This window comes from Alligator mississippiensis, chromosome 2, assembly GCF_030867095.1.
Source record: "Alligator mississippiensis isolate rAllMis1 chromosome 2, rAllMis1, whole genome shotgun sequence".
NCBI lineage: Eukaryota > Metazoa > Chordata > Crocodylia > Alligatoridae > Alligator > Alligator mississippiensis.
This window is the reverse complement of record NC_081825.1, coordinates 122325094-122397182: the sequence shown is the minus strand read 5'-3', so window position 1 is coordinate 122397182 and position 72089 is coordinate 122325094. Positions and strand designations below refer to the sequence as shown.

Genomic DNA, 72089 nt, shown 5'->3' with positions numbered 1-72089 from the left:
TGCCACATCTTGGATGTCATAATTATATTCGGATGTTGTTGGGTTTTTTTTGATGTCACTAGTTGGGAAGGTTGCTATGTCTTATCTCTTCTTTTTTTTTGGTTGATCATTCGCTCATATTATGTCTCTATCAGGGGTTCACGACCACTATGGGTAAATTATCTCACTCACTTCTCTGGATATCCTCACGAGCTTGAAGATATAGATAATTACAGTCAGATTCAGATCGAACTTATCTTTATTTTTATCTTTTCACACCCCGTACAATTTTTTTTTTAACCTTACCTCAAATAAACTTATATAAAGTCCTTATATAATAACTACAAACTAAGCTAAACAGAATCTGGTGTTAATGAGCAAAATCTCCTTCTATCTAGTCTGTCCATTTTCAAAAAGACTTTTTTTTCAGGCTTCTATCTTCAAACCCCACTCTTCACACTCTCTTTGACAAGATGACAAATGAATCTACTTTTTACCTTTAACCCAACTGGTGTCCAGAATTCCACTGGTGTACAACCGGGAGCCATCTCCCAAGCTAAGAGATAAAACTTCCTTTCTTTGTTTACATTTGCAGGTCCGCACCATCTGATGCATCCCGTGGTTTACCTCCTTGGGGATCCGCCTGCACTCTTGGAGCTCCACTCTTCCTCGGTGTTGCAAGGAGTCTCAAGGTAAGTCGCTGATCCCTTGGGGATCCTCTTTCTTCCTCTTTTTTTCACTCCTTGTCAGCTTCCTTTTTTAGCTGAAATGCCTAGTTCTTCTTTTTGCTCCACTCTCGGGGCTTCTAAACTAATATGGTATTGGCTCTGGAAGCAGCATCCACCAGGTCTTTTCATCGTGTCCGCGCTTGTTCTCTCACAATTATTTATTTTGACTTGATTCTGATTACACAGATGAAATTATATTGTGATCACCAACTCAACCTGTAATATCATGATAGGTTCCTTTTATCGTGGTTGGACCCAGAGGGTGGTAATTGACGGAAGTCAATCGTCATGATGCCCTGTGATCAGTGGGGTCCCCCAAAGCTCTGTCCTTGGACCCATATTGTTCAACATCTTCATTAATGATGTGGACATTGGAGTCAGAAGCGGACTAACCAAGTTCGCCAATGACACCAAACTTTGGGGCAAAGCATCCACACCTGAAGACAGGAGGGCGATCCAGGCTGACCTGGACAGGCTCACCAAATGGGCAGATGAGAACCTGGTGGTGTTTAACACTGAAAAATGCAAGGTTCTCCACCTTGGGAGGAAAAACCTGCAGCATCTTTATAGGCTTGGCAGTGCTACACTGGCTAGCACTACGGAAGAAAGAGACTTGGGGGTCATCATTGACCACAAGATGAACATGAGCCTTCCATGCGATGCTGTGGCTAGTAAAGCGAGCAAAATGCTGGCTTGCATCCATAGACACTTCTCAAGCAAATCCCAGGATGTCATTGTCCCCTTGTACTCAGCCTTGGTGAGGCCGCAGCTGAAGCACTACGTCCAGTTTTGGGCCCCACAATTCAAAAAGGATGTGGAGAAGCTTGAGAGAGTCCAGAGAAGAGCCACGCACATGATCAGAGGTCAGGAAAACAGACCTTACGATGACAGGCTGAGAGCTATGGGGCTCTTCAGCCTGGAAAAGTGCAGACTCAGGGGTGATCAGCTGGCCACCTATACGTTTATCAGGGGTGACCATCAGTATCTGGGGGAACATCTGTTCACCAGAGCACCCCAAGAGATGACGAGGTTGAACAGTTATAACCTACTGCAAGACCATTTCAGGCTGGACATAAGGAAGAATTTCTTTACTGTCCAAGCCTCCAAGGTGTGGAATAGCCTGCCATCGGAGGTGGTTCAAGCACCTACATTGAACACCTTCAAGAGTAATTTGGATGCTTATCTTGTTGGGATCCTATGACCCCAGCTGACTTCCTGCCCTTCGATGATCTTTCAAGGTCCTTTCCAGTCCTAATGTTTATGAAATCTATGAAATCTACTAAGAGGAAGTTGAATTCATTTGGTTGTAACCTTTTTTTTCACTTAGGAAATAGCCATCAACCATGTTTAGAAACTTCAAGAACATTTTAGAAATGTCAGCACGAGATCTTTAACATATCATGGGAAACCTCAACCAAGTGATAATATAGCATTTTTTGTTTTCAGTGCATTATGATTAAGGGCCTCAGGACCTGGTTATCCTAGTCTCAGATGCAATTTTCTTGGCTGTAGCAAACACAAACTAGTACTTAATTCTAGTGCTTTAGCTTTACAAATAACACGTATAGAAAACTTTCTGCACATCCCAGGCTATAGTCTCCAAAAACATTTTCATTTTTCATAGTCTGTGCTGAATTGTATGACACATTAACCCCTTCCTGTATATATCCTGTAGGCCCAACAACCAACAAGAATGAATTGTAGAAGCACATATAGAATTAGAGGGTGGGAAGGGGAAGAAAGAAGGTGTTCATTAGTTTAATGTGCCTATGTGGCCATTTTTAGTAAGGGAATACTAAGGGGCGGAGGAAGGGGTGGAGGAAGTCTCAGACAAGCAAGCCAAGCATTGCCTGCAGGAGCAGCCCAGCCTAAACTGATGACAAGTGAAACAGGTAATCAGGTAATTGACATGGGCCTGGGTACTGCTGGGATTAGGGGGGTGGTCCATTCATCTTCAGGAGGCCTCAAATGCCTCTATACTAATGCTCACAGCATGGGGAACAAGCAGGAGGAACTAGTCCTTCTGCTAGCCAGCATCAACCCAGACATAGTGGGGCTCACCGAAATATGGTGGGACCCAACGCATGACTGGGCAGTGAATATCAAGGGCTACAGGCTCTACAGGAAAGATAGGAGAGGCAGGAAGGGTGGGGGTGTGGCGCTCTATGTCAAGGAGCAACACACATCCACAGTGAGTAACACTGAGTCAGAGGAGGAGCAAACAGAAGTGCTCTGGGTTAGAATACAAGGGGGTCGGGGAGAAAGGGACTTAATGCTGGGGGGTCTACTACAGACCACCCAACCAAGGAGAAGATTGAGACCAGGAATTCTTAAGTCAGCTCACAGAGATAGTCAGGTCCAAGGTTGTGGTCGTCATGGGTGACCTAAACTTTCCAGACATCTGCTGGGAGGAGCAGACAACCAGGTCTGACCGCTCACGCAGGTTCTTAACTGACATACAGGACCTCCATCTAACCCAAGAGGTACACAGCCTCACCAGGGGAGACGCCTTGTTGGATTTGGTCCTGGCCACGGGTGACGAGCTGGTATGGGGTCTGCACATGCTCGACCACCTGGGCAATAGCAATCATCATCTGCTGGAAATCACCATCCAGTGCAAGGTGGCAAAAGCCTCCAGCAAGACAGTAGCCCTCGACTTCAGGAGGGTGGACTTTAACAAGGTGAGAAAACTAGTGGGGGAAGCACTGAGGTCCCAGAGCAGGAGGGATTTGAGTGTCCAGGAGGAGTGGTCGTTCCTTAAGGAGACGATCCTCCAAGCTCAAAGGGAAGTAATCCCTACATGAGTCAAAGGGAGCAAGAGGGCATAAAGGCCCCCATGGCTCACCAAAAGCATCCGGGAATGTGTCCAAACAAAAAAGGACGTGTACACCCGTTGGAAGGGAGGGTCCATCACAAGAGAGGGCTATACCTCGGTAGCTTGGGAATGTAGGGGGGTGGTCAGGAAGGCCAAGGTGGAAATGGAGCTGGGAATAGCGACCCAGATCAAGGACAACAAGAAGTCCTTTTTCAAATACATAGGGGGGCAAAAGAAGGTGCCAAGTAACGTGGGGCCTCTGCAGGACACGCTAGGAAATCTAGTCATCTCACCTGACGGTAAAACTGACATATTCAACAATTTCTTTGCCTCCGTATTTCTGAGGAGGGACCCGGATATCTCCCCCACTGGCCCTCCCAAGGGCCCTGTGGGTGGCACACCCATGTCTAGGGTTAATGAGGACCTTCTCAGGGAACTTCTGGAGGGACTAGATGTATTTAAATTCACAGGTCCTGATGATCTCCATCCCAGAGTGCTGAAGGAACTAGCAGGGTTCATTGCAGGACCTCTGGCACAGCTCTACGAGCACTCATGGCATTCAGGCGATGTGCCAGAGGACTGGAAAAGGGCCAATGTGGTCCCCATCTTCAAAAAAGGGAGGAAGGAGGACCCAGGAAACTATAGGCCCATGAGTCTTACCTTGGTCCTGAGGAAGCTTTTCGAAAGAATTATCCTGGCACATGTCCAGGAAGGGCCAGCAGGGGAGATTATACCCAGAGGCAACCAGCATGGGTTCATTAGGGGCAGGTCTTGTCAAGCCAACCTGGTGGCCTTCTATGGCCAGGTCACCAAGTCCTTGGATGCAGGTGTCGCAGTGGATGTAGTCTTTCTGGACTTCAGGAAGGCCTTTGACACGGTCTCTCACCCCATTCTCAGTAAAAAACTAGGAGACAGTGGTGTTGATGCCTACAGGGTCAGATGGGTCACTAACTAGCTGGAGGGCCGCACCCAGAGGGTGGTGGTGGGCGGGTCTTAATCGACCTGGAGGGACATGGGCAGTGGGCTCGGTCCTCAGGCCCGCACTATTCAACATCTTCATCAGTGACTTGGGCGACGGGGTAGAAAGCACCCTGTTCAAATTCCCAGATGACACTAAGATGTGGGGGGAAGTGAGTATGCTAGTAGGAAGGAACAGGCTGCAAGCAGATCTAGACAGGTTACAGGGGTGGGCCGATGAGAACAGGATGGGGTTCAACACTGACAAGTGCAGGGTAATGCACCTGGGGAGGAAGAACCAGCAGCACACCTACAGGCTGGGGAACTGCCTTCTTGCCAGTGTCAAGACAGAAAAGGATCTTGGAGTCATCATTGATGCCACAATGAACGTTGGCTGACAAAGTGGGGACGCGGTCAGGAAGGACAGCCATACCTTGTCATGCATCCACAGATGCATCTCAAGCAGGTCCAAGCAGTGATCCTCCCCCTCTATGCGACACTGGTCAGGCCGCAGCTGGAGTACTGCATTCAGTTCAGGGCACTGCACTTCAGGAGGGATGTGGCCAATATGGAGAGGGTCCAAAGGAGGGCCACCCACATGATCAGGGGTCAGCAGGACAGGCCCTACAAGGAGAGGCTGAGAGACCTGAACCTGTTCAGCCTCCAAAAGAGAAGGTGGAGAGGGGATCTGGTGGCAGTCTACAAACTAGTCAAGGGGGACCAGCAGGCACTCGGAGAGTCCCTGTTCCCCCAAGCACTCCCGGGAGTTACAAGAAACAATGGACACAAGCTAGTGGAGGGCAGTTTCAGGCTAGACATCAGGAGGTGCTATTTCACTGTTAGGGTGGCTAGGACCTGGAACCAACTTCCAAAAGAAGTGCTGCTGGCTCCTACCCCGGGGGTCTTTAAAAAAAGGCTGGACGGAAATCTGGCCGGGGTCATTTGACCCCAGGACTCTTTCCTGCCACGGCAGGGGGTCGGACTAGATGATCTCCTCAGGTCCCTTCCGACCCTACCAACTACGAAACTATGAAACTATGAAATATATAGTAGATGACAGTAGTCACCACTCTTCCCTGAAATAATGTCTCCATTAATTCTAATTTAACGTGTGGCCCCATTTTGAACTACAGAACTTTCAAAAGCCCTGAACAGGACTTTTAGTTCATGTTTCCCCTAGCAGAGATTTTGAGGGCAACCTGGTCCACTATAGTTCTGGAAGAGGTCTAGAGATTTTAGTAGCAAACTGAACCTATTGTACCTTATGAGAAAAAGAGCAAACAGGACATTTTTTTGAAAAAAAAATCAGAAATCAAAACTTTTAATAAAAATGCACATTACTGATTTAACATCTCTAGGAAAGAATTTCTTGTTAGAACTGGAATTAGCATTCAGATCAAGAACCTGAAGCTCAGACTCCCACATCCCAGATGAGCTCCACCTTTTGAACCAAAACCACTTTTGAGGCAAACTCTGTTCCCTGGCAGTAGAGCTCTGGTACTGGTTTTGCTCTTTGTTTAACAATTAAATTTCTTTGTTGCTGAAATTTTAGTTCAGTGTCATATATCATAATTTCCTGTATGTTGGACCATCTTGGGCTAAGCTGTATTAGTCTCATAGGTAATGGCATCCATAGTCATTATCCCATAAGCAATTCAGCTGGAGAGAGTCCTGATGTCAGTGGTATACATCAAGGTGTCAAGAGTGCCAGATATAGATCTCTGCATTTATGTAGAAACTGTTTCAGGGTTTGTAGTGCTATCTCAGATTCTCCGTTGCTCTGAGGACAGTAAGAACTGCTAGCGTAATGCTGAAAATCAAAGTTATCTCCAAATTGTAAGAATAACTCCAAGGTAAACTGATATGAGGACCTCAGGAATGACATGTCTTACAAATATACACTTCAGTTTTCAGATGACCTGTGCTGATGATGTCTGTGGAAGTAAAGCTAAATCAATATATCTGGAGAAATAATCTACTACAATAACATATGGGTGGCCTTTTCAGAAAAAATAAATCCATTGCTACCTGCTGCCAAAGTCTATCTGGTATCTTTGTAGGAAGCAATGGCTCTGTTGCATTCCTAACAACCATCTATTAAAATCTGAATTTGTTTCCTCAGCCTGGGCCACCATATAAATTGTTGTGCTCTTGCTCTGAATTCTTTATAGCTTGGTGTCTTTCATGGATCTTTGAAAGGGACTGCAATGAACCGTCCTCTAAGGAGCAGACCACTGGCTACATGGAGGTCATTTCAGCCATTCCAGTATGGTTGTAGGTCTTTTGGAAGTTGCATTCTGTGGTCCCATCCATTTTGATAGAACTCAACTAGTTTTCAGAAAGTGTCATCCTTCTATTGCTCATTTGTAGTTTACTCAATTTGCAACTGTCAGAACATAGTCAATATATATATTAACATCTTTGTCTAAATGTATTTCTTCTTCTCTTGGTGGCTGCCTGATTGGTGCTTTGGATAGAGTGTCTGCAGTTATGAGCAGTTTCCTTGGTAAATGTTCAACTGTGAAAGAAAATCACACAGGCCAGAGTCAAAATCTCTGGATACCAAGTTGAAAGTCATCCAAGACTTTGGATCCCAGCAATGCCTTCAGGGGGTTGTGAACTGTTTCTATGTTTTTGGGATTAGAGAAATGTGGAGTGAGTTCATTCGTGGGGCTCCCCAGATGGGGTGAAGGGTGGGGTGAATTGGAGCCCCACTCTGGTGCATTCTTCCTATTCTGAAAATTACAACAGGCTGGGAGCTCAGCAGGCACAAGTTACAAAACACTCTATGTTTTGAAATGTGTTTGTCTGATACCTCAAGGAATGAGGGGTCAGATTTTCACCTGATCAGCCATTTTTTAAGCTGTTTGCAGCCATGCGCTTGTGTTTCATCACAGCTATAAGCTGCTTTCTTTGGCTAGACTGAATGAAGATGGCAACCTCTGTCTGCACCCTGGATGAGTATTGCTCCTAAACCATGTGAAGATGCATCGGTTGACTAATGTAGCATAATGAGGTAGGCCACTAGGAGCAGCTAGGGAGTCAACAAGGCAGGAGCACAAATTACCAGAGCATCAGGCCAAAGTCCAGGTTGATTGGAGGAGGGGAAGGATGGTGGTTGATAACATGGGCACCAAGGTCCAGGAGGACCAAGAGGCAAAATCCAAAAGGCATAATTTGGGAAGTGAGCCAAAATCAGAAACCAGGTATGCTTAAAAGGGGTGAAAGGCACTTTCAGTGGCCAATCCAATTGCTTGCCTCCACAGAAAACTAGGGAATCTCATTAGCCAGGAATCAGGGGGAGGTGTAATGGCTCAAGTGCTTGGCACAGTGGTTCTATGATTGAATGCACCTTGTTGTGAATTCCCCAGACCCACATATTGCATCCTTTAAGGAGATATTTGAAGGGTTTTGTTAGCTGTGCTAAATTCAGCAACAAAGTTCCAAACTGATTGGCCCTACCCAACAACAGTCTCATGGCAGGAACATCTTGGGGTTCAGTAAGACTTCCCTAGGCTGCATGAGGAAGTCTGCTCATGCAGTCCAGAGCTGGCTAGAGACTGCGCAAAATGGGACAGTCTTCAGACTTCCCCATACAGCTCAGTCCTGGCCAGGAACTCTCCCAGTCTGAGGCAGGCCCCAGCCAGCTTCAGGCTGGGTGGGGAACTGTCCCTGTGCGGGAAGCTCCCAACCCCATCTCCGCAATTGCAATCATGGAGCAGGAGCAGGATCAGGGAGCAATCTCCCAGTCCCTATTCAATCTCTCTGCCTCTGCTCTGTGATTGCAGAGTGGGGGTGGGAGCTCCCTGCTGCTGAAGCAGAGGGACAATGTCCCTGCTTGGGCTCCAGTGGTGGAGCCTGCACTGGTAGAAGGCAATTCCTGGGGGCAGGAAGCAATCTTCTGCCCCTGCTGCCAAAATTTGCACCTGGTCAACTGTCTACATGTGCCTTACTGTACAGTAATTACTTGGCAGTTACTTTAGTACTTGCATTTGCAGGTAGAAAATTAACTGCTGAGCAGAGCAAATTACTATACAGTAAGGGTCTGCACATGTAAATAGTGATGCTTACTATGCAGCGATTTGCTCTACTACAGTAAAGCATTTCATGCAGACATACCCAGTGAGGGGGAGGGCACACAGAAAATCATCTGAAGCTTTTCCCATGGCAAGGATGAGGGCATTTACCTCGTATCCCTTTGTTCTTTCTGATAAGCCTGGCACCATCCAGAACTGCTCATACCTTCTGAATCAGGAAGGGTAACTGTGCACTCCTAGTAAAATTTCTCTAGTATAGCCACCTGTGTTATGGCTTCCATAGCTGCACTGGACTTTCAGCTTGTCTCTACCTTGCTGCAGTGCACACAGTCTCTTCCTGACTCTATGTTCATTCTGGCAGTTTAGTTCTGTACACAGATGTCTTATTTGAGGCAGTCTTGATTGTCCCTGGTTTTGACATGGATCAGAACAGGAGCAGCACAGCTATTTGCATGTGTATCATTTCCAAGCTGTATTGCTATTTCTTTGCCAATAGGTAGCCAGCAAGAGCACACAGCCTGACAGACTTGTCCCTGAAAGGACTCTGAATACCACAATATCCCAGGAAAAAGCAGGGGTACATTTTATCTTGCGTACTTGAAGAGGGACAATGGACATTGACATCTGTAGGACCCTGGGGAAAAAAAAAAAAGATTTTCAGCTGGGAGAAATTCTACATCCGTTTAGTCATAGAGACTATGCTTTTGTTGTTGCTAGCTTTCTGTGGTACTCAAATGATACTTTATATATGATGGGGAAAGAGGGAAAAGAGTGTTTTGCAGAGATAATTTTGAGTCCTAACACAGTTTTCAGTCCCATCTACAATTCTTAGACATCACTCAGGTAACTACATCGCCTAACATTCCCATTTTACATACTGAACCAGAACTAGGCCTTCCTTGCCCTTAAGCTCCCCTTACAAAATTAAATACTTGAAATAAGGTTATTCTGATCCAATCTTGTATTTAAGAGGACAATATGCTGTAATACGAGTCAACTCTAACACAGGCAGTCCTTGGATTTATGACATAATTGCTTACCAAAAACTGTATCTTACATCAAAACGTTGCAACTCAGAACCATTTTTCCCATAGGAAACAATGTTATAAATGAGAATTGGTTCCTGAACCAAGGCCTGATACCCTATTTTCACCAAAAATAACCCAGAATTTTATACTCAATCAATTATAGATGAATAATATAGCTACATTAATGCATTTATATTGTAAATAGCAACCATTTTGATTTGGAAGGACTTCTTTGAGGTGACGTTGCTGGACTTTTGAAGGGCTCTTGGTTGGACTTTTTGAAGGGTTCTTGACAGGAGTCTTCTCAGGAGTCTTGGCTGCAGGTTCTTCTGGAGTCTTGTCTGCTTTCTTAAAGAAAGTTCCCAAGCAAGTTTGGACAAATGATCTCCAGAAACATGGGCAATGCAGTATACTTGTTCACTGATGTGGCATCGCATCAGATCAAGCATTTTAAAGTCAAAACTGACATCAGAAAGTTGAAACCGGGTGTCAATTTATAAAACTTGCAAGTGCAAAATGTTATAACTTGAAACGTTGTAAGTTGAGGACTGCCTGTACTTTCTCCCAGATTTTTTTAATAAAATGTCATAAGGTCTTTTATACTTCAACAAAGTTATTACTTAGAATTAATTTTGTCTTTGAATATGATGTTGAATTTAATATTCATTCAAAACTACTTAATGCAATTTACAATGACAGAGCAAAATAATGAATAATATATTTCTATCATCCATTAATAACCATTCATCCATCCAAGAGTTTCATCCTAATGCTTTCTGGAAATCTGCAAATTAATTATGCAAAACCTGAATGAATATAAAATTGAAATGCTTAAGAATTTAAATGATACAATTAAAAGCTATTGCATGTAACTCAAAGTTATTTTCTCTTAATACTTAGGCATCAATCTTAATTTCAGTGTTAACATTTAGGCACAGAATCCCTTCTTATATCTTGTCAAAATATTGGCAGTCTGAGAAATAGCTGTGTTTTTTCCCCTTGATTGTATTGTGTTATTTCCAGTGAGAAATTTAAAATTTTATTGAAATAGAAATGACTTCAATAAGGATGCACTAAAATATACAACACACAAAGCAGGGCAAGGTTTAAGGGTGTCTATTCTGATTTATGAAGAATACTGGTAGTTATTTTAAAAGTTTAATCATATCTACCTACAAGCAGATGGTAAAATCCTAAGAACTAGCTCCTGTACCAATAGTAAACAGGATATTTTTTATGATTCTTAAGATTGAAAATCAAGATGTCTAAGACATTTTTATTTAATTGATTTTTGTAACATCATGATATTTTAATTAATTTTCCATCTTTCAGAACACAAACATATTATGGAAGAAAAAAAAGACATCCCATCTGCACAACTCTGGAGAGCTGTCTGTCTGAAAACACTGTTATTATTGCTGTACATAAAGGAAGAGGAACAGTAACAACAAAATTATCACCTCTTGCATTCCTGGGGATGCAGAAGTACCTCATAGACAAGGTGCAGGATGGGATGAGGCTGAGATTGTTTATTGCCAGTTATCTCTAAGATCAGTCCCAAGGAACCCACATCTGGCACTTGTTTTCTTCCTCCATGGTGGTCATATTTACAAAGATGTTTACTGAAAAGTAAACTAATTAGCTCCACAGTAAATGTCTCAGGATTTATACATGAAGGGCTATTAGGCTGCAATAAACTAATAAACTCTGCAGAAGTGCACATGTAGATGCTGACACTATTGACTGGGGCAGAAGGATGATAACCTGTCAGCTAGACATGCATTGGAGCACCTTTATGCCCCAGCCCAACTCACTGTAACACATTGAGCTGAGTCAGACTAGCCCCAGGCTGGCAGGCTGAACCCCTGGGCCCCCTGCCAGCTGGGACTTATCCAAATTGGCTCAAAATGTTGTGGTCCCAGATGCAAGTGTAAACACAGCACCTGGGAGCAATAACCTCTGGTGCAATAAGCATGTGTGATTAGAACTTAGTTAAATTGCCCTCACTGTGACACTGAATGAAGCAGGGCTACATCATTCAGCTGTGTCATAACTTCTTGTACTGGTATCACAAACCTGTTCACAGGGAACTTCAGTGCCCACAGTTTCTCCCTGCTTTCCTACTACGTGTCCCAAAGAACAGACCAAAATATACCCTGGAATGATTTCTTATCCCTATAATCCTCAGCTCTATTTCTGTTATGCTAGACCTCACAGATGCAGCAGGGAAACGTCTGCCAGTGCCAGGGTCCTCCCCTTTGGACTGTGGAAGAGATTTTAGATCTCCTTTTCTGTAAAATGAGTTAGCCTGGAATCTCTCTCACCCGGGGATCACTTCCCAAAGGCAACCGGTAAAGACACAAAATAATAGAAGGATTTATTATCTAAGGGAACAGAATTATGCAAGCAAAACTGACCATAAGTTTAAAAACAGAACAAAAAGAGAGAGTAAATGTTTCTTATCCTCTTATCTGGTCACCATCTAGCCCCTTGAGAGTCCTGCCAATGTTTCCAGATATCAGCCTTAGTGATGATTCAAGTAGCTCTGACTGCAGCGGATCTGGACTCCTCCAAAGCCTGAGAAAATCCAAAGATATTGATTCTAACATAGATAGACACTCACGCAGCCCCCCTCCCCAGAAACCAGGCCTTCTTCCCCTCCATATCCCTACCCCATCAGCAGGGTTCCAATTGCTCATGAGTCACCAGAATATTCTAGAAATTTCTAGTCTCCATGGGGTCCCTGGCAGTGGCAACATATAGAAGGTGCACATGCACCCCGACAGCAGTGTTCCCCACTTAGACGATGTGGGGGGGGGAGGAAGAGAGCACTGGCCTAAAAGCGCTGGCGGGGGACTGGGGATGCCAGGAGAAGCAATCCCCATGGTCCCTCTGCAGCCGATCATGCTGACCATAGTTGGGGGTGGGGGGTCCCTCATGGCTTATCACACCAGCCCAGAAATGCCAGTGACAACAGCCACTGGCACTTCTGCACTGGAATGATCAGCTGCAGGGGGATACCCCCGGTAGGCACAATCAGCCTCAGGAGGACACCCTCCCCAGTTGCTAACTGGCCCTTGTGGGGGCAAGTGCCCCCCCTGACTCAGGGGGCACATGTCACCCGTGGTCCCTGGAATTTGTTTCAGTGATGGACCATTTTTCTCAGCTGTCTTTTCTATAGAGGAGTTGATTTCACTGTAAGAGGCTGGGAACCCAATCCAATAATGATTCCTTCTGCTTGTGTATGGGAGTGACACTTCTTGCCCTGGTGACATGACAATAAGACAGATTTAGCAGTCTTTTCCCACTCCGTTTTCTTGAATATTACCATAATTATATCAATAAACATAACCATAATGATATATACTAACAGCATAACATAATATATAGACATAACAGCAACATAAACGGAGACAGTACAATATGGACTTTTCAATGAGATTACGCATACCATATCATTTGAAATAAATACAAGGCAACCTTCATAACACCCTGTAAAGCCCCTCAGTTCATGGTGGGGTTTGTGACAATTGGTACTCTTTGATGGCAAAACAATTATATCTGTCTATACCCTAAACCACTAAGCAAACACCTAATAAGAGTCTCCTGCCCAAATATTCTATAGCTCCTTTTTCATTAAAGCTACAACAATAGTTGTTGTTTTTTTTAAGTTAACAAATTCAATATATTAAATGTATCCTTCTGAGCTGATTTGTAGATTGCTGCATATGTCTGTCTACTCCCGAAAGGATTATATTCCACAGATCCACTACTTCAGACTAATGCAAACCTCTGTACTTTCTTCTCCTTGCTAGCCTGGTTCCTTTACAATTACACTTTACAAACTATGCACCTGAGGGTCGTATGTAAACTGGGTTCTTTTCTGTAACTTAAGGACTTTTCAATCAGCTTTCTTCATCCCCTACAGCAACCCAGCCCAACTGAACTATTTTCTGTTTTTATTGCATCAAGAACAATCTGTCACCTTATCCATGACCTAGCAAATATCAACCAGGGGAAACTACTCAATCACAGGACATAGTTAAGCTTATCTCCCTTAAATGTCTCCCTATCCTGGAACATGCACAATAGGATATTAACATAAAAGATTAACTGAAAATATTGATAATGTTAATGATAATTATATTATAAACATGCCAGAAATGCTTTTGCAAACACAACTGGAAATATTCACCTTTCCTACTAAAACATTCTGAATTTGTTTAAAACATTTCACAAACATTAGGGGTGTGTGAAGCAGATCCTATTCAATTTGGATTCGGATTCAGCCCAAATCAGGACCAGTGATTTGTTTTGTTGATTTGGGTCACTGTCCCCAATTCGATTCAGAGAGACTAAAGGGTCCTCTGATTCAATTGAGATTTGGAGATTTTGCCACTGAATTGGGCTGAATCTATACCAAATCAAATCAGGGACTGAAGCTTCACACAGGCCTAACAAACATTCTTTGCAGATGTATGTGTTGATGTCAGAATACTTAGAAATCTTTCATTTTTATTTTAGAAACTGCAAAAATGCTGTATTATTTTCTTGAACTTTTTTTCTATACATTTTATTGAATTCTACTTTTTCATACAGAGATGAACTGATAGATAGATAGATAGATAGATAGATAGATAGATAGATAGATAGATAGATAGATAGATAGATAGATAGAATGTAAGTTTTTAAAACTTGGCTTAGTTTCAACCTAAATTTGGGCACGTCAATTTGAAGAAAATCCTTTCAAAATTACAAATGTTAGAACTGGATCATTCATAAGCAGACATAACTGGCCAGTTCTGTGCCTTGGGCACTGGTGGCACATTGTGTAACAGCTAGAGGTTCGCCTTCTTGACACACATTTTGGCAGCAAAACTAGTGGCCACTTAAACAGAGATGATCGGCAGCTAAAAAAATGAAGCAAGAAACATAACACCTCCCCCTCTGCAGTACCTTGTTTTTACCAACTGCTGCCCCTGCACCACATGCTGCCACCTTACAAGCAACACCAAACCTGTTACAGCTTGTCTGTCTTCTGTGCTGCCTGAACTACTGCATGGAAGGTTCAGTGTGTGGGAGAGAGAGAGCAGATGGAAGGAAGAGAGGCCTATCCAGTCTTCATTCCAGAACCTACTTCATTAGGCAGCACCCAGGGCTCACATCACTTGCTCACCCATTATTATACTACTATTCATAAGCTTGGGAGGGCCAAGTGAGGTAATGTGTTCTAGCCACAAAAGGCATATAAAAAAAATTGCTGAAATAACTTTAAACTTACCTACTTCTTACTTTTATTACATTAACATTACTGAAATTAACATCTTTGTATTGTGCACATCTACACGTGCAATTACAGTGAATGAATAAACTGTGGAGCTTACTGCTCCAGAGTTAATAGCTCCTGGGTGGGCCATTTGAAAGTGGACCTGGGAGCAATAAACTCCAAGCAATAAGCTCTGCAGTTTATTCATAAGCAGCACACTGAGCCAGGGCAGAGCAGCCCTGGCTGGCAGGAGGTCCAGGGGTGCTCACCCAGCTCAGCATGCTGTTGAAAGTCTGGCTGGGTTATAAGGTTGCTTATGTGCAGGTTGAACTGACAAGTAGCCCCCTTACTGAAGCACCCTTGTGCCCCAGCCAGCCAGCCCCTCTAGTGTCTACATGTGTGCTGTTGTGTAGTTTTTCATTCTGCAGCAGGATAGTACTATGTATTTACAATTACTATCCTGCTGCAGAGTAAATTAGTTTACCCCAGCCTAATAGTGATGCATTTGTAGACGCTGAGACACATACTGCTTAACTAATTAGTCAACTGCACAGTAAACATCTCATGTAGCTATGCCTATTTAGTTGGATTCTAAGTTGCAATAACTATGTCAAATCTTTTAATCTCGGTACTGCCTTTTCTGACTTCTGAGTGTATGATTTTTTTTCCCCCCACAGTAATTATTTCATTAATGCTAGGCTATTTTTTCACATAGAATAATAAAGATTTTTGATTAGACAAGGGCTAACAATTTAAATAAGACATGTCCTGGTCCTTACTGTAATATCATGAATTCCTGTTCCTGAAGTTTGTGTATTTTGGACTTAGTCTAGTGCTTGCATTTATTATTTTATTTTATTTCAGACTAATTCAATGAAGTGTCTTCATAGGAAAGTGTTAATAATGTCTGTTCGTGCTGACAGCAGAGAGCACAGCAGAGCATAATGTCTAAAGGTCTAAAAAGTTTTGTTCATGCTAAGTAAAAGAAAAGTGAACATTTTATTTTTTTCCTATCCTCCTTAGTAAACAAAGTACCTGAAGTAGTGAAGCATAAGAGAAAAAGACGACCTCCTTTAATATATATATGTTGACTGAGCATTATAAAATTGCCTTGGACTATACTGGAAAGGTAATCAATGTCCCAAGTTCAATCATACAAATAAGAGGGAAAACTTTTGCAAACTCATCACAAATACAGGAATAAATATTAAGGTTCCTTCTCTTTCTCCCTTGACACCACGACTTTTTGAATACAAGGTTTTAGCCTTTACATTACCTTATTGATTCTTTAATGCAAGGTCTAACTTGCTTCAGGGGCACTATAAATACAGTATTGCAAAAGCCTTGCAATATCAATATTCATTTATTTTTATCGATTAGTTGCCACTTCCAGGCACTGAATTAGCATATAATGAATAATTGCTTCAATTAATGAAGTTAAAATTGGCTCCGACAAAATACACAGACTACAGAAATGTTCTTTATTAGCAAAGTAATTATTTTTTTTAATATACAATCACTCACTCACTTAACTTGTTTTATCCTTGCAGCCTTGCCAGAAGGCTTAGAATAACAAAACAAAGTCCTATTTATATTTTTTGTTGATTACAATACCACATACAGTCATATATATTCTTCATATAGACTAACTGATGTTCATAGAACTTAATCCACAGATTAATCTGACTCCTTGTATTCAACAAAATTATGCAAGGCAAAATCTAAAGAACGATAAAATAGCGAATGCAAAAAAATAAAAAGGAGGAAAAAAGTGTTTCTATTTTCTCCGTGCATTAACTCAGTAAATGGACACGTCAAAATATATGCGGTGGTAGGTAGGATACAACCTGAAGCATGCATAAATATTTGAAAGACCTGTGCCTTGTCCTACAAACATGGACTAAAAGATGTGAGTAGCTTCCTTCCCTGTTTTCCTATTCTTCTTGTACATAGCCTTATTTATTTTCATTGTAATCATTCTCAAATCATGTTCCTTCCATCCTCTTTACACATTTTGTCATGGCATTACATTCCATCCAATGTACCATTAAAACAGCTTGCATAAAAATAAGCCAAAATACTCAGAACACATTATCCAAGCTCAGATTCAGAAAGGATTTTGACATTCATTTAATAAACTGAAGCATTTATCCTGAAATGATCTGATAAAAAGTTTCCTAAGTTTTAGAACTGAGTCTGAACTTGATGTAGATACATTTTTTTTAGATATCTTCTTTTTGTGTGTAATGGAATGAACAAAACTATAATCCAATTTTCCCCATTTGTGAGTGATTTTTAACTATCATGTATAGTTTCTAGTAATCTCTTGTCTGGGAGTTCTTCTCAAAGCTCCTGCATTCAAGGTTTCCCCTCAACCTTTCATGGTACGTATGAGTTAGAAAACCCATTCACAAAAGGCACACAAAATGCAGATTAAAATTACTCAAAAAATAAAGCCCACCTGAACATGTATAGTTTAGAACTGATACTGTTGGTATGTGTTTCTGTGAAACAGTGCATTCATTACTCATTTAAGTTACTTCATAAATGTGTCGCTTGTTATGAAAGATGCTGTCAAGTTAAGTAAACTCATCAACGTTCCTTAAAACAATTCCTTCTAGAGGTTGTATTCATGTTCATGAACGTGGCTTTTTTGCCTAGTTGATTATGACACCTATTTGTTTAGTAGTTCTAACTAGTATGTTGGTCTTTGGTTACTTTTCATTTATTGATGTGTTCCAAAGCAAAAAATGTCAACAATGTCCAAATCTCCAAACACTATAGAATTTAAGATGCCAGAATTTCCATGCCAGAAACATGCTAAGTAGCAAAAGCAATGGCAAAACCACTCAAATTGGAAAGGACATACTTTTGTGTAACTGCAGGAGCAACATCAAACCAGTCTATTAATTTAATTCTTGGATAGTATAGTACTTTTGGTGTCAGAATAAAATCTCTGGAATAAAAGATAAATTTTACAAGGAAATCTGTATGTTTTCAGTCCTTGCCTTGAGAACCCTATTGAATTGTATCCCATTTAATTATTCCAGTCTTCCATTTTTTCTTGTATTGGTTCTTCTCTACAAAGATAATACCTCCCAATTTTGTATGGCACACTACTGCAATTTTATGACATGAACAAAGTTCAAAAGCACAAACCTGCACTTTTGACAATGTCATTTCTGAAAATATCAAAAACAACTGATCCCGAGACAGATCCTAGAGGCTCTCCAATAATAACCTGTCTGGTCCTATCCTTTCAGTGCAACGCATTGTTGTCTCTTCTTTAGCTATATCCTTTTTAACCTCATAACTCACCACCAAAAAACAAATCCTTATATTTTCCTATGTAGCATTGTATGACATGGTTTACTAAATGGTTTTCATTAACTATCCTGACTTTGCAACTAAATCCAACTTAGTATTTATTAAATTTTTGTCCAAACCTAGATTATCAGACGTAAATACTATATTTACTCAAATACAAGATGACCCTGAATATAAGACAGCTTCCCCCAAAAATAGATTCTATATATGGAAAATTTATACATTTGTTATAATTTTCCAGGTATAGAAAATAATTATCTAAATATTGGATGTTTGCCTTGAATTTGTTCGCCCCCTCTCCCCAATTGCTATAACAAGGATAATAAATCTGGGGGGAGGGTCAGGTAGCCCCCTTGCTCTCTGTCCCCTCCAACTTCTTCCCCCTGCACCCCCTTCCATACCTCTTCTTACTGAGAGATCCTGCTGTATCTGAGCACATAGAAGTGAAGGACAAATTTGAAAATACTGACCTTGAAATAAACATATAGGTAAATTACTATGGGTACCCATAGACATAGTTCATCCCCAATTGATGCATTTTACCTTTTTTGAAATTGCTGCAATAATTTTAGCACTGGTACTCCATAAACACACTTTTAAGCAGCACTTACATACCTACTTATAGTGCAAACTATGCATGATATTAGTCAAAAGCCAAAACACTCATGATTTACTATACAGTTCATTGGGCTGGGCCCCAGCAGAGTCAACAGTGTTTCAGGTCATGGTAACCCCACAGCTCAGCACTGTTTAACAAGTATATATTCTCCAGATATCCACCTCCCCCCTCCAAAGGATCCATAGTCACCCCCTTCCCCCTATAACTGGAACTTGGTCTTCTTGTGAATCCTGGGATCCTCCAAAAATGTATATGCAGATGAGGTGCAGGGAACCTGGTCTGGCTCCACCTCATGATGAGTGGGGCCACACTAATCATACGCAACAGTCTGAGAGAGAGGTTGATGGAGGGATTCTTGGAGAACAGTTTGTGATCCCATGTGTTGATGTTTTTCAGATGTTTAAGGCTGGTGAAGACAAAAACAACCATTGGAAATGGAAAAGAAAGGTACACCTCAGTTGTGGAAGTGAAAAGGAAGTAAAATGCATTCAGTGTGGTAGCTCACCATGACTTTAAAAAAAGATTTGGTGCTGAGGGGGGTTGCATGCAATGAGCACTAGAATATGTGTTACATCAGTTTCACTAAACTAGTTTTGTGGTAGGTTGTCATCAGTATGCTTGCTTAGTATGGACCATGTGTTTTATATTATAAACATACTCAATATTGGCTGCATTTAATCAGATTCATTGTCGGTTTGTATTACTGAGCACATGCTGCTTTTGGCAGCAATGTAATGATACACAATGTAGTTAATGAGGTTTCCTTGTATGCAAATTTGAGATGAGGTGCTTTTTCTCATGCTGATGGGGGGGGGGGCACTTATAAATGCCCTTTCCCCAAAAATGTTTGTTTTGGGGTAGGAGGAAGTTTGGCATATATTTTTCTTAGACTTATTTATATTTTAAGTTTCTTGAAGTGCTACATTACTGTGTATATATAAGATCCAAAAGTATTACCTTTGATTCTATTATATTACATTAGATACATTACATTACATTTAAGGAATGCTTTGATTATTGAATCAGTGGCTGTATGTGCACATAAACATACAGATTTTATCAGCATCTGAGACATTTGTGAATAAATATGGAGATAAGTATTACTAACTATAATAACTGTAACTTATGGTTCTTGGGTCCTATGTGAATTATTTTTATTCATTTTTAATATTTTATTAATTGTATTCTCAATAATGCTTATGTAGCCTCACTCAAGAACATCAATGGTGGTATGCAGCTGTGGTTGGCAGCAGATTTTGACTGTGATTCCAAGGTCTATAGCTGAGCTATATCCTGCCTTTAGACTATAGTTCTCAAAGGAGATCTTTCTTCTTGTTTACCTACCTCCTGCCACATTCATCATCATTACAATAAGTCTTTCCAGGTGGCAGTCATTAAAGAGGTGGAATGAAACACCTCAGATCTTCCATCCTACTAGTGATTCCATCAAATACCACTAATGTGGATTCAGAATGCCAGCAGTTTAAAATCAATGCAGTAAAACAACCACACACACACACACACACACACACACAGAACTCTGTTCTCTATTACCATTGCAGAATATATTGCTTAAGACAAGGTTCAGTTAACTTTTTGTGAAGAGAAAAATTTGTGAATGTCAGTTCTTACAAATGGTTTAAAGAAGTAAAAGTAATTTGCAATTTACCCTGAGGCTTTGAATTTTCATTCCCACAGAAAATAGAAGTGGGCTTGGAGATAAAGCTTAGGTGAAACAATCTGGGACTTAACTCTAGTGTAATAAATATATTCAGATCACCAACAATTCAGTATAACATAGGCCAACTGGATCAGTCTTTAATTTAGACATGAAAAAGAAACAATATTATGACCCAAACATACACACACACACACACACTCTACAGCTCACATAGAATTAACTGACTAGCAACCCCCCCCCCCCCCCACACCTGATCATCTGCTTTCTCTAAGGCAGGAAAAAGGGATTTTTAAATAGTTAACAAAGCTATTCAATTAAACTCTATTTATTCATTTTCATAGAGTGAACATACTGTTTTATATGTGTATATGTAAATAAAACAGCTACTAATCAGAGAAGCAGCAACATTAACCTTCTTTGAACATTATGTTTGGACTATGTTCTAATTAACAGTTTTCTACTTTCCATATAAATGAATTCTGCAAGTATTACACACCCAAAATCTATATTTTGGGGGTTAATATAGGTATTGGACAGAAAATGAACATTTTCCCTACCATGGGAACTCCAAGAAACAGAAGTAATAAGAAACCAGTATATAGGTTGGTTAATATTTAACACATATTTTTATATTATAAACTACACAAACCTTGATAGTAACTCCTAAAGTATTAGCAGAATACTGGATATTTGGTACTCTGATATCATCCCAAAATTATATTTAGGATGGAGTGACACAACATGGCAGCTTTATTGCCCAATATACAAGAGATAGAAAGACACCAAATAAGGAAATGTACTAAAGAAGAGCTGGGTAGGAAATGGTTTTCCAGGAGCGGATGTGAGGTATTGGGCTCAACCAGGGACACCAGAGGTGTTTCCTGGCCCCATGTTCTTGCACCTGCTCCCCTCACCCCAAGGTTTCTCCCCACTGGCCAGGGAACAAGTATTGGAAGAGGGGACTTGCCTGTCACTGTCCCTAGCACCCTAAGCAGCCATTCACCACAACTGGAGGGGGATAAGAGCAGCTATGGGACTCCCCCATGCCCAGGCCAATAGGAGACAGCAACAGTAATGGGTGGTCCTCCATTCCTGTACCTGCTATTTACCAGCCCCTGGGGTCTCCTGCCACCACTGGAGCTCCAGCTACAGGAAGGGGCTATACGGGGTGCTAGGCTTGGCAAAGGTCAGCAAAGACATGCAGCCTGTGCATTTGCTCCTAGCTCTCCTGAGGACAGTAGAAATCACGGTACTACACAATGGGAGGTGGTTGTGACTGCATCAGTTCATCTCCCCTCTACCCCCAACTTCACAGGTCTGCTTATGCTCTGTATTTGAAAACAATAGGTACTAGCAATGGGGAAACAAAAAGGAAAGTCAGAAAGTAGTATTATTGCTTAGAATAGCTGGCCTAGAAACATGTTTTGATTTTTTTCAGCTATCCCAGGCACAAGAAGCTATCTTTAGAAATTGTGCTACATACAATTGAGGAACTCTGTCCACATGAACATGAACAAGTAATACGATACATTTTTATTTTCATTTTTTTTTAAATCAGAGGTAGGTATAAGTGAAAGCTGAAAATGTCATACTATAATTGAGGCAGGGAATGCAGAAAATCAGTCCTGGGCACAAATTGTGAGAGGTCACCAGCATTTTCTCCCAGGAATCTTTGCCATGGCAGGAGCAGTCCATCATTGCCCTGCCCAGCTGTAGGATCCAGGCAGGGTAGTGTCACAACGAACAGTTTATTTGGGGGGCAGAGGGTGAGCAAAGCTAGGAAACAAGCTTTCCTGTGTAATCTCTGGGAAACCTTTGCAAAAGTAGACATAACTCTGCACTAATATGCATGGATCAGAGAGGAGAGACCCATGCCCAATCCATATGTATGGTGAGGCAGAGCAAACAGGGCACCAGGTTTAGTTCTAAGGAGCCTGGCCACAGGGCAACTGCCACTGAGTAAAGCTGACACTACCACATACAGCAGTAGCAGTGGTAGCCTGGGAGGGTAAGAATTCCCTTCTCCTCACCCACAGGTCCTGTCCTCTCCCCCCACATACCCTCACCTCTTCCCACCCCAGCCCTGGGCATTCAGTAAGTTTGCTACACCTCTCATTTAAAGTTGCAAGCCATAAAAAAGTATGATATACAGCTGCACACTCTTGTAACAGCACAACAGCAGTCAAAACCAAATCCAGGATTTGGTAAAAGACGGAAGAACTGCAATGAACGTCCTTCCTCTGAACTGCCACCACCAGGGCATACCACAACTAGAAATAATGGTCCTGAACAATACTGCTGGACAGCTTCAGTGCTTATGTCTCAGGGGAAACTTGCAAATTAGGCCTGAGCAAAGCTTCGGTCGCTGATTCAATTCAGCAGAGATTCGGCCTGATTCAGCAGCCAAATCTCTGAATCCAAATCAAATCAGGAGATCCTTTAATCTCTCTGAATTGAACTGGAACCCTCTGAATTGATTTGGAGATATTGAATGATTCAGACATAGACACAGCTTTAAATGTTTTTTCTATATACCTCAAGGTACCAGGCAGCTCATGAACACTGAGATGGTGGGGTGGATGGAGCGTCCTGCAGAAGCACAGGAGGGTCCCCAGTGCACTCGGTGGTAGAACCAGAAGTGGACCAGAAGCACTTCTGGTCCACTTTGGGGTCTGCTGTGGAGCACATGGGGACTCCTCCCACCCCCTGGCTTGGCAACTGGTGCCTCCTTGTTCTAGGAAGGCATCTGGGGTCCTTCCACAGCTGATTGCTGAACTGGGGAGCTCGGGGGGGGGGGGTCTCCAACATGCTCGGCAGTAGACCTAGAAGTGGATCGGAAGTACTTCTGGTCCACATCTGGGTCCACCGCCGAACACACAGGGGGCCTCCCCACACTCCTGTGGGACTCTCTATCAGCCCCACCATCTAAGTGTTCACTTGTGGTGAACCAGGCCTGGTACCTTGAGATATAGAAAAAACATTTAAAGCTGTGTCTATGACTGAATCACTGATTTGCCAAATCAGCATTGAATCTTCAAATTCGGGTTCAGCTGAATCAAACTGGGACAGTGATCCAAATAAATGAATCAAATCACTGTCCCCTAAATCATGCTGAATCCAAATCCGAATTGAATATGGCTCACTTTGCACACCCCTACTGCAAATCTACGCAATACTTCAGGTGATCTTAGGGACTAACTGAACATTGCTAGTTATCTTCGTTCGTAGAATAATATGTATTTGAGATGCTATATCCAGTAGTTGCTGGTTAACTGGTCTTACATTTCTTTGGGAAAGATGTGAGGAAATGAACTTTGAATTGGAGCTTGTTGCCATATTATGCAAAGGGTCATGTTGTGCAGTGTTAGTCAGTTAGAAACATAGTGAGACTTCTAAGGTCTCTGCCTATTAGGCTCTAAGTTATTGATAACACAGTGTCTCCCATGACACAATCCCTAGAGAACTGTAAAGTAGTCAAACAGCTAATAAATATTAAAAACAAACAAACAACCCTATGGAATAAATTCTCTAGGGACATCATGCTGTAGTTTACCTCCAAAAGTCTGCTCAGAAATAGGAGTGACAGGTTCATTTTAAATGTCTCTGGCTTTCAATTTAAGAAATTTCTGATCCCATCTCTGTTGCATTTACTTATAATCACACACTGGGGGCACAATCCTCCAGGCATTACCTTATAAGATGTATGAGCTGATTGGGATTTTGCACCTTGAGAACTATGAAAATGTCTGGTGGTCTTGTGCCTTATTAGTATGATTTTCAAACTATTCTTCTTTATAAGCTTTGGGGAAAAAAAAGTTTGGTCAAGCTGAAGCTCCCAAACTTCACAGACATGTTTTTTTAGAGACAGTGTGTAGTGAACAACACATTGACACTCTGTTCAAATGTTTACATCAAATAAAGGTCTTCCTCTCATCTTTTTTAATAGTCATCATTACACTGAACATAATTCATATGCTGTCAGATGACCCAGACACTGAACAATGAACTTTTTCTAACAGTGGTGAGCATCAGTCTTACTGACGACTCATTGTTTCACACTAAACAACTTTGCCCAAAAGGAATTAGGATAAAATTTATTCTACTTCAAACACACAGTGAGGCAGATCAAGAATAAGCAACTCTGTTTTCATAATGTAACCTGGTTACACCGAAGTATGTTCTCCCCTCTCCAAAAAAAAGGGATGGGCGGCCAGGCAGGAGTGCTGTGAGAGGGATATGCAATACCAGCCTGTGATATTAATAAATATACAGAATATATACACTTTACATATAAGGCTATACTCTATAATTGGTGACTAGGAAATTATACCACCACCAATGGCCTTTAACCCAGCACAGGTAAGTAACTAATCTGAAACAGGTAAGCACAGGTAAGTCCAAATAACCAACAAGTAAATATAGGTGAACAGCAAATAAATTCTGACAAACCACAGGGAGGGTATCAACAAGGGATTCAACAAGACTGGTACATATATATACAATATAAACAGTTAAACAGCAACTCACATTAGAAATAACAAAACGTAAGACGCTACCTACCAAACATTAGATGCCTGTACACCCTTTAGTGTATCAATGTCACCGTGAGTACTGGAGACTCCCTTTTCATGCTACGAGCCTTGGCACTGCTCCAAATGAGGGAGAAGGAAGGGGCCCCAGAACCTCTCAGCCCCTCGTGGGGCTTGCCAGGGACCCTTTCCCCACAGGGCCCTCTGCTAGAGTCACTTCCAAGGTCTTCCTCACCCATGGGAACCCTTTCCCCAATAACTCACAGCTCCAAAGGGCGATGTGGGATCCTTGTCACCCCAGTTGGGATTTCTTTCAGCTGATGCAAATGCAGGCCTCTGGCTCCTGCGGGACCTCCGATCCCCTTGCATCCCTGTGCCCCACTTCGGGCACTGAGGTCTCTGCCTGCTGCTCACGGTTGGGGGCTCAGGCCGCCTTCTGCAGCTCTGAGGCCCAGGTCCCCACCTGGGAGCAGTAGTGCACCAAGCATGCATGTGAGTCCTGGCTGCATACCAGGAAAGGGTGGGCCTGAGCTGCCTCAAGTGGCTCCCAGTGCTGGGGTCCCACCAGACCGTGCTACACTGTGCTGCTGGCTCTGGGTTCCTGGCCTCATGCTGGGGGGTGCAGACCTGAGCTGCCTCATGCAGCTCCCAGGGTCTGAGCTCCATGTACTGCTGCATGGACTTAGTGGCTGGAAACCTGAGCTACCTCATGCAGCTCCCAGGGTCTCGCCTCATGCACCGCACTATGCACTGACTGGGGCTGATGCTGTCTGCTGCTCCTGTTTGGCGAGAGGCGTCTTCAGGGACTCTTCAGGGCAACAGCATCCACCTGCTGGGCTGGTCTTCCTCAGCTATTCTTAGCCCTGATCTCTTCTCCGTCCCTCAATGTGTTTGCATTTTCATTTTCAGGAGGTACACCAGAACTGAACTGGTAAATGCTGAACCAGAAGTGGCATGCAGCCTACATTAGGTAATGCAGACAGATGTGCTTTTTTTCTGAAGCCACATCTCAGTTCATCTCCAACGTGCTTTCCAAGAACCAAGCCACACTGAAAATTTACCCCACGGAGGCAGCAACACTGGTGTTGTAGCACCCTGGCAAGTCTCACACATCCCCAGTTGAGAATCATTGCACTAAGGTTTTATATCACTCTAGAGCCTGCAGGTCTTGTCCAACTCTGAAGAATTTCCTCTTTTTAAATTTCATCCCTTCAATCTTACCTGGGTGCTGCTTCTCTTGGTTGTTCTTCACACTATAACTATCTGATATTTTAGAAGCAACCTTTGATGCATCCTCTGAGATCAAGATGTATAATTGATTGTTGACAACTAAGTCCATGACATCTCAATAGTTTTCCGAGACAGAAAGACCAAGAGGATCTATACCACAGCTGAGGAGCTGATCTTTTGGGGTTTTTTTCAAATACCCTGGTATTACATGGGGCCGTGACTTATAATATTGGGTTATGTCAGTTGTGTCTAACTATATCATATGAAGTAGCAAAACATAATTTGACTGATGCAACCTGATTTATGGGTTCCAGAGTGCTATGTTAACTAGTAAGCCTTAAAAAAATGTTTCTCAATATTCTTGTGAAATAAATTGTATTTTAAAGAAATGCTACTTTAAAGGATTATTTGAATTTTAAAGCAGACATGCTATGACATAAAAATTTAGGTCAAACATTTGTGATCCTTAAAAAGTAATTAATAAATATGGCAACAAGTACTGGTATTCTGTGCACAGCTATGATTTCTGCTTTTATCAACTTATGAGTTAAAATTTGCCTTATAGGCATAGCTCACTCATACTGAGGCTAGTAGAAAGTTGTACCACCCTTGCCAGAACAGTCACAGTTCCTCAACAATAGCTTCCTGAATTCTTCAATGAATAAGGAAAGTCAAAGTATAGTGCATCTCTAAATGGAGGTCAGCAGGTGTTCCTCTACAAGGTTAACTATTTTGGTCTACTTTGGTCATTACGTAGGATATAATGGAGACCAGATCTGCTATTTCCCTACTTCTTTTAGGATGGCTTCCACTTTTTGACTGATATCTTCTTAGGAGGATGCATTTTTATACAGTATTCCTCCTGTTTCTCCCCCTGTCCATACCTCCTTTCCACACCAACCACACAACCCATTCTCCCATCAAAGAAAATTGGGCTTCATGTGAATAAGTTTCTGGAACCTTTCCAGCTTCAAAATTGTCTCTAGGATCGGAAGTTATACCAGTGGTCTGTAAAGTGACATTCAATAAGTACTTTTTCTCCTGTGCCTCAGTTTCTTTGACTTTAAAAGGGGGCGGGGGTATCAATGTTTACCTCATTCATAAAGCCTTTGAGACCTATGGATAAAAATACTATATAATCATTAATTAATATAGAATGACTTATTTTAAAGTAATAACTCATTAACTAGCTCTGTCGTATCAGCAATCTCTATATTTTTCATTTCATAGACATAGATTTCATAGACATTAGGGCTGGAAGGGACCTCGGAAGATCATCGAGTCCAGCCCCCCACCCAAAGGGCAGGAAGTCAGCTGGGGTCATAGGATCCCAGCAAGATAAGCATCCAGTTTCATCTTGAAGGTGTTCAATGAAGGCGCTTGAACGACCTCCGGTGGCAGGCTGTTCCAGACCTTGGGGGCTCGGACAGTAAAGAAATTCTTCCTTATGTCCAGCCTGAAACGATCTTCTAGTAGTTTGTGACCATTCGACCTCATCATCCCTTGGGGCGCTCTGGTGAACAAACGTTCCCCCAGATACTGGTGGTCACCCCTGATAAACTTGTAGGTGGCCATCAGATCAATCCTGAGCCTGCGCTTTTCCAGGCTAAAGAGCCCCAGGGCTCTCAGCCTGTCATCGTAGCGTCTGCTTCCCTGACCTCTGCTCATGCACATGGCTCTTCTCTGGACTCTCTCAAGCTTCTCCACATCCTTTTTGAATTGTGGAGCCCAAAACTGGATGCAGTACTCCAGCTGCGGCCTCACTAAGGCCGAGTACAGGGGGAGAATGACGTCCCGGGATTTGCTTGAGAAGCATCTATGGATGCAAGCCAGCGTTTTGGTCACTTTACTAGCCGCAGCATCGCATTGCAGGCTCATGTTCATTTTGTGGTCAATGATGACCCCCAAGTCTCTTTCTTCCATAGTGCTAGCCAACATAGCACTGCCGAGCCTATAAGGATGCTGCAGGGTTTTTTTCCCCAAGGTGGAGAACCTTGCATTTATCGGCGTTGAACACCATCAGATTCTCGTCCGCCCACTTGCTGAGCCTGTCCAGGTCAGCATGGATCATCCGCCTGTCTTCTGGTGTGGATGCTTTGCCCCAAAGTTTGGTGTCATCTGTGAACTTGGCCAGTCCGCTTCTGACTCCAGTGTCCACATCATTAATGAAGATGTTGAACAGTATGGGTCCAAGGACAGAGCCCTGGGGGACCCCACTGGTCACCGGACACCACGATGAGTGTCTTCCATCAATTACTACCCTCTGGGTCCGACCCCGGAGCCAATTTTCCAGCCAGTGGATCATGGAGGACCCAAGCCGACAATTGGCCAGTTTCTCCAAGAGACGATCATGGGACACCAGATCGAAGGCTTTTTTGAAGTCAAGATATATGACATCAATCTCATCTCCCTTGTCCAGGTGATAGGTCACCTGGTCGTAGAAGGAAATGAGATTGGTCAAGCAAGACCTACACGCAACAAACCCGTGCTGGCTATCCCTTAAGATGGTGGCATCGGCCAGTCCATTAAGGATGGCCTCTTTAATAAACTTTTCTAAGATCTTCCCCGGGATAGAAGTCAGGCTGATGGGCCTATAGTTAGCCGGATCCACTTTCCTGCCTTTCTTGAAGATAGGCACCACATTGGCCTTCTTCCAGTCTTCGGGCACTACACCAGAGCGCCAAGAGTTTTCAAAGATCCGCGCTAGAGGCTGGGCTATGATGCTCGCCAGCTCCTTGAGTACCCTGGGGTGAAGATTGTCAGGGCCGGCTGACTTGAAGGTATCCAGCTTCTCAAGATGTTCCTTCACGAAGTCAGCATTAATGGAGGGCAGGGGATCACCCTCACCCGGACTTCCCGGCCCTGTAGCGGGCAAGGGCGTCCCAAGGGGCTGATGAAAGACCGACGCAAAGTACCTATTTAATAGGTTGGCTTTTTCCTGGGCGTCAGTTGTCAGTTGCCCCATCTGGTTCAGCAGGGGTCCAACGTTGCCCCTGCTTTTCCTCTGGCTCCCCACATATCTGAAAAAGGACTTTTTATTGTCCTTGATGCTCAAAGCTAGCTGGAGTTCAGTTGCAGCCTTGGTTTTCCTGGTCTGCTCCCTACAGGACTGGACCAGTGCAGAATAATCCTCCTTGGAGGTGACTCCCATCCTCCATCTTTTGTAGGCCTTTCTTTTTAGCCTCAGGAGGTCTGCTAGGTCCCTGGAGAGCCAGGGGGGCTGCTGTGCCCTCTTGCTGCCTTTCCTCCGAGATGGAATAGACTTAGTTTGTGCATTGAGGATCGCTCCCTTGAGGAGCAACCACTCTTCTTGAACTCCCCTCTCCCTGTGGTCGCAGTCCCTTAGGGCCTCACTGACAAGCCTCCTGAGCTTGTCAAAGTCGGCTTTCCTGAAGTCAAGGACTTCCGTGTTGCTGACTGACTTGCCAGCTTTTCGGCGGATGGTGAAGGTGATCAGCTCGTGGTCGCTGTCACCCAGCTTCCCATCGATCACTAGGTCGCCGACTAGGTCATCCCCAGTAGCCAGTTCCAGGTCGAGCAGCGCTTTGCCTCTCGTTGGCCCATAGACTTCTTGAGTCAGGTAGAGGTCATCCACGCACGAGAGGAAGCTCTGCGACCGCTCAGATTTTGCTGAGCAATCCTCCCACGAGATGTCCGGGTAATTGAAGTCACCCATGATAACCATGGTCCTGGAGCAAGCTTCCTCAGCCAGTTCCTGGGCAAACTCCTGGTCAAGCTCAGGACTTTGGGTAGGAGGTCTGTAATAGACTCCCACCATTGTGTCCCCTGTGCCGTGTTCCCCACGGATTTTAACCCAGAGGGTCTCCAGCCGTCCCCTGGTCGCCAATATCGGCTTGCAGGGACGCATAGCTTTCCTTAACATAGAGAGCTACACCCCCGCCCCTTTTCTCTACATGATCCCTCCTGTACAGGGTATAGCCATCTATCCCTGTGGTCCAGTCATGGGTGGAGTCCCACCAGGTCTCCGTGATCCCTATGACTGATCCCTATGATTTAAAATACATTCCCTTATTGGTAGTACACTTCCCAAGCTAGTGCTTGAAGACTGTCTTATCTGTGTGCATCTCAGGAGCATAGTCCATTCCTTGGCTGCATGCATGAACAGTGCCTTACCACACAAAAAATGAAGGTCTATTCCTCCTCCTACGCTGTCAGATAGCACTCTTATCTAAATGTTATTCTTTGACACTTTTGTGAACAATTAGGTGTCTGTTCTGCTGGGTTTTGAGGGCCCAGTTGTTGTTTTTAAAGAAAAGTATTGATACTTGGTTGGGAATCTGATCTTGGTAAGGTCAGATAGTGTGACACAAATGGAATAAGTAAAAACAGAAAATACACAATAATAAAGGTTGTGTTCTTATTGGTGATGTTAGGACATTAACAACTATATTTACTCATAGTCCTATCTCTCAGGCTTATACACTTGGTCCAGAGTGCTTCTAAACTATACTGTATGCCCTTTGAAGGCTTTATTAGCTCTAATCATAAGTTTGATTTCATTTGAGAAAGTAATAGTAATACATCTCTGAATATACTCGACTGCATAGGAATTAACATAGAACCACCACCTTGGTGATCTTCCAAAGACAAAGATTCATCAAAATAGCTGCATCCCATCTATACTGACACTGTATGGGAAAATGTTTGGAACAAAATAGTATGGCCTGACTTCTTATTTTCATTTAGTTCCATTGGTTTAAACTGACTGACTGTTGTAGGTGTATTTGCAAAAAAAAAAAAAATTATATTCTCAAGTATATAGGACTACATTCACCACAAATATTATTTGCAGTGAATAGTTTAGTCAGTTCTAAGATGACTAGCTGTCTCTACACGAGATGCTGACTGCACAGTCGTCACTGCCCAGTCATTTAGTACTTGTTTATGTATAAACAGGTAATAAATGTCTGAGCATTTACTGAAGTGGGGATTTAACTGATGTTCCAGCACTTTTAAGGTTGTTGTGTGACAACTCCCCTTCAGTCTTCTCTTCTGCACTAAATAAGCCCAGTAACCTGAGTTACTGCACAGTCATGCCGAGGAACAGTTGTTTTGTGATGCTGACTGTGCAGTAGCTTGTGACTACTGCACAGTAGCATCACATCACGCTTCCTATCATTTGACACTACTGCGCAGTAGTCATGGGCTACTGCGCAGTCAGTCTCATGTAGATGCAGCCACAGTGCATTTCTCTGAATCATAAGTCACACAACAACCTTAAAAGTGCTGGAACATCAGTCAATATAAATCTGAGAAGCTATACAGACTCTAGTCTCTATGTATGTTGCTTTGTTGCAGTGTCATACATTCCTGATGTGCAATGTAAAATTATCTAAAAAATCACCAATTAAAGTCTACTGTTGTGACAAGGTGTAATAACTTTTTTGAGATACATTTTTACTGAGGCAAATGGAGACTTCAATACTGTTCATGGAACTTTATAGGCAGAACCTACTATAATTTAGAACCATAGAATCATAGAAAATTGGGGTTGGTAGGGACCTCAAGAGGTCATCTAGTCCAATCCCCTGCTCAAAGCACGACCATCCCCAACTAGATTATTCCAGTCAGGGCTTTGTCAAGCCAGGCCTTAAAAACCTCCAAGGATGGAGATTCCACCATATCTCTAGGTAACTTGTTCAGTGTTTCACCACCCTCTTAGTGATAAATGTTTTCCTAATATACAACCTAAACCTCCCTTGCTATAACTTGAGACCATTGATGCTTGTTCTGTCATCTGCCACCACAGAGAACAGTTTATTTCCATTCTCTTTGGAACCACTCTTCAGGTAGTTGAAGGCTGGTATCAAATCCCCGCTTCAGTCTTCTCTTCTGCACCAAATAAACCCAGTTTCCTTAGCCTCTCCTCATAAATCACATGCTCCAGCTGCCTAAACATTTTCATTGCCCTCCTCTGGACTCTCTTGTCCACATCCTTTCTATAATGGGGGGTCCAAAACTGGACACAGGACTCCAGATGTGGCCTCACCAGCGCAGAATAATTACTTCCCTCGATCTGCTGGCAACTCTTCTACTAATGCAACACCCCAGTATGCTGTTAGCCTTCTTGGCAACAAGGGCATGCTGTCGACTCATATCTGGCTTATTGTTCACTGTAACCCCAGATTCTCTTCTGCAGAGCTGCTGCTTAGCCTGTTGATCCCAAACCTGTAACAGTTCATGAGATTCTTCCATCCTAGGTGCATTTGTCCTTACTGAACCTCATGTGATTTCTTTTGGCCCAATCTTGCAACTTGGCTATTTCACTCTGAATCCTAGCCCTACCTTCCAGCATATCTACAACACCCCTCAGCTTGGTGTCATCCACAAACTTAGTAAGGGTGCAATCCATCCCATTTTACAGATCGTTAATGAAGATATTGAAAAAGACTGTCCCCAGGACCGACCCCTGGGGTACTCCACTTGATACCTGCTACCAACTAGACCTCAAGCCATTGATGACTACATGTTGAACTTCATGATCTAGCCATATTTCTGTCCATTTTACAGTTCATTCATCCAACCCATAGTGCCTCAGCTTGCTTGCAAGAATGCTGCAGGAGACCATATCAAAAGCCTTGCTAAACTCAAGGTATATCACAATGTTAGCAAGTCTGTCTGCAAGGATGCTCTTCCCTCTCTTCCTCAGGTGAATTCCATCTTTTCCTAGCTAAACTTTCTTCTTGGAATAACATCCCACAGGCAAAGAAGCTGAACCCCTGCTGGGGACACCACCTGCACAACCATGTATTGATCTGCAGGATGTGTTTGCTCCTGCCTGGGCCCTTTCTCTTGATTGAAAGGATGAAGGAGAATACCACATGAGCTCCTGTCCCCTTCACCCTTGCACCCAGAGCCCTGTAGTCAGTCTTGATCTGCTCAGGGTCACCCCAGCAGTCTCAATGGTGCCCACATGGATGAGCAACATGGCGTAGTAGTCAGAGGGTCAGACAAGTCTCAATAATCCTTCCATGACATTTTGGATCTGGGCTCCAGGCAAACAGCAGGTATCCTGGGACAACAGGTCAGGCCTGCAGTTGGATTATTCCACCCCCTGCAGAAAGGAGTCTTCAACCACCACCACACATTTCTTCCTCTTCGTTGCAGTGGTCTTGATCCTCCCCATCTTGGGGATGGGTTCTTGCTCCAATGGAATGAGCTCCTTCTCCTCTGTTGCTAGTGCTCTGTATCTGTTCTCCAAGCAAAATACTGCAGGTAGAGATGACAACTTCCTTTTGCTGCCAGAGGTCACAAGCTTCCACTTTCCTGGGAGTCTTTTACTCTTAGACTGGCTTCATGGATTTGAGGGTGATGAGTGTATCTGTATATCATGATTTCAATAATTCTTTCTTCTTTATTTTATGGCCTGCAAAAAAATCTATAAATTTCTAAATGTTGAGTTCAATGTTCTCTTAGTGTATTAAATAAGGTAGAGGAGAAAAGGCTGGGCCACAAAAGACTGCTACTAGAATCCTATTAAAGGCTCAGTGTTAGTGTATAGTCTCAATTTCTCCTGATTTTTTTGCAGTAGGGATCATTACTTTAAGAAGAGGAATGTTCTGTGTTTCTTATGAGCCATATACAGCTATAACTTAAATAATACTGGATTATTGTTTTAATTGCAAGGCATTGATTAGTTCTACTATGTTAATGTCCTGACATAACAAAATTAAAATAGCTAGATCACATTCTACCTTTATATCAACTGAAGTTAAAAGGGATATTTAAGTAGAATTTGGTAGAAAAGTATTTGGCACATCTGCTGTAGTAATGAAAGACTTCAATATCTGAACATCAAATAAGTATAGAATGAATGCAATGGATATAATAAGCTCACACACTGTCTTAGTTGAAATCATCTACACTGCTATTCTCTTTCTAGAAAATGTCTGTTATTACAATTTAGATAACTGTAGTCTGAATCATGTATTTCATTGCAATAGAAACATGTTTAGGATAATTCTGTCTCAAGATATACCAAGGAAGTCAGAGCAGTTGGAGAGGTATAACTGAGAGCAAGACTTGCCCTTTTATGCTTCTAAAAAATAAACTTACTGTAGAAACTAGAAATAGCTATGAAATGCAATGTTCAGATCTGATGCCAAAATTTCCCAAAGTTTGGGGCTGTTCTAGTTTAAATTTCCCTCTAGATTATCATCCATTATGGAATTCTCTACTTTTACATTATCCATTTGCTCAGTGCATATAGTGACATAATCTTACATACTTCACACAGTCAAAATGACAACTTACTATTCTAAAGTTGAAGGAATGGAAGCCTAGTAAAACCTGGAGTGTCTGATCAGTTCAGGATCAAGTTTAGTTTTAAAGTGGACTTTTGCAGTTTTTCATTTTTGGCAGGAAATCCAATATTTATCTATGCAAATTATTACAATGTTAGCAGACACTCTCTGGAACACACAAGGACATGAAATGTCAGCTGTACTTTTCATCATGTGCATTTGTTTAGAATGTATGGTAACTACCGTGAACTTAATGAATTTAGTCAGTGCATTGAGAATACCTCTTTTATTTTTACAGTGACTGTAGTACAATATAGATTTAACTGAACACTAGAGAGATGTACAAAAACTCCCTTAAGGGGGCAGACAGAAGTGTAGCTCCCTGCTGTAACTGTGAAGGGTTTGCAGGAAGAGTTCTAAGTTACAACGATCCCCCAAACCAAACAGAAGTCCACTGCTAGTTCCAGGGGGGAGGGGAATCTAGCTGCTGGCTCCAGCCTGCAGCCAGTTTTCCCTAGCAATGGCCCCTTCTCTGTCCTAGCCTGCCCCTGTTTCAGAATAGTATGGGAGAAAGGGAGGAGAGGGAATCCCCAGCAGGTGCTGGAGGGTGGGGTGGGTGAATTCACTCACCCCACCCTCGAGCAAAGGCTGAAAAAATCTGACAGCAAACTCTCTCCCCTCCTTTTCCCCGTCCCATTCTGAAACCAGCTCAAGGCTAGGTGGCAGCCCAGACAGAAGTTACAGAAGACGCTATTTGGAAATGTCTTCATCTTACCCCTTGTGCAATGAGGGTTCAGATTTTAACAAAATTGGCCATTTTTGAAGCTATCTGCAGCCATGCACTTGTGTTTGGTCTCAGCTATAAACCACTTCCTGTGGCCAGATTGGGCAAAAATCATCACTTCTGTCTGTGCCTGGGCATAGTACTACTCAAAAGCTTGTCCAGGTCCCCCCCCCCCAACTACACAGTTGGTCCAATAAAAGATATCACCACAACATTACAATTCTTTAATAGATACACAGAGTATAAATGTGTTATAGTTTTAATTGAAATGCAAATATAAAAATGGTTTATGAACCCATCATAATGTATGTATTATCCTGTGATTAACAAGAGGTCTCAAACAGATGCACAAAAATGTTACGGTCTCAAACCATGTTATCAAACAACCTTGAAGTGCATGAAAGTATGATTATGCATTTCAAAAAATATTCTAATCAAAGCATAATATAGAACCAAAGTGAAAGTAGAAGCCCCAGAAAAACTGATGCATTTTCACTAAACTTGCTATAAAAGCAAAGCAAGCAGCAAATAAAAATCTATTCATAGGTACCGGAGTTATGAGAGGTAAGAAAACACAAATTACTGTGCAGTATACTGCAAAGTGCAATAGAATGTTTCTGTTGGCCTGCTGAAACCCATGCAGGGAAATCATGAATGGCATTGCACTTTAAGTGATAAACCATGATCTTTTCTTTGCTTTCCCATTCTGCAAAGCATTAGGCTGTTTTGCTCCTTTTTTTGTCATGGGATTTATTTCCCCTCAAACAAGGATACTGACAGTTCTTAAACCACTTGGCGATGCTGAGCATGAGCCTCCTTCTGTCTCCTCTACTTCCACTATATGTATATGTTCTCTCTCTGATCTGTTTTTCATGACTTGTTTTTCCTCTGAGTGTTGTCCCTTATAACAAGACCTGAGAGAACTATTTGTTGTGAAGTATTTAATGGATGAATGAAGCCCCTGTTTTCTTTTCATGAATTATCCATGAACAGACTTTGATTTTCCTGATTTGCTTGTAATTATTTCACATATTTCAGCTCATCACAAACAATCCACCGTGACTTGAATAGCTTTGTAATGGATCATTTTATTTTTTTTGTGACTGGTCAGCTAAGTGTTTCTGTTTCCTTACTAGGTCACTCCTAGACCCACAGAAAGCTTTCAAGATGATTATTCAGACCTTTATGGAAAAAAAAGTTGTGAGTAAATAGACTCTGACATAAGTATTATAGCACTCTTTCTGTAAATATTTTGCTGCATAGATGCTTGTAGCCAGAAAAATCAAAAAGCATTGGAAATGCTATGCAAGTACAATCTCATACTTATTCTAATAACTCTAATAAAGTATTTGAAAACATTTGTTGCACAGCGCTGATTCTGACAAATGTCATAAGTTAAATTCAACACAAGTAGAAGCAACTACAATTTAGCAGAAGTCATTTGAGTTTCATATAGTTACGTCAGTAAATTTCACTCTACACCGTGGCTATTAATGTCAGGCAAATTAAGAACCTCCTAGCTTTTTCTCTTACTAGCCCATATATTACTATACTGAAAGGACAAGAAGGAAACCTTAGTAAACACATTCATGCTGCTGAAACCTCTACTCAATATGTTATTTGGAAACTATACAAGTCTATTTATGTATTGATTTGATGAACAAGAGGAGCAAGGCAACATTACTTTTTGTCTCATGCCCATTATCTCAGGATCCAGAAACAAAATTTCATTTCCTACTATAATGAAAATAAAACTATATGGGCCAGATGCTTATAACATCAAGCAGACTGAACTTAAAAAAACGCAGCAAAGAAATGATTTTCTTCCTGCTTTTCTCATATAACAAGACTGGTGGGATTCCAAATTTAAAGCAGATTTCTATTTAAGTTTTGGAAAACACCTTACGTCCTTCCTTAATATTTGATATCTGGGACTATCAAGTGTATGCACTTAAACCAATTCACTGTCTGAGGATCATCAATATAGTTCTTTCTAGCACTTCTCTTTCACCTCTATTGATAAACTTGCCACAATAGTAAGACATGAAATTTCAGTGAAAGGGTGAACTCTCAAGGAGCTCTGTGGAGGCTTTGCCATGAAACATTCCCTCCCCCAATACTATAAATCGGCTTATTAGCAGGGCTAGGGGCATTCTCCTGTGGTGTGGTACTCAAGTATGTATTTAACTTTACCAACCAAACTTGTAATGTCTTCAAACAATAAAGCCAAATCACAGTGACTAGAATGAATTATGTTCTCATGTTTTAATTGTTTATTAATTAAATGCTGTATCAGTTTTTCTGTTGCTGTGTCCTCATCAGGCAAATCATTCATGTGTGGCTAACAGGCTATGTTAACCTATGTCAGTCCTCCACTACTTTTCAAATATTGGCACATTCACAGTCTTCCAGTCTTCTAAAATTTTCCCAGCAGCCCCAGATTTATAAAAAGGAATATCAGTGGGTCAGAATAATCCTCAGCTGACTGTTAAGGACTTTGGGCACTAGTTATTCAAGGATGTGGACATTAGGAGCAGTTCCAAATTCAAAGTTGCTAATGAGGAGCGTGCTTCCCTATTACATTTTAACAGTTAAACACGGACAAGCCAGGAGCAATAGAAACAAGCAAACAAACGAAAAAAAACTGCTGCAAGTTTAAACCTGCATGAAGCAATGTTAAAGTTGGAGCAGTTTTGCTATATTTATATTATTCCCACCTTGTACACATGCACATAGTGCATATTTTGAAGTAAGAGTTCCCCCTGTTCTTTGAAATGGCTCCAAAGATATGTGTGTCCTGTTACGTCTCAGCTCTCTGTTCTTAGAGAACCCTGGCACAGGATGCAGCCTGTCTGACTTGCAAAGAACTCTCCCCCTGCCCACCTCTGCCTGAACAAGAACTGAGGAAGGACTTACAAAAGACAAGGAAGATGCAGTGGGAAACACACCTAAAGCCCTCCAGACAAGGGTGACAAGAGCGAAGCAACTCTCCTGATCTCATTTGCATCTGAGATGGAACCGGATGACAACTCATTTAAATGGGAGATGGGACAGGCATGCACCTTCATTAGCATTCAGATTGGAGAAAGGAGATTCCAAGGCAAGGACCGCACTGAATTCTGGGATCAGAAAAGCATGAGAGCACTGCATGATGGGGGATCCTTGTTCCAAATGCTAATCAACCCACATCTACACACACCCAGCTCAGCATTTATCAGACCAATTCTAGTAATGACTCCTCTATTGGTATCCAAAACATTGAATCTGCCTGTCTGTATTGTGAGCTCCCTCAGTGTAATGCCATCCATGGCCAGGAGTGATCAGTTCCTATTATCCAACATATGCACTATTGTTTACCCCTAAACAAACCTAGTGTTCTCCCTTGAGTCATTGTTAGCTCTCTACAAAAACCCCTACCCAAGCTGAAGTGTCTGTCCTGGTGCTTGGATCCAAAAGCTGCACCAGTTCCACCCCTTTTCTGCCTGGAATCTCTCCACTGATTGTGCTGAGGACTGTGCCTGTCTGCCAGCTCCAGCAACACCTGGGAACCTCGACTGGTTCAAGCTTCGCTGAGTGGTGAGACCCCAACTTTCTCTCTCTCTGACTCCAGGAACCTGACTTTTATTCTCTTACTCCAGGCACAGCTTTCTAAACCTGACTTTTGCTAATCAAACTCGAGCTAGACTTCCCCAAAAACCTAAATGAAACTTTGTAACATTGTAACTGTTTATTTGTTTCTCTCTTGTATGGCTGTTATTACTGGTATCATCATAAGTTCATATACCTGGCAATAAATAACTTTTATGGTCAAACTGGTTGCTATACTTTCTCTCTGAACCTCACCTACTCCTTCTTCCTCTTGACCTCCACATTTGCTCTGCAGCAACACTTCTTTTACCTAAGCCAAAGATCCCTGTAATGCCCAAAACCACAGGGGGGTCTGCTCATCAAGAGGGTTACTACTGGGACCATTGTGAGAAGAGATTGTGACATGCTGAGGGAATGAGGCACATGAGGGTATCAGCTGAAAGTGCTGATCGGACCTGGCCTGACTCAGATCTGCTCTGTTAACCTGTGTGCTTGTGTCTGACTGCATTTTATTCTTGCCCTGATGAACTGAGTTCAAGGCATATGAGGGTGTTAGCCTGTCAATGCTAAATAACCCAGCCTGGCTCAGGCGTATCCTGTTGATCTGTGTGTGTATGTGCGTACATGTGTTTGACTGATTTGGTGGCTGGAAGAACTCAGCCCCATTGAAACTTGAGTCCTGCAAGATAGCTCTATTGGGGGTAAGGACATGCAGAAGGGAGAGATACAGCTGTATATAGAAACACAAGTAACACAAGCAGCACGTTGATAGAATTACAGAGACCCCCAGAAACGTATCCCTAATGAATAAGCACTCCCCAAAGTGACAGGCAAATCTGGTAACAGTCCATACCACAAACTTGCCAACATAAAATTGTTTATCATCCTTTTTATTTACCCATGAACCTACAGAGGAGGGCCACCTGCTTGGTGAGAGGGCAGCAGGACAGGCCCTATGAGGAGAGACTGAGGGACCTGAACCTGTTCAGCCTCAGCAAGAGGAGGCTGAGGGGGGACCTGGTGGCTGCCTACAAGCTCATCAGGGGAGATCAACAGCAAATAGGCAGAGCCCTTTTCTCCCCAGCACCACCTGGGGTGACAAGGAACAATAGTAATAAGCTGATGGAGAATAGGTTTAGGTTAGAGATCAGAAGGCAATATTTTACAGTTAGGGTGGCCAAAATCTGGAACCAGCTTCCCAGGGAAGTGGTCCTCGCCCCTACCTTGGGCAAATTCAAGAGGAGGTTGGATGATCACCTGTCTGGGGTCTTGTGAACCCAGCATTCATTCCTGCCTGTGGCAGGGGGTCAGGCTAGATGATCTGTTCAGGTCCCTCCTGACCCTAGCTACTATGAAACTATGAAACTACATTATAATTTATATTAATTGCTACCTACTTCCCTACTGATATATATGGTGTATGTGTATATTTTATATACAATTATACATACTTATATGTTTCTAATTGCCACCTTTTTTCAACAGTAATCAGCATGGACTTAAGCCAGATTTGTCTCCTTTCTTGACACTGGAATTATGGCTTTTTGACCAACTTAAACGTTCTCCTTAAGGAACTTCAGATATTTATTCACATTTGTCTTTCATTTTCTCCTTTTTTTTCCCTGCCAATTTTCTATACATTTGACAACTTTCTAAATTAGTTTTTTTGGTGCACTGTTTATATCTGTATTACTGGTTTTGACTGTCTCCTTGCACAGAAATGACAAGTCATGATGATCCAGGAATCATGGACTTCTATTCCAGTGATTAATTTGTACTAATTTGTATAGAGTTCAAACTAGAACTAGCTATGTTTTTAAGAAATCAACTATAGTTTTCAGACAATTTAAAAAATTTTTTTACTGGCTGAGTGGGACTTTTAATTCTATCTTCCAAAAATGAAATTGTTCATAGAAACACAGTTATGCCTTCTATTTGGAGACAGATGCTAAAGAATTAACTCTTTCCTCTATTTTAGTGTTCTGGTGGGATTTCTCCAGAAACAATGAATCTGCCTTTTTTCTTGATGGTTCAGGGTCTTAATTGTCCAAATGCAACATTTGGGTACTGTATAGAATGACAGTTTGCCAGATGCAAAGCTTAAAATTTGTCTGAGCAATTTTTCTGATCTTGTGTTTCTTAGTCTGCTGTCCAAAATATCAGTTAATAGATTTTTGTTCCTGGATGACTAAACAAAAAATTAAAACCCAATTGAAAACATGTATTTTCAGCAAAGGAGAAAGGAAAAGTTGCTGAACCATGCAATAAATAGCAATGTTCTGAATAGTGGCCTCAGGCAGATAATTATATGTGGAGTGATGGGAATAGACTACTGGAAACACTAACTTATCAAAAATTGATGAGTTGCTAACATATATCATTAGGCATCGGTTGCATGAGTAGCTTTTAGAATATAAGAAATTTTAGGACATTGAATTGACACAAATATCCTTAGAATAGCTATAAAGAATCAGAAACAAGCAAACAACAACAACAAAGTCTAAACCTAAAAGTATATAATGAAAGCAAATTAAATTGCTGATGACTTACTTCCTTTGTTTGCCAAGCTTATACTTTGTTAGTCTGAATTCCTGTAAAGTCTGCTGATGTTTAAATTTTTCACAGCAACATTTTAAATTAAGCTACTGATCTTGACTTAGTGGATTTTGGTTCACCTTAAGTAGAGTCTAGTTGAACAACTCCTACAGTGAAAGCTTCACTTTTTGACAACATTTGTATTATTAACTAGAAAGATGTCATTCAAATTTGTCTCAGATTATACCAAGTTATTTAGGGAAAAAGGAGAAACTAAGAATACCAGGAAAATAAGGAGCTCAGGAATAGGAATTATAGGAACTGCAAGATCAAAATTTAAGTGACAGGCAGCAGGAGGAAATCAATGTTTTGCTGTTGACATTTCCTATAAATATATTGTTCCTTTATCTGTAAAGAAGAGGCACAGAATCAGTGTCCCTGAAGTTGCTCTCTACTGTCATACTAAGATACAATTTATTTTGTAATGTAAATCAGCAGTATATAGTAATGTACAGCATTCTGGTCATGTTTTCTTGTTCTAAAAACTTGTTCCATTTCTAATAATAGCTTACAGAAGCACTCATAGTTCAGGTGCAAGTGCTGTGACCTAATACTTTAGTGAGAACAGATATCACTGGTGATTCCTGTTAATGACTACAGAGAAGGGAAGTCTCCTTGAGCCACTCCCTGAGAAATCCAGATCAAGAAGAATTGCATAAGAAAAGAAGCTTCCTTTGGAACTCCATTGATGAGCCTGAGGAAAATTAACGGGCCTGAGGAAAATTAACGGGTCAGGAAAATTAAATGGTCATACCCATTTCTGTTGTGAGTTGGTTTGGTATATTTTGGTGAAAATACAATTAACTATTGAATTTGCAAGTAAGAGCCACAATTCACCCTAACTGGAAATGAAAGACAAAGGAAACTACCCGAAGTATGTTACGGTAAGGAGAATCCCTAACCAAATCCTCAGACTTCCAGTAACAAGTAGGAAAACCAGGAAACAAAGAAAAGAGAGAGAAAGTACAAATATTTAGATCCTGTATATGGAAATTGTATACATTTGCTATAATTTTCCTGATATAGAATCTATTTATAGGAGGTTTGCCTTGAATTTGTTCCTCTCCCATTGCTACAGCAAAGAAAATAAACCTGGGAAGGTCAGATAGATCCCTTGCCCTCTGTCCTCTCCAACTTCTTCTTCCTGCAGCCCCATTTCCCCTTACTGTCAGACCCTGCTCTCCCTCAGCACATGGAAGTGAAGGACAAATTTGAAAACACTTATTTTGAATTCTGGGCACCCATAAACTTGGTTCATCCAGAATTGATGCATTTTACCTTTCTTTGGAACTGCTGCAAGTTTTATAATGGGTACTCCATAATACACTTTTAAGCAGCACTTTTATACCTACTTATGTACAGTACAAACTATAGGTTTCCCTCACTTTTGCTATATGTGTGTTCCTTGAAAATGGAGCATAACTCAAATTTGCATAAAACAAACCCACTTTACAATGTAACAAATAGGAATATGCTCCAAGACCTTGACTGTACTGACCCCCATGACTGTACTAACATGGTGTTGTGCCACTCCCAGCCCAGGTACCATAATCCGGCTCAGCCCCTCCCCCCCCCATAATGTTTTTTTCCTCTGCCTATGGCATAATTCCCATAATGCACTGCACAAAGCAGCTGACTGTGGGCTTCCACCATACTGATCCATTGCATAAGAGTGAATTTACCTCACATATACTGAGTTGTTGGTATAAAAAGTGTCATCACATAAGAGTGAATTTGCACATAAAAAACCTGCATAAAGCAAGGGAAACCTGTATGCATGATATTAATCTGAAGCCAAAAGGCTCATGATCTACCATCTACTTCAGGGGTTGTCAACCAAGATTTGAGAAAGTCCTAGGGGGTATGTGCTGGCAGGTGGGGACAGAACACTTCCATGCAGCATCCCACACTGCCACGCAGGCATCATCCACCTGGATGGATGCAGGGAGGTGGAGGAAGCTTGCATGCTGCTCATGATTGGCTGTGCACCACCCCCTGCCCACTACATGACCAGCTACATGCCGCACTAACTTTTCCCCTCCCCACCCTGTGTCTGGCCACCGGGGGTACACTGATTTAAAAAGGTTGAAAACCCCTGATCTGGTTAATTGGGCTGGGCTCCCACAGAGTCAACAGCATTTCAAGCCTTGGTGACCTCATAGCTCAGCACTGCAAAGTATGTGTGTGTACTTCAGATACATCCCCCATACCCAAAGGATCTATGTCTTATCTAGCCACACATGCATGACTAGAACTGGGTGTTCTTGTCATGAGTCCCAGAATCCTCCAAAAATGCATATTCAGATGGGGTTCAGAGCAACCTGGTCAAGCTCTCTCATGGAGAGCAGGACCACACTAATCATATGTGACAGTCTGAGAGATGGGATGATGGAGGGATTCTAGGTCAACCATGTGGGACTATTTTGTGATGTCTGTCAGACATCACAAGGCTGGTGAGGAAACAGGAATCATTGGAAATGAGAAAGAAAGTTTCAGCTCAGCTGCAGGAGTGAAGAGGAGGTAAAAATATATTTAATGTGGTGGCTCGCTATTGCTTGAAAGACAGTCTGCACTGAGGGAGACTGAGTACAATGGATGCTATCTTGTATCTTATTCAGATGAGCTACATTGACAGAAGCTTCCCATAAGTATAGTTAAGAGATGGAGCAGGAGTGGAGCACTGGTTGAAGAAAGGCATGCTGGAAACAGCAGCTGCCTTCTACCAAGAGCTCTACACTTTATGACCGAAGGACCCGGGGGTCATGCAGCAGCATCTGCAAGAGCTAACCCTGGTCCTTGGGGAGATAAAGCAGCAGCAGCTGGAGAAGGAGTGAATACTGGAGGAGGTTGCGAACACCCTCCGGGGCTTCAAGAATGGTAAGACTCCTGGGTTGCATGGCCTGCCGAAGGAGTTTTACATGGCCTTTTGGGACCTAGTGGGCTCCAACCTGTTGCAGCTCTTTTGAGAGTGACTGCTGGAGGTTTGGCTGGGCCCTGGGATGGGCCTTGTGACCCTCTTGCACAAGAAGGGTTTAAGAACTGGAGACCCATTACCCTCCTGAACTTTGACTATAAGCTGCTGGCCAAAGTCCTGGCTAAGCAATTTAAATCTGTCCTAGGTTCCTTCATCCATGAGGGCCAGTCATGTGTAGTACCAGGACGCCAGATCCATGGGACCCTGCTGCAACTGGCTGCAACATGCTCCAGCTGGAATGGGACAGCAGGCAGAAGGTGGTGGTGCTGAACCTGGACCTGGAAAAGGCTTATGATAGAATATCACACCAGTTTCTCTTTGACACCTTGCACCAAATGGGCATCCCCTGACCTTCACTGGTTGGATAAGGGCACTGTACCCAGATGCGAGGAGCCGGGTGCTGGTCAATAGTTTCTTCAGTGAGTGGATTATGGCAGAGTCAGGGGGCCACTAGGGCCGCTCGCTCTCCCTGATCCTTTTAATCTGCACCATTGAACCCTTGGCCCAGAACATCAGACAGGATCCTGGGATGTATGGAGTCCAAATCCCCAGAGAAGGAAGAGTCAAACGTCCTGGCCTACATGGATGACATGGACATCCTGTGCTGGAATAAGTGTGCAGTAGAAAGAGCCCTGTTACAAAGCAGCAGTGGGGGACCAAGCTCAACATGAGCAAAAGCAACTGCCTGGCGGTGGGTGAACTCAGGGACCTGGAGTCCCTGGGGGTCTCGGTTCCCCATAAGCGGGTTAAAATACTTGGGGTAGAGTGTGATGCTGAGTTGAGCAGACGGAGGGCCTGGGAAAAGGAGGCCAAGATGAAGCAGAAGTTGAGTCTGTGGCATGTGCGCCACCTCTCCATGGGGGGACACATAGCACTCATGAAGGCAGTGTTGCTACCAGTGCTCCTGTACACTGCACTGGTCTTCCTCCCCCCCCGCCCCCCCTTCAAAGCATATCAGTCACAGAATCCAGAGAGCCATGTGCGTTTTCTTTTGGGGATTTAGAATGGAGATGGTAGCAAGGAAGACCCTATACAAAAAGAAAAAGACCAGGGGCAGGGGGATGTCAGACATCCACCTGTTCCTGTAGGCATGGTACACAAGCGAGATCTACAAGCTGGTGACTGGGCCACTGACCAAAACAGCCTGTAAAGTTTTTTGCAGGGCACCTCCTGAGACAGTGTGGGGGTGTACGCAACAACCAATGGGAGCCCATGGACCATGGAACACCCCTAGTTCTAGAGGGTCCTGAATGAGTTCCAGAGTGAGTACAAGCTACAGAAGGAAAGCCCAGCGACCATGACCAACCACAAAAGATATAGAAGGCAGTTAGAGACAGAGACAGATTATCAACTGTGGAGTCGCTCCTTGAAGATGACTGCCAAGCCATCTAGAACCAGATTTTCCACAAGTACCTACGAAAAGACCACAGGGACTTGAGTTGGCTAATAGTGCACCATGTACTCTCAGTGAGGGTGTGGAGATATGGGGGGAGGGGGAGAGAGGGTGTAAAGGATTTGACCCAACTGCCCCAGGGAATCTTGCCAAAATGAAACAGGCACCATCGACCACCTCCAATGGTTCTGCCCCTATGCCAAAGGAGTTTGGAAAAAGGCAAGCCAGCTCCTTGAAGAAGTGACAGGAGTCAGGCTGATGACAAAGGAGATGGCTTTATACAGACACCTGACTAAACAACAGGGATCCCCAACAACTCATTTCAACCAGCTTGCTTCCTGGGTCAGGAGCACCCTGTAGCAATGCAGGAACCTACTGGTGTATAGACATCTGGAGCTCAAGGAAACAGACTGTGTCAGAATGTTTCTGAAGTAACTTCAGTCCTACTACAGGAAATTGGTGGGAGAAGACAGAGCAGCTGCAGCCAACTCTACCTTGAAAAGGGATTTTGGCACAGGCTGTTCAAAGACTCCCCAGGAGGAGAAGGGGACAGGAAAAATGAAGAGGATAGCAACACAACTAGACCTAGAGACAGTGAGAAGGAAAACAACAGGAGCAGCAGCAGCAGAAGTAACAGAGACATCATCAGTGACAAGGACAGTGAATGAACTGAGATTGTAAACCCCAAATCGGGGCTTGGACTAAAGAACTGGAACTGGGTTAGGGAGGGCAGGGGGTGGGTGTATGGGGGGCACAGGGGAACAGATGCATTTATTGTAAGAGGTGTGAGGGTTTCTTAATGCAGTTTAAGGTGTGTGATGGAAAGGTTATGATAGAGGATGCGTGTGTGTGTGTGTGTTTTTTGGGGGGGGGGAAATAAAATCCATATAACTGTCCATTATGAACCATAAAAAGGGTCATGCTCAGTATGGCTGCATTTAATCAATTTCCTAGTTGGTTTCTGGTACTGAGCACATGCTGTTTTTGGCAGGAGCTTAATGACAGACAATGTATTTAATAAGGTTTCCTTGCATGTGAATACAAGGTAAAGAGCTCCCCCTCCTCCCTCACCCCCATGATGATGGTGAGGGCAGGGAAACTCATCTTATAGTTGAGTAAATATAGTGTATCCCTGATGCCCTGGGCTCTGTTCAAAGTCCTATATGCCAGTGATGTATCTGTGAAGACTTGCAAAGAGGTAGCAGTGGTCTTTCACTTAAAACACAGAGGGCAAAAACAGAGGCAAGGATTTTCTGAGTGGCCCCAAACCCACTAATCAAACTATAATTATAACTGCTGAATTAGGTAGTTTGTGTCTCCTGAACATACCAGGTAACAGTAACCTTAGGATTTGGACACGGACTCAGCTGAATGGACTCTACCAGCACTGAGTAGAAATATAGTTGATAAGGTTCTTGCAGGAACATGATGCCCTATTGGACTCTCACACTTTGAGTAGGGAACTGAATTGAAAACTATAGCCAGGACTCCAGGGAGGAAAGGTCTGGCTTTCAAGACAAAATGTTAATTAGATGTTAGTGGTGTTTCCAAATTTATTCTCTATCCAGTTTTTCCTTCCAACATTTTTACATATTTCTGCGTTGTGTTGGTTTGTTTTTTTAATCAGTGGATTCCATTCTCATGAATGGGGAAGTTCACAGGTTAGAACAGTCAAGTGGGTATTTAGTTTAATTGGATTTCCAGGTGGGGAGCCTGAGCAAGCATGTGTGTTAAATTTTCAGAAGGAATCTCTAATGCAGTGGTTCACAACCTTTTTGGACTCCAGGCACCTTTCAGAAAATGTTAGCCATTACTTTTTCCTTTCTTTTTTTTTTTTTTTTCCTGCAGAAAAATATTAAAGCAATTCTTCTGCTGTAAAGGCCTCATAAAAACCATACAACAGATAACAGTGTTTTTAACATTGTAAATCCCTATTTTAATTCTCTGGCTTTATCATGTGGATCATGTTTGAACACCTAATAGTGATAACATTGCATAGCACCCTACACTAGAAAAGCTGCCTGGCAATCTGTCTAAGAATCACTATTCCAGTGAATTGAACTCAGCCCTTATTGCTGCCCAAGCCACTGAGTGGAAGAGTTACATAGGGACAAGAGTACATAATGGATTCTTAAAAAAATAGAGAGAGAGCAAGAGAGAGAGAGACAGAGAGAGAAATAAGTTCAAAGTATATTTTGTGCATTATCTTATACTTGTACTTGATGTTTCATAAATGGTACTACTTATTGTGTCTCTTTTAGTTAGAAGTGAATTTCCAAAGGTTCAGAAATGGGTTTTTTTTGTTTTGTATTTTTTTAATATATTATTTTATTCAGTATTTTTTTAACTAGAGGTATAGCTTGGGAGGTTATGAAAATCAGCTTTATTATAAAATGCTAGAATGGATAAAACATTCCTTGTATATTTTTTCTACTTCCAGCCTTGGCCAAATCAAAAAACAGAGAGTAAAGCAGTAACTGTGAAGTGCAAATAAAAACCTTATACACATTTATAACTTTAAATAAGACTCAGATTCATATTTATTTAGAATCAGTTCTTTCATTGACAATATTATCCTAAAAATATACTTTGCCAAATTTGGAGATGCAGAATAAAATTATACTGCATTACAAGGAAATGATTTCAGGACTGGAAAAAGAAAAAATACTTATCACGGTACATTTATAGATTTCAAATAAAAAGTTGCTGCCAACTACAATACAGTCTTTGTATTCCAGGCAGGGGCCAAAGCAAGCCAACAGTACCTCATGAGCACAGGAACTGAAGGCAATTTACAGCATTTATTTTTAAGCATCAATTGATCTTCATCTATTTCCAGTTATTATATTTTCACTTGTGAATTTACAGAAGTCATCATTTAATAGATCCGATTCTCTGGTGCCTAAAACTCCTTTGCATTCAGTAAGGCAGTCTGATTTAGGTTTAGGTTTCAACAAGATGAAGAATTTATATTTGATGTCCAGAACTTAGGTTTTGACATGGAAACTAGAGGCTAAGAATCTTAATTGCCCTACAAACCACATTGATAGCCTGTACTGCCTGTGCCAGGTATCCATATGACAAACAGCAATTTGGAGAAGAAGGAAGACCAACCCCTTAAAAACTGCTTTTGAATATGTGGTTTGTCAAGATTCAGGAAGGGTATCACATAGATCTCTCCCCCTTTCCTCTTTCTAATTACCAGCTGAGTCAGCTCGAACAGGAAAGATCTCCTCCCACCCCCATGGAGATTCATAGATTCAAGGATGGTAGGGTCAGAAGGGACATCAACAGATCATCAAATCTGACCCCCTGCTTGGGCAGGAAAGAGTGCTGGGGTCAGATGACCCCAGTCAGATGCCTATCCAGCCTTCTCTTAAAGACCCCCAAGGTAGGGGAGAGCACCAGCTCCCTTGGAAGCCCATTCCAAGTTTTGTCCACGCTTACCATGAAGAAGTTTTTCCTGATATCTAGCCTAAATGTGCTCTCTGTCAGTCTGTGACCATTGTTCCTTGTTACCCCAAGAGGCACCCTAGTCAACGGAGCATCTCCAATACCTTGCTGTGCCCCACTAATGAATTTGTAGACGGCCACAAGATCACCTCTCAGCCTTCTCTTGCAAAGGCTGAAGAGGTCCAGGTCCCTTAGTCTCTCCTCGTAGGGCTTGGTCTCTAAACTCTTAACCATATGAGCGGCCCTCCTCTGGACCCTCTCGAGGTTATCCACATCCTTCTTGAAGTATGGCACTCAAAACTGGATGCAGTACTCTAACTGCAGTCTAATCAATGCTGCATAGAAGGGAAGTATCACCTCCTGGTTCTATTTGTCATGCATCTGCTGGTGCATGATAAAGTGCAGTTAGATTTGCTAATGATTTTGTCACACTGATAACTCATGTTCACCTTGGAGTCCATTATGACTCTGAGATCCCTTTCCACTTCTGTGCTGCTGCGAGGGTCATTTCCTAGCCAGTAGATTTGCTGTATATTTTTACACCCTGGGTGCAGCACTCTGCATTTGTCCTTGTTGTACTGCATCCTATTGTATTCTGCTGACTTATCCAACCTGTCCAGGTCTACCTGCAATCATTCCCTGACCTTTGGGATGTTCACATAACCCCACAATTTAGTATCATACATAAACTTGGACAGAGCACACTTCATACCCACATCCAAATCAGTGATGAAGACACTGAAGAGTACAGGTCCAAGGACAGAACCCTGCAGGACCCCACTACCCAAATCCTTCCAGGTCCATACCGATCCGTATATTACCTCTCTGGGGGCAACCCCCCCAAGCCAATTTTCCACCCACTGGACCATGTAAACATCTAAATCACAGACTCTTAAATTTATTTATGAGAATGAGATGAGATACTGTATCAAAGGCCTTCTGAAAATCCAAGAAAATGACATCCACTGCTACTACTGCATCTAAGCATTTTGTGACCTGGTCATAAAAAGAAACCAAATTAGTTAGGCAGGATCTACCTGTTAGGAATCCATGCTGGTTTCCCTGCTGCATTATTTTTCCCACTGGACTCTCACAAATATCATCCTTAATAATCTTTTCAAAGACTTTCCATGGATGGAGGTGAGAGTGACTGGCCTATAATTATTCAGATCCTCCTTCCTCCGCTTCTTGAAATTAGGGACCACATTGGCCCTTTTTCAGTCCTCCAGGACATGACCCAAGAGCCACAAGCATTCAAACAGCCATGCCAGTGGTTCTGCTATGACACCAGCCAATTCCTTCAGTACTCTTGGATGCAGCTCATCCGAGCCTGGTGACTTGAACGCATCCAGTCCATCCAAGTGACTCTGCACCGAGTCAGAGTCAACAGTTGGTGGGCTGGTGTCCCTCTGATGCCCATCTAAGACCCTGTTCAGAGATTTATCTTGACCCTTGTTCAAGAACACCGAGGCAAGAAACTCATTAAGAGTTCAGCCTTATCCCCTCTGTCTGTCACTAATTGCTCCTTCTTGTTCAGTAGGAGTCCTATGCTGCCCTGTGCCTTCCTTTTACTCCCTACATACCTAAAAAAAAGACTTTTTGTTGTGTTTACATATGGATTGCCAGCCTCAGCTCTAGTTGCTTTGGCCTTTCTAACTGCATCCCTGAAAGTGTGGGCCAAGTAGGTATACTCTTTGGTAGCTTCCCCCTGCTTCTACTACCTATATGCCTCCTTTTTTGCCCTTAGGCTGCCCTGGATTTCTCTGTTTAGCCAAGGAAGTCTTTTGGCCCCTTTCCCTCGAACTGGGATCATCTCCCTCTGTGCCCAAAGAATTGCTTCCTTCAGGAATGACCACCTTTCCTGGATTCCCATCTTGCCAATACTCCTATCCTGCAGTGCGCCATTGACTAAACTCCTGAGCACACTGAAGTTAACCTTCCTAAAGTCAAGCACTTCCACCCTACTAGTTATCTTACCCACTCTATACCATATGGTGAATTTGATTGATTGGTGGTCACTGTCCCCAAGGTGAACACGAATCTGAAGCTCCCCTACCAAGTCATCCCCCATAGCCAACACCAAGTCCAATAAGGCATTCCCCCCAGTGGGACTGTATACCTCCTGCGTTAGGTGAACATCCTGTATGCAGGTTAATAGATAGATATTATTAGATGGGTATTATTTTCTTACTTGTGTGAATGGTAGTGAGGTAAAACAAACAAACTTTTCTGTTATTATAGAATATTTTTAAATTCATCCCACTGTAGTATGAATTTCTGCATATTAGTTATGTTTAAATGATAATAGTATTGAATTGATCAACCTCTATGATTGTTTGAACAACCAAAACTGCATTTTGTGCTTGTTCCCTGCTCGACATGAGTAGATGAGCTTCGTATGCCCTGTGTGTGTGAGTGTCTATGTGAGAGGGTGAATGGTAAAAGAATGGTAACTATTTGCATGAAAACAGAAGAAGATTTAATTGATTGTGTAAGCAACAAGGAACCGATGCATAGGTTACCAGACAGTAAACTAATTAAACTAATTAATGGATGGCTGAATAACTCATCTATAATCAGGTGCAAAGAAGATAGTAAGAAGAAAGGAGTTTGCATATCCTTCCATTTGAACTACACAATGACTGAAATACCAACTCAGAAATACACACAATGCTTCAAGGCAAAGATACCAACTTTACTGGAATGACCTCAAGTTGAGATAAACAGAAGAAACAACCTCTAATTAAAGACTGAGCATGGAAAAACCCCAATGCTAAACAAAGACTTGAAATCCCTATGAAAGTGAGATGCAGACAAGCTAAGATGAGGAATCCACTCTCTGCAACCTCAGGGAGCACAGGCATGCACATTTATTCTTCCCCTGCTCCTATCACCCTCAATAAGCCTGGACCTGGCCATCCAGTGCTAATATTGAGTAACATCTTCTGGTACCTATAACATCTTACTGGAGTGGCTTTGTCTGTATGTCTGTGTATGTCTGTTTGCATGACTGGTGTGTCCAAGCTTATGTATCTGTTTCATGTAATCAATGAACATGGCATTTTGCCTTATCCCCCTTTTTAAGGTCTTGCTCTTAATTTGAGCTATTGGCAATTTTAAGTAACACCATCAGGGTTTTTATTTTATTTATTTATTTGCATGACCCATTTTCATTCTGGAGAGCTTCCATCCGTACCCAAAATAACAGAGTTTAACAACGACAAATGCAAGACTTCATATGAAAAAAAAATCATTTTGTATATTTCTGTAGACTGAAATATGTCAATCACTTGAAAGCAAAAATTTTTTCCAGCAGTTTTGTAACTGCAGACAGCTTTCCAAAAACTAGTTCCTCATGTTAGTGACATTAAATTGGCAACTCCTTTTTTTCTACTCTTTGAAACACTCCTACTCTTAATAAACAGTTCTAATTGGCTAGTAAACACAGATTATCATGGGTCAATAATCCTGGCAAATTACATAAACTTTGACAATTCCCTGTTGGCTTAGATGATTAGCTAAAACCAAGTTAAATAGTAAATTCCTTTAAATGCAACGAATTAAGAAACAGGTTTTACAGACAACCATAGTCAAGAGCATTGAAATGTCTCAGTTGATTTTTTTCTTTAAGCAAATCTTTTGGTGGTGCAGTTAAGTTCCAAAGGTAAAAACCACATTCTACAGTATACCAGTTAATTATCTTTGTATGTATGGGAGTACAAAGCAGGAGCTTGGAATACAGAAAACATGTTTGACTTCATTAACCTTCTCTTTCTTGTTCGTGTATTCATGCACAGTCTCTCGTCATGTCGACATGCTCACCATCCCCAGACAGTTAGGAAGGGCCTTCTGTAGCCTTGTGAATCCCAGGAGAATATCATGACAGGCATTAATTGATTAAATAAATAGGAATCTGGAAAGCTGCCCCATAGTCTCACAAGGGATTGTATTATAGTTACAATGTCATCATCATCAGCTTGTTATACTACATATCTCTGCCCTTTTTCTGTTGCTCAGACTTACAGAATGAAGGACAAGACCAAAAGAAAATTTATGCTTTCTAAAATGTACTGTATATCATTCAGGAATCCCTGAACCTTTCCTTGAGGGTTCAGACTCTAGCAGAGCAGTAATGTGGATCTGCTATGGCTGTGTGCGAGTTTGCTCACTTGGACAAGGAGACAAAATCCCGAATATAACCATAATGTGGTCCTATTGGTTCCTATGACCCAATAATAGCATTTTGAAAGGTACCGTTCAAAATAGGTTTTTCCACCAGATTCCAAAGAGGCATTGCAACATAAGTAATACTTGTTTTGTGCAATGTTAATGTTCTCTTTCTGTACACAATGATTTTACCACTAACAATCAAGAATGTGATTGTAATGTTATTCCCTGTATCTAAACAAATGTGTTTGTTTCTTTGGGGGTTTTTTTCCTTGTTGAAACAGAAAGTTATTTTGAGAAGGTGTAATACTGTTAAGAACTGTACTTCTCTACTGTGCATCATAGTAAATTAAGTCATTCCCAGTCACCTGTACCCTTTATATCACAAATAATAAATAATGGATCACAAACTTTGTAAATTTGAGATTGCCTAACACCAAAAGCAAAATAATCAGTCACTAACAACCTGATTAGCCCAATCACCCAAAATATCTGCAGCAGGAACTAGAGGAAAATATGGTTCATTTATTCTTTTATGAATTGGTGAACCTTTACAGCATTAAAGGAATGAGTCTTTCAAAGCAAAATAATAAAATCCATTTCTTGTCACTTTGGTGAGATTTATACATAGGAGTAGATGATTTTTTTAGTAGCACTGTCAGCATGCTTTAAGAGATCAATGCCAATGAAATATTTTGTTTACAATTTAACCTCTATTTCCACTAGAATTTGAGACTTTTAATACCGATAATAGTTACGTCTAAATCTATTGATTCAATGCTAAGTTAAATGGCAAACAAAAGCAATTGTTTTATTCTGTCAAAACAGTCTCAAAAGGGAGCCAGATTCTTTATTAAAACAGGAAGTGTTTTACTGGAATGAAAAGAAAGTTTCATTTAAAGAATAGTCTTCAACAAGAACAGAGAAGGACCTTCAACAAGGTAGATTTATTTGGTACTATATAACAGTAATAAAACTGAAATAGTATATTGAATATTTTTGTCATGGTATGAAGACCGAAGGCCCAAGATCTTTTTATTCTGAACAGACAAACATATACAATATATGAAAAAACATATTTAAGATGTATATATTTTATTCAGAACACAGTCCTTTCTTTTTTTTTTATATTGAGCTCAGTGTCAGCTTTCTGCTTCAGAACATAACTAATTTAGTTGTCCCATGATTATCTCATGAAGCTGATAGTAAGTTCTTCTTCTTCATATATATATGAAGAGTATACACACACAAATACACTGTTAGTTAATAATAGAGCAATTGTATCCTGTATACAGCACACACAAGATACAATTAAGTATACATAACTTCAGCATTTATGAGGACAAAAAAATATGTGTTATATATCAAGGGAAAGATTGCTTGAAACAAAGGGCACAAAAAGCAAGTTAATTCGTATAAAGAAAAAATGCCACTGAGCTCATTACAGAAGATAAGAAGGACTTCCCTTTCCATATAAAATTAAAATCCCAGAAAACCATTACACCAGTTACTAATTACATTAATTCCACTTTCACAAACAATGATTTTGTAATCATTAGGTCTTTTTCCATTGACTTTAATAGGACAAGACTAGGCGTTTGGAATAATATCTGTTGGGCTCCGGAAGTGGCAAGAGATGCACAGGTGAAAGCCCATCATTCCCCCATACCCCAAAGCCCCCCAGCAATCCCCAGCAGCCGTAGAGGACCCCCGTCTGACCCCCAGCACAGCCAGAGGTAAGTGGGGCCCATGGTGGAGGGGGCTAGCACAGCTGTGGGGAGGAAGATAAAGAGCTGAGGAGGGTCTCACTCCACCCCAGCTCCTACTTCTCACAGCCCCCCAAGGAGCTGCGTGACCAGAGCCGTGTGAACAGGACACATAAACAGGCATGCTTATCTGCCCGGTGTGTGAGTTAGCACAGGAGTCAGCATGGGATGTTGAGCAGGAGGGCCCGAAGCTCCAGGCACTGAGCCATAGCCAAGGGTCTGCACAGTAGTAACCAAACTACTACAAGAACCATGGTGGGTGGGACACATCACACCCTGTGGCTCCCCCCTGCACCTGGACTCCCCTGCTCTGACACCACTGGGGTCTCCACCCAAATGGAGCCCATAGTTACAGACTATAACCAGGTAGAGCCTGCAGTCCCTGCCCCCACCCGGGCAGGATCCTTGGCCCTGGCCTCCACTCAGACATAGCCCCTGGCTCCATGTGGAGGCTGCCTAGCAAGACTGCAGGCAGCTGGGTTTGGGGGCACCAATACCTCTCCTTGTGGGATGTGCTCAATGGTGTAGGCCCTGGAGTGCCAGATTAGAGAACTCCAGGCAATAGTCCAGTGGTTGCGCTCCATTAGAGACGTGGAGTAGGAGCTGGACTCCTATTTTCAGGCTCTCCACCCAATGGCTCATGACACAGTGGCAGAACCAAGAGAAAGCAGACTGTTGGGAAGGGATGGCCTCCATCTCATCTGGAAAGGGAAGAAGCTCTTCTTGGCCAGAATTGCTGACCTTCTTGACAGGGCTTTAAACTGAGATTTCTGGGGGACGGGAGGTCTACTAACAGTTCTAGCCCAGATCATGTCAGCCACACTACCAGTAAGTTGGGCAGCCGTAGGGAACCCACTCTGGTGACAGCCAAAGGAAAGGTCCCACTTAACCCCTCAGGGAAGCATTGGGCTTCTCATGTCAGACTTAACTGCCTGTACACAAACACCAGGAGCTTGGGAAATAAGCATGAGGATCTGGCCCTACTCCTATGTGATAATGACTATGACCTTTGTAGGAATTATGGAGACCTGGTGGGACTCCACCTATGTTTGGTTGGTGGCAGTAGAGGGTTACAATTTGTATAAGAGAGACCAAGTGGGGAAGAGGAGAGGGGGTGTTGCTCTCTACGTCAAGGATCAGCTCACCTCCCTACATATTGAGTTTCCAAACCAGGAAGGGCATCTTGAGACCCTCTGGGTCAAGATATGAGGAGAACATGGGGAGGGTGAATTACTTGTAGGAGTCTACTATAGACCTCCCCACCAAGAGGAAGACGTAGATCAGGAATTCAATAGGGAACTGGGCAAAGCTGTGCTCTCCCGATGCTTGATCATCATGGGGGGCTTCAACTTCCCTGACATTTCTTGGCATGAGCACACAGCCATGTCTGACAAGTCACATAGCTTTCTCACATGTATCAATGATCTCTAGCTAACCCAGGAGGTCTATGGGCCGACTAGGGGAGAGGATTTCCTTGATCTGGTCCTGGCTAAAGGGGAGGACCTGGTGAGGGATAGGTGGATCAAGGGGAAGCTTGGTAACAGCTACCGTGAATTGGTCACTTTTTTAGTTCACCAAGGAGCAAGCAAACCCCTCAGTAAAACAGAAGTCCTAAACTTTGGGAAGGCTGACTTCACCTCTACAAACTTCAAGAGTTGGTCAGTCAGGCAATTAGAGGCTATACCTCCCTCCCCCCACCAGCTCGAAAAGAAGTACATGAGGAATGGTCATCGCTCAAAAACATAATCCTTGAAGCACATACCATCTCACAAGAAATGCAGTTAAGGAGCAAGGAAGCCCCTCCAGCTGAATAAGGAACTCTTGGACCTCATTAAGCTCAAAAGAGTAGCCTACACCAGCTGGAAAACAGGAAGCATTACCAAAGAGGATTACTATGCACTTACCCTCACCTGTAGAGAGCAGTTGAGAAAAGCCAAGGAGCAAACCAAACTTAGGCTAGCTATGGGCATCAAGGATAACAAAAAGTCCTTCTTCAGATATGTGGGAAGTCAGAAAAACCACAAGGATAACATTGGGCCCCTGAGAGATCCAATGGGGCAACTCACATCCAATGCCCAAGAAAGGGCCAATCTCCCAAATGACTTTTTTGCATCAGTTTTTCATCCTCTCAGGAGGATCACACTGCCAGGACTGGTACAAAACAATCCAGGAGTGGGCAATGGGCCCAAGATTGATGTGGATTAGGTGAGGGAACACCTTGAGATACTGGACATTCACAAGTCTGCGGGCCCAGACAGAATGCACCCGAGAGTCTTGAAAGAGCTGGCAGACATCATTACATCCTCCTTGGCAGAGATATTTGAAAAATCGGGGTGCTCAGGCAAGGTCCTGGATGACTGGAACAGAGCCAATTTGGTCCCTATCTATAAGAAAGGGAGGAGGCATGACTTGGGGGACTATAAACCAATCAGTCTGATGTCCATCCCTGGAAAAATCCTGGAGAAAGTTGTCCAGGTATCCATCAATGCCAGACCAATGGAAGGCAAGCTTCTGAATGCTGGCCAACATGGCTTTGTGATTGGCAGGTCTTGCCTAACCAATCTCGTCTCTTTCTATGACCAGGTAACATGTGCCCTGGACAAGGGAGATGATGTGGACATCTTATATCTGGACTTCAAGAAGGCCTTTGACCTAGTTCCCCATGGTGCCCTCATGGATAAGCTGGGGAACTGTAGCCTTGATCAGCATATGGCTCGATGGCTAGGCAACTGGCTATGGGGTTGATCCCAAACAGTACTAGTTGAAGGGAGCAAATCAATGTAGTGCAGGGTTACCAGTGGAGTCCCTCAGGGCTTGGTACATGGGCCCAATATCTGATTCAGGAATCAGATGTGAACTGGACAAGTTCATGGACAATACCAAATTATGGGGCAGGGTGGTCACACCACAAGACAGGCTGGGGATACAGGCCAATTTGTACACAATCTCAAGGTAGGGCAACCAAAACCAGATGGCTTTGAATGCAGAGAAGTGCAAGGTGCTGCACCTTGGTAGGAAGAACCCCCAGCATACTTACAGGCTCAGCAGTGCTATTCTCACTAGCACCATGACCGAAAGGGACTCAGGGTGGGTCTTAATTAAAAGATGAATATGAGCCACCATGGGATGCTATGGCTGGGAAGGCTAACCAAACTCTGACATACATCCACTGATGCATCTTAAGCAAAACCAGGAAAGTCATCCTCCCACTTTACTCAGCCCTGGTGAGACCACAGCTGGAGAACATTCAGTATTGGGCCCCGCACTTCAGGAGAGATGTACAGAAGTTTGAGAGAGTCCAGAGGAGAGCCACTCATATGATCCAAGGCCTGGAGGGAAGGCCATATGAGGAAGGCTGTTTTAGACTAAACATAAGAAAAAAGTTCTTTATGGTATATGTGTCCAGGGTCTGGAACAAACTCCCCCCAGAGGTGGTGCAAGCACCTACTCTGGACTCCTTCAAAAACAGCTGGATTTATTTCTTGCTGGGGTCACTTGATCCCAGCCGACTTCAAGCCTATGGCGGCAGGGCTGCACCCAATGATCTTGTAGCAAAACCCCCAGTTTTTCTTTTTTTTATTTTAAAATGCATTCCCTCCCCTTCCCCAACCATTTCTGACTTTTTGTCTCCCTCCCTATTCCCTATAGATAAGTATAAGTGAGCTCAGACTTAGGATAAGCTTTAACATTTTTATTTTGGTAGCAAGTTTTTGGTTTTGGATATCCACTGTTTTATATTGTATTATTATTAGGTTTGTATAGATTCTTATTGTTATATATTGTATTATTATCATTTTCATATTGATTTTTATTGTTTCATATGGATATTGTATGGTTTAGGCCTGTGTTTGTAAGTGAACCAAAGTCATGTTAATTTTCCATTTTATATGTCAAGCCTCCATCTACTGTCATCTGCCTGGGCATCCCATGTTGCAACTGTATGAGTCACATACCCCTCCCATGTAAATTGGTTCCCAGATGAATGAGAATGATTAGGAATGAATGAAATACAATGGTAGCAGGCCTCTACTGAATGGCCTGTAATGACTGGGCCATCACCTCACATTGATTCATCCAGAAACCACGGACCTCACCCAGGAACAGAAACAGAAACAAGATCAGCATTTGAAAGACAAAAGACCCTGTAGAACCAGCAACTCTACTATTGTACCCTACCATTACAGACACTCAAAACTGCACATCCCTGCATGGAGCACACATGCTCAGTACACCAGGGGCTGACCCTTGCCTGGGCATTCCTCCTGTCACTAGGGTCACACAAGGTCTGCCCCTATAAAAAGGGGCAGTGAAGACAGACCCAGTAGGAATGCGCTCTCCATCTGGACCAGCACCATGCCACACCACCTATCCACCCAGAGGCATTGCCGGTGAACCCCCTCTGGACAACACCTACTGGACAAGGACCCCTTTCCAGCCTGGATAGGTAGATATTACCTGCACACCTCCTCCTACAATTTGGACTCTCTCTGTCTGTCTGTCTCTCTCCTCCTGGACTCCAGTGGACTTCAGCCCCTGCACCAAGCCTCTCTAACCCCTGCCACCACTGCGTGTGTGTGGGGGTGGGGGGGGTGCAAGGGAACCAATAATATGTTGTGTCACCATCTCGCCTGTTCAGTAAAACCAGTGTCATTTGCAACCCGGAGTTGGGTCATGTTTTACTGAATCTCAGTCCCTTCCCTATCCTAAATTCCAGCCTCATTCTTTCTCTCTCTCTCTCTCAGCTCCAAGTCTCCACCCTTTCTGCTAGTTTCCTGATCTCCTCCCAATTCCATCTCCCCTTTTCTGCCACCTCTCAGCCTCCCCTGCTCCTACTGCCTTTCCTCTGTGACTTTCTGCTGCCTTTCTCTGCTTTCCTGCTGCCCTGCCACCTACTGCTTTTCCTGTGATTTTCTGCAGTCTCTCTCTCTGTTTTCAGGCTTCCCCTGCACCTTCTGTAATCCTCCTCCTCCCCCACCCCCTCACAGCTTCCCAGATCCTCTTAGCTGTCCTGCAGTTTTATCCTGAAGCTGGAGCCTTTCTCCAGCTCCCAGCACCTATTGCCACTCCCTGCAACTTCTCTAGCTGTCCCAGAGCCATCCTCTGGCTCCCCACACCCAGAGCCCCTCTTTAACACCCACACTTTCCCTTAATCCCATTTTCCCCTCACCTACCTTTTCAGCTCCCCTGTAGCTCTGGCTCCAGTCCCAGCCTCTGTGCCGGCATCGCTCCCCTGTCCTGCAGGCTTTGGGCACTGTGTTTGAATCAATTAAGATCAATTAACCTAAAGTTACCACCAAGCCTCCATTCTTCAGCCCAGGCCCCTCTAATCTACCGGTTCTAACCCCTGTCCCGGTAACTTTCACTCCCTAGACTTCTACTTTCTTACCTTAACCTTTCCCCAGGTATCCCAAGTACACCAAGCACATACATAAATACACATCACAACACCCAACTTAGGAACTCACCTGTGTGTATGTGTAGGTGGGTGGTATGTATGTGAATTACAGAATACACATATATAGATATTGTTGTGTGTGTGTGGTATTTGAATTAGTAATCCATGTATGTGTATTGGATGTGCAGGTGTTGGTAACTGATTCTGTATAAACTTGGTGTGTGTAGCGTGTATGAGCTTAAACTGGTGGTAGGTGTGCATGAACCTAGACTGGTTATTTTGAACGTGTGTGTATCTGAGTTGCTAGTGTGCATGTGTATACACCTAACTGATTTATGTGTTTGTATATGTGCAATTGTGTCACACCTTCCTGTCTAACAGCCCAATATTGAGATCCTGAGAGTTGGCCTGACCCCACAGGGCAACAATCTCATGAAGTCCTTTCCAGCCCCTAACGTCTATGAAATCTATGAAAGTTGCATACAGGGTAGTCAATGTAAAGAAATAGCCAACTTCTATAGACATGTCAAACAAGTTCCAGAATCAGATATCAAAATACAATTAATACAACAGGACAAGTTAATCTGAAACCAAAAGGATTTTGCAAATTGGACAGATGGTACATTTATATGGATGGCCATCCTTATGTCACATGCACTATACCGGAAATGGAATTGGCCTTTAGATGTTAATAGACCCAGATGTGTTACACATTTGTGCTTGTAAAAGGTGTGTTATATTTTTTCAATGGTTAGTCTCTGTTGTAAATAATAGATATCAATGCTGTACATGAAGCCTCTTTCCTAAAGATAATTCTTACAGGAAATTAAGTTTGTGGGAAGTGGAGAGGGAGAAGGAAGCTAGAGCATCCCACCAATAAAAACAATCTGACCCCAGATATAAGCCAGCGAAAGAAGCCATGAAGGAGTTTTCTTTTGTATGAGTGTAAAAGTTATGTTCAAAAGCCCCATGAGTGTGTTATTTTCAGGTATTGGTAGTAGAACTATTATCACAATAAGTTGTATTGGGCCCAGCTCCAGAATGTGATCCATGGGTTAAAACCCATTGTGCCCCCATAAGCCAGGGACCCTAGAGACCCGGCAGCCCCTGGCAGGGACCCCGACCTGACCCCCAGCATAGAGCTGGGAGGTAAGTGGGGCCCACGATGGGCAGGCATTAGGTAGGTGCAAGAGGCAGCTGAGTAGAGCTGAGGAGGGTTACACCCCTCCCACCTCAGCTTTCACTTAGCCCAGCCCCCCAGGGAGCCACATGACCAGAGCTGCACAAACAGAGGACACAAACAGGTGCTCTCTGAGCCTCAGCACATGAGTTAGCATGGAAGTTCACATAGGAGAGCAAGCAGGAGAGGCACATGGCTCTAGGTGGTAAGCCTAAATTAGAAGGGTTGGCACAGTGGTAGCCCAGACTACTACCTGTGTGATGGTAGTGATGTGCCACACCCAAAAGTTCCCTCCTTCCATGGCTGGAGTCCCCCCCACCCCCCAGTACCACTGAGGCCTCTACGCAGATGGAGCCCATGGCTTCAGCCTCCACCCATACAGAGCCTCTGGCTCTCGGCTGTTGGGGGTTGCCTTTTACAAATACAGGCACCCGGGTTCAGGAGAAATGACACCTCCCCTTGTGGGGTGTGCTGTGCATCAGAGTCCCTAGAGTGCAAGATAGGGGAGCTTCAGGCTGCGGTGCAGAGGTTTCATGCCATCAGAGATAGCAAAAATAAGATTGACAGCTACTGCCAGTCTCTTCACCTGAGGAATGAAGATGGAAGAACAAAGAAGGCTAGCAGAGCAAGGGTGGACAAGAGGACCCCTGTGAAATCAAGCCTGGGCTTGCTTGGACAAAGGTGATCACCCCCCTGGAACTCCACAACAGGGAATTGTTTGCTGACGGGTCATCACCACCCCAGATTGAGTTCCAGGGGGTGGTGACCCATCAGCAAAATTATTGGATTCATAAATAAGTAAAAATTTTACTGCATAATTAACACATTTATGAACCTCACATTTTGGAAGAACAAGTTCTTTCCACTTTTGAGGAAAGATGTACTGAAGATTCCTGACCAGTTAAATTGTGATTTTTAAAGCAAAACCCTGAATAGTAGATCAGGCAGAGCCAGGCCACCCTCTAAAAAGGACCAGGCAAGCTCATGCCATATGCTGCTGCTGATCCTGGTATAGTTTGTATGATGACCCAATGACAGTGCCTTTACCCCATTGCAGCTCAGCAGACCTAGTAGGCACTCTGAATCTCTATTTCATTCAATATGCCTTTTACATGACAGAACAGAATGGAATGGTTCTAAAGGATAATAAGAGTTTTTGTATGTACGTATGTATGTATGTAAGCATTGACTCCAGGCCAACACTATGCCCACCAGCCACTGACATGCTGGTGACCTACGAGAGCTCACTGCACATACAGCACATAGCCAGAGGGACAGCCCCACTGGATCTGTCCCTCATTAACATTCATCAATGAGGCATAGTATGGCTCCAATTTAACAGTACAAATCAATAGTACAGAACAATTTAGAGGAGGAAAAACTGGTACTGGAAGATGGTACAAATTATAGGATTATCCAAATTAGACCCAATCCAAGACACTGGTTAACATCACCACTCTTGATTCCTGACATCATTAATTTCAGCTACAATGCAAAAGAGACATACTGCCTTGAAATATTTAAGACATGAACTCCAGTGTCACTGAGTTAGAGATTTAATTGGTTTCCTTCATAGCTAATAAATATTCTCATCTTTGCCAGATTTGTCTAGGGTGTGATCATTCTTTATTTTCACACCTGTATGCTATATTGATAATTAAAATAGCAATAGAGAGTAGATCAGAAAGGTTTTTATTCTTTTAGGTGATAACAGCTGAGTCATATCTGTTTTCTCATCTAAACACTTCACCCTCAATTACTGCTATGTCAGCATAGGTAGGGGAAAATCTTAAAAAAAAAAAAAAAAAGCTAGTAATAAAAATGCCTGCTAGCAAGAGATAAATGAAAAGATTAAAGATGACATTTTGACTATAGATCCTACCTCGAGCAGAAGAGAGTATTAAGAAATATTTCTCTAAAATTCATTTAATTATAAATAAATACTTAAGTGTTTTATTATAATATGAAAATTAATATTTTAAATGGCAGTGAGTGATGCAGTTTCAACGGCAGGGTTCATATAGATTAATTTGCCCATTAGGATGCTGGTCAGCCAATTTGAGTCCTCCCATGGTTTAAGAAATTTGAATGTGTTTAACACTGGATTTGACTTATTTCAGGAGTTTTGTAAGTCAAGTGAGATTGATGCCCTTATAGCAGCTTCACTGGTTTTTCTTTTTCCTTTATTTAATTAAATAAAGAGGGAGTTAGTGTTAGCTAAATTGCATTTTCTATCTTAGCTCCACAGTCCAGCCATGTAAGTATAAAGCTATCATCGGTGTGTTCTGAGCTCACGATTTTAATCTAGCTAGATAAATTGGACAACCATATATTTTATGACAATCAGTTTTCTGCCTACAGGACTTGTTTGGAAAGGATAATTTAGCCATATGTCTAGGTGTTTCATTAACAAACATCTTAATATGAACATTGATCATGCCGAATATGGCATCTGAACTGTAATAACAATTTGAAAACAGTTTCATTGTGCCCAGAAATGTATTCTCATTTACAGGAGGTATTGAACTTGTTTAGCGCTACAAACAAACAATGCAAGGAGAGATTATGTATTTTAAAGACCCAATCCTCAATCGCTGTAAATCAGCATGGCATCATTGACTTCAAGACAGAGAATCTGGCTTTGAATCTCACTACTCAAACTCAAAGTAACAGTTACTATATCAACTTTCACCACCCTATATAACCCTGTATTCTGTTTACTATGGCAGTTGCTTATACCTCTAAGGAAAGCTGTAGTACACAAGAATCAGATAGTATTCCTTTAAATCATTCACCCTAGGTATAGATGGTCAAAAAGCCCAAGGCTAAATCAATTCAGTCTTTGCAGATTAGTCTAAACTGCACAGATTAAATTAAAACAGAAGTGAACAGACCTTTGATTCAGGAAATGCAGCCACATTCCCGCTGTGGCTCAGGCCAGAAGCCAGGGTGTGCTAGAACACAGCTTTCTGGCTGTGTGTTCACTTCCACTTCCCAGTGCCCTGGAGGTCTCTGGGATTTGCAGTCCAGAATTACAGCATCAGGTTACTCATCATTTCTTCTCCCTGCTTCCAGGTACCTCTGGGACTTGTAGTTCACAGTTGCAACCAGTAGTAAATTTGAATGGGGCTAGGGGTGTTTAACTCACCTTCCTGACTGCAGACCCCAGCGGGCCGGGGGGGTAGTCCCTCCCCTGTAGACAGGGCTGCACCCCCAGCTGGGCTTGCTCCCTGCTTGCGCCCTTGTGCTCCAGCTAGGGAGCAGAGGGGCAGGGCCACTCCTGCTCTCTGAAGTAGACAGCACAGCTCAGTCCAGGGCTGCAAACATGCTGGGGACTGATGTAACTTGAACCAGGAAGGGGTCTAGGACAGAAGTTCCATAAGGTCGTTTGACCCAAGTCAATTAAGTCTGATACTACTTTCAACCAGATTATCTTAAGCCAGTTTCAGCCATTTTGAAACTGGTTTATGAACACTGAGCTTCTGTTCTGTTACAGGTTTAAACCTGTTTCTGATCACTTAAACCAGTTTATGTGTAACTTCTGTCCCTAACCTTATGGACCCTGGAGTGGTTCTCCACGTCTTAGAAGATGCCATAAACAACCCACAGAATCAATATGGATGTAGCCAATTTACATTTCTATTTGAGATTACTTTTCTTCAATTCTTTCTCAGTCTCTTTCTTTGTTTTCTTTTTGCTCATTTTTGTTTCTCACATTCTGTTTGGATAAACATCTCTGAATGGTTGTCTGCACAAGGTTCATTCTGATCACTTCCACAGTTTAAGATCCAAGAGTAAGAATGCCTTTGCTTCAGCTTGTGAATGTTTGGTCCCAACCAATTTTAGTTTCAGTGTCTCTGAGTGTAGTTGCCTTGAAAATGTGCTATTGCAGAAGACCTGATCACTAAGTACCTTGAAATGAAGTAGGAAAAAAATGGGGAATCAATACAGAACACAGTACTCACAAACTGTGATACCAGTGGCTAATCTTAGAAGGCAGGCTGTCATGTGCAGCATAAACTGCATTTTTTGACTATCCTTGACCAATAAAGCAGAGGGAATTATAGAACTCAAGCTGAGAGATATATGATCCATGGCTGTTAGCTGTCACTGTATGATAGGAATATCTATAAACCATATAAATTAACAGATGAATATTATGGAATACTGGTTTTCAGCTTTAAAAAATATATAATGCTGTTTATTAAAATATTTTCATTCTGTCCAAAAGTATAAAAGAGAAAGTTAAAATTAAAATCATTACTTAAAAAAGAATGTTACTGTAAACAATAGAGTCACTATTTAATTCAATACTGCATCAGGTCATTTTATAAAATACTGATGCTGGCCTGTTAAAACAGTAATTTCCTGACCAATCATTAACATTTGATGCTATCTGAGCAGAGATAATGAATGTGCTGAAATAAAGCAGAATGAAAGCTAAATGCCAGTCAAGAAACAGTCAGTGTAGAGCTCCTCTGCTATTCCTCATAAAGCATTTAATCATTTGCTTTATACTAAATTGTGACCTGAAGTATGTGCCTGTCCCAGGGCATAAGTACCCTAAAGTCCTGGCTACCTAGATTCTAATTAAAGGCTCAGGAGTTAGCAAGGCTCCTCACTGTCTTCCTACCCTGAGACACAGGTGGGCAGAAAGCCTTGTCATTACCCCGTGAAGCTTAACTAGCCCATGTTGCAGGGAATGGGCAGATTATAAATTACTGCTGGTACATACAGATCAGCAGAAAGTTACTGCCTCCCTCTCCCTAGAGCACTAAGTTAGCAAATAAGAAATTTTGCTACATGGATGAGTCTCTAAATGATTGTTCCCTAGTGCTTTTTTGTGGAGTTGTACAGATTTGAACTTACCACCTCCTCCTCAGGGCTCTCTCTAAAGTCTACAATCTATTCCTCTAAGCATTTTAGTGCTCTTCTGAAACTGGCCGCTGCCAGAAGTGTATATATAGGGAGAAAATGGATCAATTATCTGACACAATGTGGCACATTCAATGTTTCTTTTGGGTTTAAAAAGACCAGAAGGAAAAATAAACAAAAAAATCTTAAATATCATACTGTATGTTAAACGAGCAATATAAAAAGGAACGTGCTCGCAAGTCAGATTCAAAGTGTAGTGCACAAATGATTTGGGACCCTTGAAAAAGGTCGTGGGATTTCTGTTCTCTCTGCTCTCTCTATTTCAGGCAATATCAGAATTCCCATCAATGAAAACTAGGTCAAGAAAAGTAGATATGTTACACTGAAAAAGGCTATTTTTTCCAAAAGCAATCAACAAGGTTTTCACCTTCTCTTTGGATCTAGTAATCTAGCTGTTATCAATATGAATTCTACACTGCAATTATTTTTTTTTAATTTAATATGCAAAAAGTTTGTATCTGTTGTCAACATAAATTTAAGTACAAATAAATAACTTAGGAAAGGGAGAAAATAGGGGGTCAGTGTTAGTGAAGGGTTTTTATTCACATTCAAATCCCCAAAACTTCCTTTTCAAAAGACACTGTCAAGATCTGCTAATGAGTAGCTATTTATAAATGAGCTATATTAAGACATGATTTTCATTAACAAGCTTAGTAACCTTGCAAACCAAGGAAGGAATATATTTATTCTGTCCATTAAATAGAGGAAATTTCCATAACTTTTCTAGCCAGTTACTAAGTTTGAAATAGGTTCAGTATTGGAGTTTAAATCCAAAATTATCTTACTCATCCTCAAAAGTTCCAAGAAAAAGTGCACCTATTCTGTACAACGAGTTTCTTAAGTACTTTTCCAGATGTTTATGTTTGATTTAGAGGGTTTAGTAAAATCACAGAAATGGATACTACTTCTTGCTATGCTGCTAAGCCATCCTAGCAACCTGTTAAATGTAAAATCTCTCAGATACAGGTACCAACTGTACAGTTTATATAGAATCTGCCTCCTGAACTGCTAGAGATGATATGGAGCAACAGTCCGTATACATGTGTAACAACTTCTTGATGCTACTAGAGTAGGATTTCCAATGACTGATTGACAATCAGTTGTGGAAGAATTTTAAGAGGACCCTCACACTACTTTTCTGGCTGCAAGTTCTAGTAAGGGCTATCAGCTGAAGTGATTAAGTGACCTATAGGGTGAACAATGGAATCACCTTCAGTGCATTGAGGATGAGGAATGGGAGGGAGGAAAAATGTATTTCGTCATATTTGCAAACATAAACATAATAAACAAGTCATTTAGAAAGAATCTAATTTGCAATGATGACTTAGAACGTATCCAATAATCTTCCACTTTGATTGAGTTCTTCTGGGTTTTCATTTAAATTAAATCCTTTTCAAGTACCTGAAAAAGATATGGAAGCCTCAATTGAGGCTTTATATCATCACCTTGGTGTAAATGTTAAACTACTTTTTCATATATTTTAGGGAGCATATCACCATAGCAGCTGTGCATCTGACAGCATTCATTGTGCTTATCTACACAACATGTTGGAAAATATGATAGTGTTGCCATTCTACAGATGGGAAGCTAAGGCCCAGATCCAAAAACAGGCTTTGGCACCCAATGCTATGTGTTACAAGATGTAACTTTTAGTCTGTATTGACCTCTATAGAATTCATTTCTGAATTAGGAGCTTACAGAATGTGATTATAACTCACTGTGTGATTAGGTGATTCACCTAGAATGTGGGTACCTGGTTTTATTTTGACATTTTTTTTTCAGTATTTTCTATGAAATCATCATTGGATAATATACATATGGAGTCCTTGGAACAAAAGCTGGAACCCAAAACTCCCACTGGTAAGTGAATTCCATAAGCACTAGGATAGTGTAATGCCCCCTCTTATAGGCCCTATGAATCTATCTACTGTGAAAAGTGGAGCAGCTTCAATAAGAGAGGTGAAGCGTGCCTCAGTATACTCAAAGGTAGGTTGACATACAGCTTGTTGAAAGCTGTTACCACTAGTCTGTTGTATAAAAGAGGATGGTACTAGTCCCACCTTCTCCTCTGTTTTAAAAGAAAATAATGACCCTCTGTTCTTATGTAGAGAAAAGTGACTCTTATGACTCCTGAGCAAGGAGCCTAAGCCTCAGAAAGAAATGAAATTTAAGGCACTCACCCTATCATCAGTTTGCTGTTTTGATTTCTCAGTGGAAAATTCTGAACAGAACTGAACAAAAAGAAATAGCTGTATTTACGTATTTTTCATGTTGATTTACGTAAACTGAAAATTTGTTTAAATATCAGAATTTTGGATTTTCTTCTTTCTTTTTACCACTGAATAGAATGTTTTTTCTCTCTGGCCAAGGTATGTTATTAATGAAGCAGTGAGGACACTGTCTGAAGGCAATGAAGGATTGAGATTTCGAATGGAAGCTGCTGTGGCACTGCTTGTTATGTGCCTTCTGCCTCCCTACTTACTAGTTGTCTTCAGCGCGTGTGTGTGGAAAGGAACAGTTATTTTTTCTCATTCTTTTTTTGTCTCATGCCTTTTTGCCATCCGCAAACAAAAAGACTGTACTTCCCAGTTCCACTGCCCATGGAGAAAAGGGTTAGATGGTTAGCTCCTGCCTAAAGACAAAACCTTAGGTGGGAGGAATGTTGCTACTATTTGCCACCTAAGCAGGCAGCCAGTTTGGCTTCATGTTTCAGTTCTTCCTTTAATCTAATTAGTGGAGCACTAGTAAGATCAAAGACTAGGCAGATCACCAGTTTTGAAACCTAGATGAGATGTTTCCTTTATATACATCATCCCCTGTGTGTCTTGTGCAATATGTGGCTTCCTTCATCTTATCTCTCCTACCACCTACAAGAAAATCAAGAATAGGCCGAGTCTTTGAGTTCCCTTGACAGGCTTGAGGGTATAAAGACTAACACAGCCTTAGGTCTTTGCTCAGCCTTAGGTCTGTAGCACCCAGGGTCATTGAACGTGTTGAAGTCTACATTAATGGTTCCCAATCTATACTAGGGGTACCACCAGTGCTACTGAGACAACCTGACAGTGCTACACATTAACAGATTTATTATAATACTTTATATGATAAAAATTTGCTCGTGGTACTTAAGGTTGTATCATTTTAAATTGGTGGTGCACAATCTGTAAGAGTTTGGGAACCGCTGGTCTACATGATCCTGGGTGGTATTTTGAAGTAGTTATTCCAACTGGGTAAGAGTTACTTAAATTTACAGACTCTTCTTTTAATTATGTTATTTTGTAATTCATTGTTTCTACCTGCACATGAATGTGCCAAGCAAGATCTAAGAAATGTGTTTGTTTTTATTTGCCTTCTCTTGTTCATTTTTTCTACTCTGTAACTTTTCAAATACTAGCTCAACTCTGGAAACATTACAGCATAACAAAAGAAATAAGTAAAACCACATCTCGGCTGCTTGATAAGTTTCCAATATAGAAGAAACTTTGAAAAGTTACAGAATGGGGGGGAAAAAGTAGGAGAAAAACAAGTGCTGGCATTGTTCACTTTGCTGAACACAATGGCAAACAGCAAAGACAGGAACTTTTTATTTAAAAAACAAAAACAAGGCGTAATTTTGAATCCTCACCTCCCTCCCAGTGAAAAGTACTTTAAATTATTCAGCAAAAATATTTTCCACTCTTCTATGAGCCATAACTGAAAGTAAAGAGAAAATAAAACAGAGTGAGAGGGCCTTTTTAAGAAAATTAAATATTCATGGAAACACAAAAACAATTGAGAGAATGGAAGGAACTATGGATTGCATACCATAGTTTCTCAGGTCTTCCTTGCCTTATCCCTTTGGCAGTAATTTGAACAAAAATCCTATGGCTCATTGAAAGTGGATTCTCTTTGAAGATCATTGAGAATGAAAAAAAATGAACACTAAGGATAATGTTTAAGTAGGGGTGGGCAAAATATTGGATTCAGCTAGTGGCCAAACTCCATTTCCCAGCAGCCCCTGCCCATATGGCTGTGGCTGGTTTCCATGGAGACCCCAGCAGCAGCCACCCTGTGATAGTACGGAGTCAGGGTTTCTGTGGAGACCTGCCCCAGCAGCACTGGCAGAGTGCACGGCAGGGCACAGAGCTGCTCTGGAGCCAGCTGGGATCTTACAACAGTGACAGCATGGTCCAGAGCTAGGGCAAAGCCATGATACGCAGCCTGCATTCCCCAGGCAGGGACGTGCAGGCAGCAGATTGCAGCTCTGTCCTTGCTCCATGCAGCAGTGACAGCATGGTCCAGAGCCAGGGCACAGCCATGATCCGTTGCCTGCACACCCCTGCCTGGGGCATGCCACTGCAGATCACAGCTCTGCCCTGGCTCTGGACTATAGTGTCATCACTACAATATCCCAGCCCCGCTCCGGAGCAGCTACCTGCCCTGCTGTGTACCTTGCCAGCAGGGGCAGCATTAAGGTGGGGGGGGTGGGATTTGGGGGGCTATAGCCACTCCAAAATTTCCTGAACCTCACCATTGCCACCTCTCCCAGTGGCACTGCTGCCACAGCTTCCACTGCTGCCCACCCCACACAGGCAATGGCAGCTGAGACCACCCTGCTCCTGCCTGCAGCACAGGGCCTCCCTTAACCCTTCTACCAGGAAGAGACTGGTGCCACTGCTGCCTGGCAGCACTGGTGGGGCCAGTATCTATAGAAACCACAGACCCGTGTTGTCACAGCACAACTGCTGCTGTGGTCTCCGTGGAAACTGGCTCTACCCATGTGGGCAGGCCTGCTGGGAAATGGAGTCCCCTGCTGGCTGGATCCAGCCCACAGGCCAGACTTTTCCCACCCCTGGCTTAAAGGGTTAAGTTATAGATTCTAATCCTTTTGCTGACAGTAGGTCAGGGGTATCCTTTCATCCCATTTTTACCTCCTTTTGTTAACCTATATTACTAGTTACCCTTCACCTGCAAGTCTTCACAGGTACATATTCTGATAGCAGAAAGAAGATTCATAATTTCTAAACACATTTTCCTAAAATGGTGATTTAAAAGTGAGGATGACTAATAAAATTTTGCTGGCATATTTGATGTCTCATAGCACTGTCACCTGCCTGGGAATGTATTTAAAGAAAAATGAAGACTATGGATTTTTAAATAAAAATAACAGTGATATGAAATTTACTAACATAAGAGAAGTGGTTTGACAAATTTACAACTCAGGTTATACTTACTTATTTTAAATATTGAGATTTTACCACATTTATATTTCTCAATATTTGTGTGAACTGGCCAGATCTTACGTGCCTATAAGTGGTATGGAATATCAGATACATACTGATTATTGGTAAATGCTGCCTGTTGTAAATTGAAATCTTAAAACTCATGTTACATTAAAAAAAAGAACAAAATAATGTTGTTAT

At 42.3% G+C, this 72089-nt stretch overlaps 1 long non-coding RNA gene across 1 annotated transcript; it reads right to left on the bottom strand.

Annotated features, from left to right (window-relative positions):
- Nucleotides 1–11951: 11951 nt before the first annotated feature.
- On the bottom strand, nt 11952–64799 carry LOC132248356 (uncharacterized). Its single transcript, XR_009459535.1, has 3 exons — nt 64650–64799; nt 60352–60431; nt 11952–12121 (listed from the first exon to the last, which is right to left on the bottom strand). It is a non-coding gene; the product is annotated as an uncharacterized LOC132248356 (long non-coding RNA).
- Nucleotides 64800–72089: the final 7290 nt, after the last annotated feature.